The sequence below is a fragment of the Bidens hawaiensis genome, unplaced genomic scaffold (assembly GCF_021521415.1).
Source record: "Bidens hawaiensis isolate Kalapana, Puna unplaced genomic scaffold, B.hawaiensis_p1.1 tig00002735_1, whole genome shotgun sequence".
Taxonomy (NCBI): domain Eukaryota; kingdom Viridiplantae; phylum Streptophyta; class Magnoliopsida; order Asterales; family Asteraceae; genus Bidens; species Bidens hawaiensis.
In genome coordinates, this window is record NW_027491147.1 from 474,811 (window position 1) to 546,899 (window position 72,089).

Genomic DNA, 72,089 nt, shown 5'->3' on the forward strand with positions numbered 1-72,089 from the left:
GATGATCGATGTTACCAAGTAAGCTAGTGTGTAGAGAGAATATATGGTTCTGCTCTAGTGTGTGTGAGAATACATGTGTTTCCTAACTGATCATCATCTCAATATAAATCAAAGATAATAACTCAATGGAGTTATTAATAATAAATACCATTAACTATTTTTCCTAAAAATCCGCCTTTATCTTAAATATACTTGTAACAGCCACTTTGACCACGTGGTCCATCACTCAGGCTGCGAAATAGGTGGTAGACCAGGTCTTCTAGCCGTTACATCTGTTATATATAATGTTATACATAGGAAACAATCGTTAGTAAATAATAAGTACTGAGGATCCTTGATCCCGACGGGATCTGACTAAGGATCACTGATCTAGAAACTTATGCCAGGATAACGTATCCACGTTGTCAAATTTCTGTGTATTAACAGGATAATCTTTGGTCGAAGCACTTTAGTCAATTATCAACAAGGTAACCTTTGGTCGATGAATATATGGTTATCGTGGTCTCCGGCACAAATAACCCCCGGACGGTGAAAACTATCACCGTCGAGTTTATTAATGAACAATAAGTGATTACAAGTGTTTATGGAGTATATGATCGAGATTACAAAGAAAGCTAGTGTAGAGAGAGTGTTTAGTTATGATCTAGTGTGTGTAAGTACATGTGTTTTTTTCCTACACGGTCATATCCCATTTAAATAAGATAATAACTATAACGATCTTTCCTATCTATCCGGAAGTCTTCCACCTAGCCGCTCCACGACCTTTGACCACGTGCCAATAGCCACCCATTAGCGAAATAAGTGGAAGAATGAGTCACACAGCCGTTGTTGATATTTAAACATCCATCTTCTAGAGAGTTCGTCCATAATCAGCTATGTTGAATTAGGATCCTGGATCCACGTTCCAAGTATAGGATGTACCGTGAGGATAACTCGTACAAGTACATTTTAAAGTTGCTATACATGTCTAACACATCACCATACTAAACGCAATCATTAGTAAACAAATAATACCGAGGATCGTCGATCCTTTATATCCTGACGTATATTTCAAGAATAAACTATCCATAAGACAGTCAAAGATAAAGGATCCTCAGTATAAAAATCGTGGCCTAACATGGTATGTTCATCTTCTGAAGAACACCATGTTGGATGATATTGACCGAACTCCCACCGTCGACCAGGATCCTGCGTACATAATGGTTAGCAATAAATAAAGTGACGATCAAACCGTCATGGTGAGGATCCTGAATGCTCGATTTATCTTCTTCGTCAAAGAAGATTCTTCTGTCAGTGGTCAAGGTGGTGATATAACCGGTCAATCCCCGTTATCCAATTTGATCTCCTTGGCGAGCCTTTTAGCTGCAGAGAAGGAAGTGTCGCATATGTCTGATCCTCCGGAGTTTAAATTGACCATTGCGCATCTCGGTGAGGATCCTGGGTACTCGTCTTATCTTCTTGATCAAAGAAGATCCTCCTGTCGGTTATTGAAGTAGTGGGAATTATCGGTCCTTCCCCATTATTCAATTTAGTTTCTTCGACGAGGATCTTTGCTGTAGGAGAGGAAGTTCGAAATATGTCTGAGCCTCTGGAGATGAAGTTGATCACGTGCGCATCTGGTGGTGGTGGTGGTGCCTTTTGTGGAAGATCTTCAGAATCCTGGATCCTAGACTTTTTTCTTCCCAAGAGCTCCTTGAAGTGGCCCTTACTCAGGAGGTATCCAATTTCCCTCCTTAAACCGATGCAATTTTCCGTCATGTGGCCAAAATCCTCTTGGAAAGCACACCATTTGGATTTGTCTCTGAAGGTGGTTAACTTCTCGTTCTTTCGGGGCCACCTTGCCTTCTCACCTAGTTCCTTCATGGCACATATTAAACCATGAGTATCCACTGAGAAGCAATACTCTGAGATGCTCGGGTAGTCTTCGTCATCATCTCCTTCTTCAACAGCTCGGACATTTTGATTGTTGAACTTGGAGTAGGGCTTTGAGTTGTTATTCTTGTACGAGTATCCTTGTTTCTTGTCGGGAGATTCCTGCTTTGTTTTCCCCCTAACCGATCCTGGATCCTCTTGTTATCTTCTAACCGAATGAATCTTAGCGCCCTCTTCCTGACTTCATCTAAGGTCCTGCATGGAGTCATTACAAGATCATCATAAAAGGGGGAGCCCTTCTGAAGTCTCATATTGAATGCTTCAACAGCAGCAGCCATGTCAAGATTGGGGATTTCCAGAGCTTCCCTGCCAAACTTTGTAACAAAATCCCTAAGGGATTCATCACTAGGTTGGATAACTCGGTATAAATCACTAGTTAACTTCTCAAATTTCCTACTACAGGAAAATTGACTGTTGAACAAGTTAACTAAATGAGAAATGAAGTAACAGAAAAAGGAGGAAGACTTAGCAGCCATTTGAGCGCAGATCCTGTCAGTGTGGATCCAAAACCTTTGCAAAGACAAGCCTTCTTGAGCCTTTCAGGAATTGGATTAATCTCCATCCTCTCCCTGTATTAGGCGACGTGCTCCTCAGGATCAGTGGTCCCATCATAAGTCTTTATGTTGGGGGTCTGAAATCGCTTCGGGATTTCAGCATCACAAATAGGTGGAGCAAATCTGGATAACTTGTGGCTCCCTTCTAGTATTTCAGGGATTGGTCGAACCACCCCTGGTACGCTGGATATCATATCCTTATGATTTTGTAGTTCCTTAGCCATTGCTTGGTTAATACATGCATCCTGCATGGAACCACGGTTAGCATTTAAGGATATAGGATCATACAAGTTACCTCTTTGTTGGGTGTAGGTTGGCATCCCGGATGAGTAGCTTGGACAAGAAGAGTCTGCCACAGGAGTTGGTCCTCCAGAGGCTATGGTCTGCATGGGGATTATGTCTCCTTCAAGGAGTTCGGAGAATCGTTAATGTTGAACTCCTAAGGATCCTTGATTCTGAAAGAAGGATCCTTGAGGTTGGGAATTATAGGATCCTTTGTGATATAACCCAGAGGATCCTGGTTGAAGGATGGATGATCCTTGTTGGAAGTATGAGGATCCTTGAGTTTGCTGACCCATGGACCCCTGTTGAAGGATAGATGATCCTGGATGAGACAACGAGAATCCTTGAGTCTGTTGACCCATGGACCCCTGTTGAAGGATAGATGATCCTAGTTGAGACAACGAGAATCCTTGAGTCTGTTGACCCATGGACCCCTGTTGAAGGATAGATGATCCTTGTGTGAACTGAGCCATGGATCCTGGACTTGTGAAATCCAGCATCCTGGGCATCAGGGGAGTGTGATCCTCTGCCGGCCTCTTAGTCTTCTTGAGATCGTCTATCTCACGAATGATCCTCTGGTTGGTCTTGTTCAGTTGTTCCATGTATGCTTTAACCTGCGAAAACATAGATGAAACATCACTGTTAGTATTAACCACCGGCGCAGCAGCAACAGTTTTTGAGCTCTGGAGGACGGGTAGTTGCGTCTTGCTTCCAGCAGCAGCAGTCTGTGGTGCTCCCGTGATTGGTGGAGGCATCGGTAGCAAAGTCCTTGATGAGAGAGGAACTGATGATGGCATGGTTTTTGAAGCAGAGGTTGATTGAGAGGCCATTGATTGTGATATGGGTATGAAAAAATCGAAAATTGATGGGAATGATATGGATTATATCACCAATTGCCCCACGGTGGGCGCCAAATTGTTTTGGATAAAAATCTGCTAAGGATAATGTATCCAAATCAGTAAAGTGAGGTATAGTTCTATGCTAATAACAATGATTGTATGAACAAAAATGGAATGAACACCGTGATTTGTTACGAGGAAAAACCCTTTGATCTTATTCAGATCAAAAGAAAAAAAACCCCGGGTGATGACAACTCGTCTATCACCAATTTATTAATCACAAAAAAGGTTACAAGTGTTTGGAGATTGTGATCGATGTTACAATGAAAGCTAGTGTGTTGAGAGAAATATATGTTCTGATCAAAGTGTGTGTGAGAGTACAAGTGAGTCCTAATCGATCATTATCTCGATGTTTATATAGAAAAATACATTTAACAATAAGTCCTAATTATCCGCCACTCTTCCACAACTCCTCCAACGTTCCTTGATCACATTCTAGGAGCTTCTAGTAGCGAATTTTAAGGTGGACTCAGTCTTAGAGTCATTGCATTCGTTGAATAATAACCTACACACATGAAACAATTGTTAATAATACCAACCTCTGAGGATCCTTGATTAGACATGGTTCTGGAACTCTTCAGGAGGATAACTGATCCAGACATATCTTCAAGGATAACATATCCTCAGTATTGAGAATATCAGTCCTAACATTTATTAATAAAGTTTAAACCTTTATTGATTTCAAATCCGTTTTAGCTAGATATAGGGTTTCTAAGTGAACCGTATATACTAACGAGTTCATTAGGCCCACTTTTAACATCAAGTTTACATTTTTATGGTATAACAATACCCAATTTGCCTTAGTACCAAGTCTTAAGGCAAACCGTTCTTAAAAACATAATCTTTATACACAAAACGTACCTCTTTTGACGTTTAGGCTACGGGTTAGCTTCACTATGCGACTCTAGACTCGTATCTTGCTTGTATAATCAAAGATCTAACACAAATCTTCCTTCTTTAGGTCCAGGTATTAGCCGTAGGGTTTAAGGAGTGTTTGTGTGTGTTTTTGAGTGTGTAAGGAACCTATGGATAAGAATGAGAGATTTTAGGGTTTTAGGGAGGTTTAAGAAGAATTTATATTTTCTCAAGCTCATGGACCTAAGGCCCATGACTATCTCTTATTCCATCTTTCATTAACCAAGCCCACACTCTTTCATGTTATTTAACTTAATTAAATATTAACACACTTTTAAATAAACACAATCCTTTTATTTATTATTATCACAAGTAGGATGTTACACCTCACATAAAATAGGGGGTTGAATGAGAATGTTCTTAATGACTTAAGTTTCATTTAAAAAAAGCCAATAATACAAAGTCCAAACTACCCTCCTTTATTAAAATCATGGAACATTAATATTTTCATAATTACACATTTGCCATAACTAGACTAATCCATTTATTAGACATAATCAATGGTCCACATTCATTTCTCTCACTTCTCGTTGTAACTTGACTCCACGCATGAACCATCCCTTATACATATATATGGGATGGTTCATGCGAGAAGTGATATTATAGCGAGAAATGCGAGAAGTCGATCTCAGCCATTGATTACGCTTACTCAATTATACATAATGATGATGGCAAATTTGTGTAATAAAAATAATGATCTACAAGATTTTTATGATGAAAGGGTAATTTGGTCTTGTTTCAAAGCATTAATTTATCTTATTATTTCTAAATTATTCTCCAGATTAATTATTTTGTTTCAAAATTTAGAAGAAAAAAAAAAGAAACTGATTTTTAGCTAAAAACATTTTCAATAATAAGTTTAATGAAATGTTTTTGTGATCAATATATATATATATATATATATATTACAATTCTCAGATTTGTTTTGTCTTATATTTACGATTCACCTGATTTGTTGTATATCATTATGTACTATGTGCAAGGTTTTTTGTACAATCCATTATGGTATATATAAAATTATAACAATGTCTATTGTAACACCTGCTTAGTTTATTGTATTATTTTATAGTTGATGACTTGGTGGTTTTTAAATTTTTTCTTATTAACTTTCAATCATCCTGCTTTTCATATTTTTCAAATTTGTCACAAATTATTTTTTGTTTTTACATTTATTTTTTCCACTGATCGGTTCTTTCAACTTAGTTATTCTTCTATATATTTTACGTTTCGATGTATTTTTGAGCATTAAGTGGGCGTGTGTCGTTTCCGTTTTTACATGTATTTTTTTTCCCGCCTAGCGAACCTAACGACTCAGTTATTCTCTTAAATATTTTATGTCTCGGTGTATTTTTGTATGTTAAACAGCCATGTGTGGTTCCCTATACTTTTTAATATTTTACAAATTTTTCATTTTACGTTTTGGTCTAAATTTTGCAAGTTAACACACCACAACATGAGTGTATGGTTCAAAGTTTTCTAACTTTTCCCCATTTAATAGTCTCATTGGGTTTTACGTTTCGGTCAAACTTTTACGCATTAACACACAACAACGGGCATGAATTGTTCAATATTTTTATGTCAACTTCAGGCCATATGTGAGGGGATGGTGACTAAAGAAGGCGTTGTGGTGGTAACTTCATATTTTCAAGTGAGATGGACGAGTACTAGTTCTTACACATTCACGGTTTTAAAAGATTCTTTGAATTACTTTTAACTAACATATAAAAAAAGTATATGTTGGTGGGATGAATGATATTAAATTCACTTACGCAAGTAACATAATATTTTATACATAATTTATATTCACTTACACAAATTGTTATTTATTTTTATTTTTATTAACACATAACTTATTTTCACCTACACAGATTTTTAGTTTCTCTTTATTTAATTTGACCAACATGTAACTAATATGCACTTTCACATAACTCATATTCACCTACGCATAATTTGTATTTGCTTACACATAAAGGATTGATTAAAAAATAATTAAAATTAAATTAAGAAAATATGATTTTACCTACATTGAGACTATTTTACAAGTTCAGGTTAATACTATAAATTGTATAAGATATCATGAAAACATTTTGTTTATGTAGGTTAATATTGTGATATCTGTAGGTAAATACAAATGATAGACTATAACATGAAGTAGTTTTGTATATGTAGGTTAATATTATGGTAAGTGTCGATTAACATGAACAAGTATTGTATATTAATATTGTGATCTGTGTAGGTGACTCATTAACTATTTTTATATGTGTAGGTTAATATTATGATTTGTGTAGGGTTTATATGTGTTTTGTATTGGTGGTATCACGAATGTGTAGGTGAAAATTTTACAAGTGTAGTTTATTAGCATGATTAATTATATTTAGCTTAACTTGAAAAAGAAAACAAATAAAAAAAGTTATTTTGTACAGTGTAGGTTCATATATGTACCGTGTAGATTGTATTTTGAATTATGCATGTGTAAATTTTCTCGTGTGTAGGCTCAGTTATGTATGTGTAAGTGGTATCACGAATTCGGTATAAAACTGGAAATCTTCCTAGATTTGGTTAAGTTCAGAAAATTATGACAAACGAATTAATCATTGATAAATTCGTTTTTGAATTTAATGGTATAACGAAAGCTGTTATAAAAAAATAAAATAAATCATAGATTAAAAATACAAAAAACAAACAATTTAAAACAAAAGGTAGTTTGTTAATTGCTTATATTTTTTGAAAAACTGAAATTAGGAATAAATATATTATTTTATGATAAAGGAATTTATTATGTTATAAAAAAAATATTTAAATTAAAAACAAAACATTGTGTAACTCATTCCCAATATTTGTTGCTTACCATATATGAAAAAAAAACATTGTACTAAAATACCCTTTCTAATAAAATAAAAAGTGAACTGCGATTTCGTCCTTGTGGTTTGTCCAAATATGATGTTTTAGTTCAGTAGTTTCAAATTTGCGATTTTCATCCATGTGGTTTCATATCACTTGCAATTAAATCCGAATTCATTAACCCCGTTAAGTCCGGTCGTTAAACCTATACCCCTCACGTGAGGGGCAGTTTTGTCATTTTTTTTCCCAAATACACCACAGCCCCTCACGTGAGGGGGATTGCGAATTAGGACTGAGGTTTATTTGGGAAGAAAAATGACAAAACTGCCACTCACGTGAGGGGGCACGTTGATAGGTTTGACGACCAGACTTAATGGGGTTAATGAATTCGGGTTCAATTGCAAGTGAAATGAAACCACAAGGAAGAGAATCGCAAATGTGAAACTATTAGACTAAAATCGCATATTTAAACAAACCACAGAGACGAAAAAAGCAGTTTACTCTAAAATAAATCATAAATAAACGAAAAGGTATGATTGGTTGTAAAAACTTATCGTACTTCTCGCATTAAAAAATATTTATGAAATGAACCTAATCATATATATATATATATATATATATATATATATGTTAATCAAGGGTTAGGTTAAACTACAGAGTAAACAAAAAATGAATAACGTGAGAAGTAACATAGTCTATTAATCTTATATTTGAATGATTGTGATTAAGTTAAGAATAAAAAATGATGGAAACAGCATATATGGAATAGTCTATATTGTTGACTTTCTCTCCCCATATGGCACATGTCAATTACCCTACCATTTTAAAACATTCATAACTTTTCAATATGAAATTTAAAAAAAAAAATTCACCGTAATAAAAAAGCGGGTTTTTATCTTTAATATGAGTACCAAATTAATGTATAAAAAAATATTGGGTTTTTATTGTGTTGTTGGTTTGTTATTATGTTATTTTAATTGATTTTTCTACATTGTGTATAGGTTATGATCATTGTGTTTTTCAATCATTACATATACTAAATATAAAAATTAAAACAAAACATACGTCATTGTGTCTTTTGTTCATCATTGTGTCTTTATGCTCATCATTTTGTCTCTTGTTCGTTATTGTGTCTTTCTATTCATCATTTTGTTTTAGTCATTGTGTAATACGTTCATTGTGTATTATGTTCAGGTCATTGCGTATTACTGTAATTATCATTGTGTTTATGTTTCAGATGTGAAATATGTATTCACCATTGTGTTTTATGTTTCATGTTATTGTGTAATATACGTTAATCATTGTGTTTTATACTTTTATGTATTAGATATAATTGTTATTTCATCATTATATTTACATATTAGAATTACACAACGGTGTTATTTCACTATTACAATTTTCAGATTTCATCACTTTTGAAAAAAAAATCACAATGATAAGGATAAAGACATAATGATAAATAGAGATAATGATGAACATAAGATACAGTGACAAACAGAAAGACACAATGACATGTTTTTTTTAAATTTTTATAAAACAAAGTTATAGTCATATTAAAGATAAAAAAAATGCTTGTTATTATGTTGAATTTTTTTTTAAATAAAATATCAAATGAAAAAGTTATACACGTTTTAAAATGATGAAGAAATAATAGACACGTGTTTTGCATGTGATTGGAGAAAAAATGTGTTTTTCATTTCATGATCTTCCTCTTTTAGTCCCCACTTAACATATGATAGTAAATTATGGTTTCTCATTTTTTTTTATTTTTATTACTTTTAAAGAATAACTCAACTCGTTAATCAATTATGCATATTGATATAATCATGACTATATTATTTAATTTCTCTCTAGTTTCCAAATCCACTAATTAAAATGATTAATTATACGTGAGACTTGTGAGAGACAAAATTTCCTATTATATTATGTATCAAACTTACAACACTCATGTTATCTACCTTCTAATTTTGTATGCATGTTTTATATCATATACGGGGCTAATAATCAGCTCAACCTGTTCCGGTTTCAGGTTAGTCGGGTTTTAAAACAAAAAGCACCCGTAGCCTGACCCTATTGAGATTTGGGTTTATCATGTTTGGGTTAATAGGGTCGGGTTAGTTTGGTTGTAAATAGATATTGTTAGTTTGGTTGTAAATTGTAATAGATATTGGGCTGCAATATTTTATTGTATTTTATTTTAATAACTATGTGTGTAAAATGTTTTGATCAAGTAATCAGGAATTCAGTATTATCTAGACCGTTTTGATGAATTTGCAAATCTGTGATAGTCTAAAGAATGATATCATTTGAATAGAATAAATTTAAGGGAGGCTTGGAGGGTGTGCGAGCCGCACCATTTGCCGGGGCATAAACTTTTTTATACATATTACATATATATGTTTTTTTGTGTTAAAAATAAGGTTATTTGTAATGGTTTATGAGATAAGTATTTGCTCATAATGATTTCTGCTTATAATAAACCGGTCGTTAAAAGTTTTATCCATGTACGCTAGCGAATAAAAGTTTTTCGTTAAGGCACAAAGGAATTTTTATAATTACTCGACTGTGGTATTTAAATCTTCATAGACGATCCCGTGAATAATGCAAAATGATAAAGAAAGCCCGTTAAATGTGGTGGTGTTCCACCATAAAATCATTGGTGGAAACCTTAACTTCTTGGGTCACTTATCACCAATTAATTGAATCTTTTTTCTTTTTTGACAAATGATTGTTAAACTGAGATTTAGAGAGAGAGAAAGAGTTCGAACAAATGAAAGCATATATATCAGCAGTGACTGATCCAGGAATTATTTTCTTGGGAGGCGACATCAGGACTTAACATTAATTTTAAGGGGAGCGATCGGGATTTTCACATACAAATAACACTAAAAAATAAAATTTAAGGTGGGCGGCAGCCCCCCTTAGTTTCCTAATAGGTCCGCCAATGTATATCAGTTAGCCCAGTTCAAACTAGAGTCCAAAGATGCACATAACAGTTTAAAACTTAAAATCAGTTTGGGTTGAAACCGATTTGGTTTTCTATTAGATTATGATCGGTTTCGATTTAGATTTTGACCGGTTTCGATTCAGTTAACTAGTTTGGAGCCAATTTTGGTAAAGAAAATTACATGCCGATTCTGAACCTTTCAATCGGTTCCAAACCGGTTTATTTACCCACGTCTAGTTCTAACTGTGGGCCTGTGCCATTTAACAAGCAAACTGTTACAACTGTCCACTATTACAACTTTAGTCTAACATGACTCTATTTACAATTAAGTCATCCAGACTATATTATTTAAAATTTGGTCCCTCTAGTTATTTAACGTAAGAATACACCCCTTATCAAGAAAATCTGTGTCCTAAAAAACTGAAAGAAAGGAAACGCAATTTGAAATCACCTACAAATTCCGACGTAACATCTGTTAACGGTAAACCAATGTACCAAAAGTTTTAAAGAAGCTCGACGGCCCCGATGAACAAATTGTCTATCAAGTACTGCTCGTGGATAAAAACGAAATCTTGGAGTTGCATGATGTGGTTGAATCAAAGCCTTTGGTGTGATGAAATAGCAAAATTAAAAACAATTGACAGCTTGTTATTTCATTCGGTTCCTTGCAGTATGCAGTTTCAAGATTAACTTTTAATGGTTTAATCAAAGCCTTCATGTGTAATCTTTAACACCCCGACTTTAAGCGGAATACGTTCGGGTGTAACGTATAGATCACTCATCAGCTCGTAACACTATTAATAGTGACATTATATTTATTTTATTTCACAATTTCGCAAATACACACATAGTTTGATAATAAGACAAATAACATTATATCGAATTGAAACAAGTATTAATTATTCATTAAATTAATCCTAAGGTAGAACCAGTTTTCTTGTCATGACACTTTATCGTATCAACCTTCAGGCTACAACACCTTTAAAATAATATATTTTGTCAACACAATATGTTGGTGAGCTTTCATAAGTTTTGAGTATATAGATATATATAAAATGCGCGATTCAACAATCATCATGCAATAAATATTTAAACATAAAGTAAATGAAATCAAATAGTGTTATCCTCCCGTTCCTTTAGCCGAAGCCATAATAATAGGGGAAATGAGAACCATCATACGAAATAACCAAAGTCTTAATGTTAGACGGCGCAAGTACGTCCTGTCGGACCCTGCCACTATGTGTATGCGTTTGTGTAACTTTGACCATAAAAACAATAAACACGTTGCATATAATACACGTATACATCATAAACAATATGAGTGAATAATAACAGCATGAACGGTACAATGGAATCGGTTTGTAAACAAAAAAAGTAACAAAGTAAAAACTAAGACGTGCTACGTCCCAAAAATATTGTAAAGCGGTAAAAGGGGTTATGAAAAACTCATTGTTAAAACAAGCGGGTGAAAGCAAACTAAGCGTTTAAGCGAGTTGAACCGGACAAGTTTGGTTTGACGAGCGGTCCTATAAAATAAATTCTATATTCAAATAATGGACATGAAATAAAATATCAAATACGGCAATAGGTTTTGTTCAAAGTTTGGAGTTTTAGAGTTTATAACGAAAAATATATATTTTCCGCTATAATTGGTTTATTTATGTTTTTGACGTAAAAATACCCATATTGGTAAAACTTATTAAGAATTTGGGTGGCGATATTTGTTAATCAATTTTTATGGGTTCAACTGTTCAGGAAAGTTAAACAAGCATAAAGTAAGAAAACGGTATAAGCCAGTGGTTCATTTTTAGTTGGACCCGAACCAAGTTATTATGTCGGGTTCATTTCCGTCATGGTAAAAATGTTATTATTTGATTATAACTTTTTGTAGTTTATGTTTCAATAGTTATATATAGAAAATAACCAAACTTTGTCCAAAATAAACATAAGCGAGTTGAGTTAGTTTTCGGTCAGACGAATGTCGTTGAAAAATATTTTTAATATAGCATAACGTCCTAAACAAACTAACTCGCAGAAAAATCAACATACTAACTCGAGGAGTGAACACAAGATAAAAATAATAAACTTGAACTTGAGTGGTTTGACTTTTTCTTGGTCAAACTTGGACTTTGCATAAGTTAGAGACCTAGAACTCAATTGGAGTGAAATGATTTGTGGTGAAAGATTTGCAAAAGTGAAGTGGTGTTTATATAGGCCAAAAATCATTAAAAACAATGTTAAAATGAATTTATTTGACGACTAGTCTAATGCTAGTAATAAGACTTGAAATATTGTTTTGACTAGTTGAATTTCTTTTATGACCAATTAAATATCTTTGACTCAACTGACGTAAAAAAAAGGGGGCTATACTACTTAGGATTAAATTTGTAACAATATAAATAATAAAACAACATTATAAACGTAAACAACCTCATGAACATAATACAAAAACAATTCACCATTTTTTAATAAATGAAGATCCGAAAGGTGTCGGAATTTTAAAATGGGTCGGGTTTTTGGGTTTGAAAACTAATGAATGTTACATAATCGTTGAAGAACGATGACACAGAATGAAAAGAGGCATATAAAGAAAATTTTACTTCAATCAGAATGAATTTACAATTACAAGAAATAAGCAAAACTAAATATGTAGGCCATACATAAACGACACATATGTTATACGGAGTGTAAGTTATGTGATGTATAACATATACGGCAAATATGTTCATAAGCGTATAGCATATACGCTCACATCCCCCCTCAAGTTAGAGGTTGAGAAAACCCCAACTTGCATAACGAGTGAAAGGAGGCGCTATAACCTCTTAGTAACAATGCCAGCAAGCTGATCCTTCATGTTGGTATGCATTAAATTGACTAGTCCTTCTTGCAGCTTTTCACGAACAAAGTGACAGTCAATTTCAATGTGTTTAGTTCGTTCATATAAATTGTAGCTTAACTATTACATTTAGGCATGACAGGAGTAATGTTAGGAACATTGAACTCCGAGAATAGTCTTGTCAGCCAAGCAGTTCAGCAGTCACCCGTCAAAGAGATTAGTACTCGGCTTCAGCCGAGCTCAAAGAAACAGTAGGCTGCTTCTTATATTTCGAAGAAATCGGAGAGCCACCAAGAGAAAGGAAAAAACAACTGACCGATCGACGAGTATTAGGACACACAATGCAGTCGGAGTCACAAAAAGCTTGCAGGTCAAAGGAAGGATTATTATTAAAAATAAACCTTGAGACAAAGTTCCTTTGACATATGAGAGGATATGAAGTGCTGCATTCCAATAAGAAATCCTTGGATCCTGCATGAATTGACTTAGAAACTGAACAACAAGAGCAATATCATGCCGAGTATGAGTAAGGCAGTTAAGTTTGCCAACAAACTTCTTGTATTGTAAAGGGTCATCAAGAACAACTCCCTCATGTGCTCGAAATTGCAAATGATGAGGTAACATGGAAATTGTGACTGGATGATGAGAAGTATCAAATTCAGAAATCATATCTTTAGCGAACTTCTGTTGGCACATTGTAACACCTTTAGTTGTGTTAAGGACTTCCATGCCCAAAAAATAACTGAGTCTTCCCAGATCCTTGGTTTTGAAAGTTGAATTCAAGAAAGTCATGAGATTAATGATCTCTTCCAAATTGTTTCTAGTAAGTAATATGTCATCGAGGTATAAAACAACATATACCACTGGATCCCATAGTCTTTGAAAACAAAGAATGATCATTCTGAGAACCAAGATACCCTCTTGACTTTAATGCGGAAAACAATTTCCCATACCATTGTCTAGAAGCCTATTTTAAACCATATAAAGAGTTCAGAAGTTTAAGCACCTGATTATCAGGAAGCTACATACCAGGTTGTGGCATCATATATATATATATATATATATATATATATATATATATATATATATATATATATATATATATATATATCCATTTAAATCCCCATGAAGAAAAGCATTATTAACATCTAGCTGAAATAGAGGTCAACGTGTCTCTTTATAGCGACCGCTACAAGGCTTCTAATAGTGGTCATCTTGATAACATGGGAAAAAACTGATTGTAATCAATCCCCTTTTTCGAGTATCACTACCAATCGATCTTTACAACGTTCAATCGTCCCATCTGCTTTGTGTTTAACTTTCAACAAAAACATTCTACATGGCCATCGTCTCTTACTTAAATAGAGCCTCTGTTGGCTTCTCATCTTCTTCCAAGCTTCTCGTCGTCTTCTCCCTCAGTGTTGGTGGACTTCTTGCTTACTCAGAATCACAACCAAACGTTCCCACAAACAACATAGAACAAACGATTAAAAAATAAGAAAAAAATGGTTTTTCTTGGAACCAGATGGGTTAGTTCAAGTTTCCTCAAAGATTTAGATATTAGTTCATATGATGTTCAAGTGGTTTCTCCAAGAAATTATTTTGCTTTCACTCCATTGTCACCTAGTGTTACTTGTGGCACAGTTGAAGCACGGGGCATTGTGGAGCCTGTTCTTAACATCATTAAAAAAATGGAGAAATTCAGTTTTGGGAAGCGGAAAGCACGAAGATTGATGCAGCAAACAAGATAGTTTCGTGTCGATCGGTTATCGATTCAAATTTAGTGCGAAAGAAAGAGGTCTCTCTAGACTATGACTATTTGGTTGTTGCAACGGGTGCGGAAGTAAACACCTTTAATACCCCTCGTGTCACTGAATATTGCCATTTTCTCAAGGAAATAGAAGATGCTCAAAAGATTCGTAGGAGTGTAATTGACTGTTTTGAAAAGGCTATTTTGCCCAAGTTAACCGAAGAAGAAAGAAGAAAAGAGGCCGAGAAAGAAAATTTTATTTCAATCAGAATGAAATTTATAATTACAAGAAACAATCAAACTATATATATAGGCCAAACACATACGACACATATGCTATACGGTGTGTATGTTATGCGTCGTATATCATATTCGATGTATATGTTCATAAGCGTATAACATATACGCTCACACCCTATCTTTATAAAGATCATCCACTGTAGTCTGCAGCAAGAAGTTGATTACAAAGATTGGATCTCTATCGGAAACATTATTAGTTGGACAACCATGGACTTTATAAACTGTATCCAAGAATGATTGGGCAACTTGTACAGCATTAAAAGGGTGAGCTAATAGAATAAAGTGACCATACTTTGTAAATCTGTCCACCATTACTAGAAATGAAGTCCATAGATATATCACTAAATATAGTTTGAGGTACTGGTAAAGGTTATAAGAGACCAAGGGTGGATAAGGTTTCGTATTTGGCTTGTTGGTAAAAGGTACAAGACTGAACAAACTTGAGGACATCTAAATTGCAGCCCTTCCAATAGAACATTTGTTTCAATCTTTATTAACGTCGATTTACTCCCTATGTAAAACGATTCCAACTACGATTTATCCTCGAATCATAATCATCGCCTTGACTGTGATAGTTGTTACTATTGCTAGGGCCTGATTCATGATTGAAATTAGTTTTATGATTGGTGAAAATGATTCCGCCATTATAGTGACTCTTCTAATTTTTTTAGCAATTCTGACATTATTAACTTCAATTCCGCCATGTTCGTTGTATTCGTGTCGGTAGCGATCTTGATTTCTTTTGAAACTGTTAAACTTTAGGCAAGTGAATCAAGAGCACGAACACGGGATTTGAAGAACTCTGTACGACTCTTTTATTAAGAAAAACGAAAAACTATAAAAACTTAATAATAACTGATACATTGAACTTAGGGTATATATAAACCCACGGTTCCAATCCTACACTAACTAGAATTTGAATCCAAAACAAATAAGATTAAATAAAATAACACCGACTTATTTTATAATAATAAACTAATTATTATATTTAATATTTTCCAAGATAGTAGAAGCTTTCAATCTGATTTGGTGTTGGACACATTTAACACTCCCTCTCAACGCCAAACCTCTTCTAACCATGACACACACGTAGCGTCTTGACTCGAGACAACCCGCGGCTCAACACAACAGGTCACGTCTTCCGACATTGGCTCAAATATTGAATTCCAACACTCCCTCTAGATTCATACTTGTTTCTCTAAGGTCTTTCACGGTCCCGCACACTGCTATAACTTTTTCTTTCTCGACTTCTTGGTAAAACATCATGGAATCTACATTAATTTGTCCATACAACTTTAATGTGGTTAAGCTAGCAACCACAAGTGGCTTATCCTCTCTTAGGCTACTGTCATTTGTTGGAAACTTGGAATCATAGAAAAACTAACATGCCATACACTTAACCCATCCATAGTAGTATAACCTCCTTAAACATCAGTCAAACAAATAAGCCTTGATCATTTTTTACGCTCTCTTATGAACTCACATTTCATACACGTCGATTCAGCCCCGATATTACACCCGAGATTACCAGACTTGATCTCATAAAATGGTCCTAACTGGCAGCCCCGAACCGCTACTATTTGGTACCACTTGACCACCAATTACAGACCCGTAATACCTCCTATGCAACTACCAAACACCTTGAATCGTTGCAGCTCTGTATGCCATAATTTGGTCCTGAAACAGACCCTGAAAATCTGATGTTGTTATCCCGTTTGGACAGCCCAATAATGCTATTTCTCGAGATTTTTGGGTCATGGATTCACCCTACTAAACTACTATGGACACGGAGGTTTAATCATTCTAACACACGGAGATCTAACCATCCCAACACACAGTGGTGTCACATCATCACGGCCCAACAAACGAAGATCTAACCATCCAGACACACGGTGATGTCACATCGTCAGGGATACCTTTAACTCGCCAAAACTATGTTGACACACAACCTAGATGCAACACAAAAGACTAGATGCAAACTGAATAAAACATGGATTAAGAGACTACATTGGATTTGACCCAACAAGGCCCAAGGAACAATGGTAACACATACAAGCCCAAGAAGTAAAGCCTAGTCCAATGATACCCAGTATACACCAAGACAAGAACTGAGTTCAACGACAGACCAGTCGCTATTGGCCTGGTGTACGTACTCCTGGAAGAAAGGAGATGTCCAGTAGATAATAGTTAGCCTCCTGCCAAAGTCAAAGGAGAGGGGAAAAACCAGTGGACAATAGGCTAGTCCCTGAAGGTTAACGGTCCAGGGACAGATTCCTCCGGGATGTTATATATGTACACACTTTCATTGTAATAAACCATATTCAATCAATATAAAAAAAACTATCACTCACTTGTGCATAGTGGTCCTTGATTGAAACGAACAAGCAAGGCCTCATATACACATACACACGTAATCTGGTAATAATTCATTTGAGGTCTCAACATTGGCGCCATCCGTGGGACTTATGTAAATAACAGCACCCACCCACAGTTTCAGACAAGATGGCCGACCTGAATCCAGACGAAAGACCATCGATGCCCAAATCCGTTTCCAGAGACGAAAGAACGCTGGTGACAACGGCGGAAGGTGGAGTAACAGATCTGCCTAAAACAGGTTCACCTCCCAGAAACACACAAAACACTGAAGGACGGTGCTGATTGAGGACGAGACGGGGGAGGAAGCCCAGATACCAAGAGCAGAAAAGGGAAGGGTCTCAGGTGAAAAGTGGGAGATAACTCCTGAATTTGTGCGAGCTCACAAGGACGCACTCAAGGCGTGCCTAGAAGAACAAGAAAAGAAGGAGAAGCTCATGGCGGTCAAGACACGCCTATCATTCGAAACTCATGGGCTAGAAGAAGAAGAGCCCAGGAACAATCAGAGTAAGGATTCCAATGTTCTTTTAGAATCCATGGTCACTCTCATCTCCTCCGTTAAAAGAAAGGAGAAGAAAGAATATGTATCTGACACATTAAACACTCCATACCGTCCGTATGATACGTCAGATGTGTCCAAATTCACCCAGCGGATAGCAGAGGCTACCCTACCACCTAAGCTCCGTTATCCATCCACGGTGGACAAGTATGACATAAATCAGGACTCGGAATACCATCTTCACGCCTTTCGAGGAGTGGGGATGGTAAGTGGGTGGTCCATGCCGGCCTGGTGCTTGATGTTCCCCCAAAATCTAACGGGAGGAGCACGAGTTTGGTTTGACAGCCTTGAACCAGGAAGCATATATAGTTACGAGAAACTGAGGGGAAAGTTTCTACAGAACTTCAGCCAGCAGAGAAAGGCTATGAAGAATCCTAACGAGATTCTACACATCAGGAGGACGGATGAAGAAAAGGTGGAACAATTCATGTATCGGTAGGTGGCCGAAAACATGAATATCAAAGGGGTACCAGAAGTTCTGAAGATTAGTGGGTTCATAAACGGGGTAAGATTCTCCTAGTTGACAGAAAAGCTGGGAGATGACTTTCCGGCCACTTTTGACCAGCTGATGGACCGGGTGAGAGCTTTTGTCAGAGAAAATGATACGGGGCCTAAGCTGCGAGAATGGGAAACAAAGAAGTTGATGCCTAAGCCCCTGGGGGAGAGTGTTGGAGGTCCCAGCCCCGAAAAGAACCTTACACCATTCGAAAAAGTTCGTTTCATGCCATTCTAACCCCCCCCCCCCCCCCCGTAAATCATTCCACTTACTCACCCACAACATATCACCCACCCCAATTCCCCACCGGCATAAGCCCCGAGGGAAGCCGATATAAACCCCCTTATGGTGAGAAACAACCGCCAGGAGGGGAAGATGTGTTAGTGGCTGATAAGACCAAGTAACCACCAAAGACATCCAGCCCTTTTAAGCAAGCATAAAAGCCCAACCCACAAGGATATTGTAATTACTACAAGAGTCATGGTCGTACCACGGAAAGCTACGTCCAGCTGAAGAAATTGTGGCAGGCAACCTTGAAATCTGGGCAACTACCCTTTCCTGCAAGAGGATCACCCTCAAACGTAAAATAAGAGGACGAAGATAAGCATTTTGTGGACATGATATGGATAAGGGACGAAGAGGGGGAAGATCCGGGAAGGATTTCCAAGGTGGGGAGAGTAGGGTCTTTAGTTTCTAACACGGCATGGATGAAAGCTTCAATATCTTTCCCCGGCCTGGAGGAGGAAGATGCCAGAGAAATGCCCCTGAATATCTCGGCAAGTGTAGCCGGACACCGGGTGGCTCGCGTCCATGTCGATGGAGGAAGTGGGTAAAATTCATGTATGAACGTTGTTTCGTAAGGCTGTAGAGAGAAATCCGAAGCAGATTGGAGGAAGATGTGTGCCCGTTGATGGGATTTTCAGGAGAGGTGGTAGAGCCTCTAGGTTCCCTAACCCTCCCATTCACTCTCAGGGATGGAGAGAAGACCAGAACGTTGCATCTTCGCTTCTCCGTGGTGTGAGCACCTTCAGAATACAACATCATACTAGGCATACCATGAATGAAAGCACTACAAGCCGTTCCTTCCATGGTTCACGGGTACATGAGGTTTCCCACTCCAAAAGGAATAGCCACTGTCCGTTCCTCCACGAAAATAGTAGCTAGTATTGGAAGGGCAACCAAGCCGAGGAAGGGGGTTGAAGAATGGGTTCTCAATGGGGAACACCCGGACCAGACGGTGAGGATTGGATCCCAATTATCTGACTGAGGTAAGACTGGGTTGAAGGAGGTTCTCCTTCGTAATGCTGATGTTTTCGCGTGGAAACATACAGACATGACCGGGGTCCCTCGGAACTTGGTACAGCACAGCCTGGACGAGTTCCATTGGATGGAGCCAGTTAAACAAAAATAGAGAAATCTGAGCCCTTAGAAAAGCCAAGAAGTGCTGGAAGAAACCTCTAAGATTTTGCAAGCAAGGATTGTACGGGAGGTTAAATATCGACAATGAATATCGAACCCCGTTATGATCGCGAAATCAGACAACAGTTGGCGCATGTGTGTCGATTTCAAGGATTTGAATAAAGCTTGCCCAAAGGATTCATACCCTCTCCCCGAGATAGAAAAGAAGATAGAATCGCTAGCCCAGTTTCCACTAATATGCTTCCTAGATGCCTACAAGGGGCACCATCAGATCCAAATGGACCTTAAAGATGAAGAAAAAACAGCGTTCTATACCAACGAGGGGACCTTTTGCTACACCAAGTTGCCTTTTGGTTTGAAGAACGCAGGGGCGACCTACCAACGCTTCATGGATCGACTGTTTGATCAACAGAGAGAAAGGAACGTACAGATATATGTCGACGATCTTGTCATCAAGAGCACAAACGAAGACAAGATGCTTGACGACATCAAAGAAACCTTCAGCATGCTTAGGGGGGGCAACATGAAACTCAACCCCGATAAATGCTCGTTTGGAGTTGTAAAGGGAAAGTTTTTGGGGGTTTTAGTTACCAAGGAGGGAATCAAAGCCAGTTCCGAGAAGGTGGAGGACTTACTTCAAATGGATTCACCAAGGAACATTAAGGAGGTACAAAGACTTAATGGGAGATTGGTCGCCCTCAACCGGTTCCTTTCCAAGATTGTAGAGAGAACCCTCCCGTTCATGGCAGTCCTAAGGAGAAGCATGAAAAAGAACAAATTTTGCTGGGACATGAAGGCAGATAAAGCCTTTCAAGAATTGAAGGCCCATCTATGCGAGCTCCCCACGATCGCTGCCCCCAGCCAGGGGAGGTATTGATCCTTTACCTCTCGCACACCGAGAGAATAATTAGTTTGGTAGTTATGGTTGAAAGGGGAGAGGCCCAATCCCTATATACTTCGTCAGCCGTACATTAAAAGGTCCCGAGGAAAGGTATTCTCCTATCGAGAAGCTAGTGTTGTCCCTGATCTACAAGGCGAGGAAGCTAAGGAGATATTTTCAAGCCCATGTAATACAAGGCCTGACCAACAAACCCTTTCAGCAAACCCTCATGAAACCTGAAGTATCGGGTAGATTGGCCAAGTGGGCAATAGAACTGGGGGATCACACAATAGAATATAAGCCCAGATCTGCATTCAAGGGACAAGGGATGGTTGATTTCATCACTGAAATGGCGTCCCCAGAAAGAGAAGAACTTGTGTCCCGACAAAGTCACCTAGGAGATGCTGAGCCCGAGATCCTAGAGGACCAAAAGGAACCCTTACGGAACCTTTACACCGATGGGGCCTCGAATGGTGACGAGAGTGGAGTAGGACTCATCCTCATTAGTCCTGAAGGCATAGAGTTGACTTACGTTATGCATTTGGATTTCCCCAGCACCAACAACGAAGCCGAATACCAGGCCCTCCTGGCAGGGCTGAGGATGGAAATAAAAATCAAGGTGCAGTAATCAAAGCCCATGTTGACTCGCTACTTGTTGCAAATCAAGTAAAGGGAGAATATGAGGCCAAAGACCCTAAAAAGGTAGAGTACCTGAAGAAGACACATGAGTTGTTACAAAGTTTAAAAAAAGCGGAGGTCATCCATATCTCACAAGGGCTAGATAAAAAGGCGGACGCGTTGAGCAAGTTGATGTCCGTTGCTTTTGATCATCTGGTAAAGGACGTCAAGGTTGAGACTATCAAGAAGCCATCAATATCCGAAGATATCATCGCTAGCGTGGAGATGTCCCAGCCCAACTAGATGACTCTGATCTTTCGATACTTGCAAGATGGAATTGTGCCCGATGATAAGTAGGAGGCCCGTAGATTGAGAATACGGGCCCTCCAGTATGAGATCATCGATGAAAGCTTGTACCGTAGGTCCAATCTGGGGCCCTCACTCAAATGCATAGACTACGGGGAAGCCGAGTATGTAATTCGAGAGATTCATGAGAAAATATGTGGGATGCATATGGGGGCAAAGATGGTTGCAGTCCGAGCCATGAGAGCCGGATATTATTGCTTGGCCATGTTTATGAGCGCTCTCAAGGAGATACGGAAGTGTGACAGCTGTCAGATCTATGCTCCGGTGACTCGAAAACCTAAGCTCAACCTCGTCCCGGTCAGTTCATCCTGGCTATTCCAGAAATGGGGCATTGACATAGTGGGCCCGTTTCCTAAGGGGTCGGAGAAGGCCAAGTTCTTAGTAGTGGAAATAGAATATTTTACCAAGTGGGTAGAGGCCAAACCCCTAGTCACCATCAGGGGGCAACAAAGGAAGAGGTTCGTGTGGGAAAACATCTTATGCCGTTTTGGGCTTCCTCGCACCATCGTAAGCGATAACGGGAAACAGTTTGATGGGGGCGTCTTTCGAGAATGGTGCGAGCAATTACATATCAAAAATTCCTCGTAAAGTGTGTCACATCGAATCTCGATTTTCGTGCCATACCTCGATAATCATGCCATCTCCCAATGACGTACCAGAAAGGAAACTGTTACAACACCGACGCCCTGACGATACATTTCGTAAGGCGTGTCGACGTGAGAAGAAGTATTGGTGTCTAGATAAGCGTGCCAATGGAAGGTGTTGATAAAGAAGGCAAAGCGGCGACGAAGTGCTGCTCGTTTGAATTGGTTTTTATAAGCCAACGAAGGTAGGCATGCTACCCAAATAAAATATTATATAGGCTTAATAACCTAAGTCGAGGTTATACTCAATACCTCGAAAATATAAGAAATATATAAAAAAGAAAAGAAAAGAAAGAAATATAAATGTATATATATATATATATAAATGTGTGAATATATATAATTATTTGATATAAATATTATTTAAGTAATAATGAGTATTCTTAAATAATAAAGAAAAGAAAGATATACGTTTCTTAAAGAAGAAGAAATGTAGGGTTTTAAAGAAAATAAGATACACTATAGGTTATCTTATAAGAGAAAGATATTTTAAACTAAAGGTTTAAAAAGAAAAGAAATTACTTTATAACTAAAGGTTTTAAAGTAAATCGAGGTGACGATTATAAAACAAGACTAAAGGTCTTAAGCCGGATTGTATATCCGACTAACAAAAGGTTATACTCGTACTATAGGTACGAGATAGTAACGAGAAAGACCCTCGGATGGTGTTTGAAGCCGATCCAAATTTAAAAGGTGAATACGCCCCAAACTTTTAAACTTGTTTTCAAACGAGTCAAACGTGTTATGTGAAAAGTTTACATGAGACTATGTGTCTCTAAAACATTTATAAACAAGAGTAAAAACGCTTGCCTTCAGGATGTAGTATATGTTTTTCTGGATCCTTACATATGTGGTAAAAGCGGTGGACACATCGCACCACACTTGGTTATAGTACGCTCGCCTGCGGGGAGTAATCACCATGTGTATATCTATGGTACCTAAGTAATGTCGAACGCTGCGGTGTTTGCTGAGGTGCTAAGAGTTGAGACTTGAGTTTCATATATTGTATTGTTTTAACTTGATTATTCCTAAGACACGATGGGCTGGACCTAATTTATGTCTCGAGGGGTAATCAAGTAAAGAAAATTATTTTAGCGTCAGCATATTCACCAGCATTCGTTGCTGACGTATTGTATAACATTTTGCATGTAAACAAGATTAGGGCTTGAAGAACGAAATGCTCAAGATAATCCGATGGCTCGGATATTTTGTTAAACTTAATTATTAATTAATGATGGTTTTGTAAACTATAAACAAGTAATCTTATATGAGACTTTCGTCTCATCTTTTGTAATGTAAATATTTATAACTTAAATCCACATGTTTATAAAGACTTCCGCTATTAACTCGCAACTCTGATTTATTTACAAATGTGGTACCAACTGTTGGTCACACGCCCAAGCCTAAGAGGGGGGTGTGACAGGTTGGTATCATAGCTGATGTGCGAAAATATATATATAAATAAAACACAAGTCGCAACTAAGCTTAAAAAACCAAACAATCTATCCTAGTTCACACAAACGGCAAGTGTACCGATCGCGTATAGCACAGATAAGGAAAGTCCGGATATCAAACTCGAAGACACGTGAAAACGTTTATAATTACAAAACTCTAACCAAGACTCACCAAAATATTTAATTGATTTATTTTATAATTTATTTTAACTACTTAACTTAACTGAATGAAAACTTTTAACAAAACTTTGAAAACTTTGATAAATTCAATGAATAAAGACGTCTACCTAGGAATGAATCATGTTGACAGAAATAACAAGACAATGGATTGAAAATATTCACGACACCGGTTATAAAAGATGACACAACTAAAACTTGTTTAAGAAGGTCAAATTACCTCTCAGTCTCTCTAACAATCTCTAACTTATTTTAGTTGATTATAAAGAATAAACCGGAAAAACAATTATTAACGTGTTCAAATGACGACTCACCTCTCGGTCTCACCGACACACTATCCTAATGGAAACGAATACTACGCAACCAAGGATAGAGGAACAATTTAACTTAACCCAAATTAAACCAACTAATTGCACATAAACACTCAAACTTGACAAGACAAAAACCCGCTCTCGCGCGGTCTTAATTCTAACAAGTAAAAGCAACGAGACAATATTACTTCTTATCACCTCTCGGTCTCAAAGAAGGTGTATTTTAACTGATTTTAGATGATTATATTACCCACTTATCCCTACGGTTGTACACCCCGCAAATAAACCCTAACACCAAGTCAAGAGTCTAACAAGCAATCAATTAATCAAAACCAATTCAATTAACTAATGCAAGAGGATTATAAGTAATAACAAATAAAACACAGCCATCACACACAATCTAATTTATGGTTTAGTTAAACTTTACATCAATAATTCAAGTCTTGAACATTAACAATCCATTATACAAGTTTAAACTATTCAACAAACATCTATCCTAGGTAGAACAAGCAAGTTTAGCCTAACATTGATTTTGGACAGCCATGTATACTCAAGAAAAACATCACAAACATCATCATAAACATGATTAAATTCATTCAAGATCCAAAAAATATCAATAACAAGACAAACTATCAATCAATTGCAAAACAATTCAAAGCAAAAGATTAAATCAACAAAGTTAGGGTTCTTGAACAATAAGTAAAGTTTATGAGTGTTTTACTATCAAGTATGGCTGAGATTTATGCTTGTTAATGACCCCTAGCTGCTGCCCCGATGTTCCTCTTTCTTTTCCAGCCGCCAACAGCCTCAGCCGCCTCCTTCTTTCTTTTTTTTTTTCTTTTTCCGGCCGGCTGCAATAGTTCCGATCGGAACTAGGGTTAGGTTTTAGGTTTTGTGTGATTTCGGGTTTCTTCAATGATTAATGGCTGGAAACTCTATTAATTAACTTAATATAATATTATATAAGGCTTTTAAGATGTGGGCTTGGGTCGGGCCTTGACTTGTAAGTTTGAAAGTTGAACAATTAAGCCCCTAAACTCTTCCAATTTAACTCTTTTTTCACCAAACTTCATCACCTACAAGAAAACAATCATCTTTGTAATATCAAGCATAAACAAACCATAAAACTTAATAATTAAACTAAAAAGTAATTAAAACATGATAAAAATGATACGGAAAGTAAGTGTGTTTCACTACACATCAAACATCCCCACACTTAAAACTTTTTCGTCCCTGAAAAAGTCTAATGCAGTTGGATCAGAATCAGAAAATCAAAGTTAAATCAAACATATAGGTTATATTTTAAAGCTCAGAAAAACGCAAAAACCGCGATCATCGATATTGTTGTCCACCTAAACCCATGCCTTAATCTTTACCGGGACAAATAAGATCTGACAATAATATTACTTAGTGGTTTACACAGTTAAGACCCGCTTATTTTCTGATTTTACCGGACCAGACCACCCCAACATGACTTAAACCTCAAAATTAGCAGAATTAAAACTTTGTTGCTCCATATTTATGAATAGTTAAGACGATCAAGGGTATTGTTTATCCACCTAAGCTTAAGCATCAAAGTCTACCAAGCAGCCATTAGATATGATTAAGGTTCAATTATTTATAGCTGGTGCTCCCCACAACATGACATACCCCCGTTATCAAGCAATACCCCAAATCCATAACCATAGGTGAGTATGCAAAATTTTATCTGTAGGGCTTACATGTAGCGTGTCCCTTGTGGTCCGTTTCTCAATGGTAATGAGACGCGAGCAAGAGGACCCCACATGACTAACAGCGTGAATGATCAAGTCTGTAGTGTATTTGTACTTTCGTACTTTTTGTGATCATGTTTATAGACTTATAAGGGTTTGCTCTTTGGCTTTGTTTTTAAATATCCACAACCCCACTTAGGAATTGTGAATACCCAGCTAAATAGATTGCATACAGACCCATGGTCTCCGGACCCGAAGCATCCCATCAATACAGGATTTAAGGTTATAAAACCATACGCCGATGAGGTGTAAAACACTAAACTAGCATTTTAAGATTTATATCACAGGCTACACGGCATACTCTAACGCTAAACCTACCTAAGCATCATATGATAACGTATTCAAATTTTTAAAACTCATGATATTTCCACTTTTTCATACCAAAATTTGAGGCTTGAGTATGGCCTGATCTTTCATTGCTTATTTTCCACGGACAAAACGCTTTACCCACAAAAGATTTCCGTTTAACCGTTTTATCAAATTTGCCCTTTCATTTTCAAGGCTGAGCCTACCGACACATCCCAAGTTAAGTGCGTTTTCTTTGATTTATCTCATATTATTAGTAGTTTGAAAAACTGATTTCCGATAAATATCATCATCTCCCACTTTAATGCAAAAGAAACTAAAAACAAGGGACATTTTTTTATTTTTTTATCAAACTTGAACAACGTACGAAAACGAAAAACAAGTGAAAACTTTTTATTTATTTTTTTATTTTATTTTTATTTTTATTTTTTTAAATTTATATTTTTTTAAATTTTTTTCTACAACTAAGTAAAATAAATTCCCATCCCCACACTTAGAACGAAATCGTCCTCGATGAGAACAAGGAAAAGAAATAAAATAAAAATAAAACGTAAAGCATAAAATTAAAATTTGAAAGAACAGAAATTAAAATAGAGAACGGGTTACTCCCCTGGTTTAGATGCAAATTCTTCATCAGCTGTGTATGACTCAAACGAACGACCGTATAGCATTTCATTCGCGGCCGCAACCTCGGGTGAACCAGTTCCAGAACGCCATCAGAGCTACCATATCGCATAATAATACCTGAAACAACTCAAACTCGCTCGCATGTAGCGGCGTATGAAACAGAAAACAAAAACATAAGAAATAAATATATTTTTGTGTTTTTGAATTTTTAAAATTTTTTTTTTTGATTTTTATTAAATATTTATTATTTTTTTTTGTATTTTTATGTTTTTATAAATAGAAATAAAACAAAGAAAAACAAAAAGTAAAGGGAATCATAATACAAATCTACAACTCGGGCTGTCTACCGAGTGATGCATCCATCACGACTATTCCTCGGTGAATTAGTCAAGGTAGAACACCTCGACTGTCTGATCAGTTATCGGCTCTCCAATGTAGTGCTTCAATCTATGGCCGTTCACTTTAAACTTCCCGCTTCGGTCTTGTATCTCAATCGTGCCATACGGGAAAACCTCAGTGACCGTGAACGGTCCCGACCATCGGGATTTCAATTTTCCCGGGAACAACCTCAACCGTGAGTTATACAGTAAAACTTTATCCCCACACTTGAACTGCTTATTACCCTTCAATTTCCTGTCATGCAGTTCCTTCGTATGCTCCTTATACCGAAATGATTGTGCATATGCGTGATCCCGGAGCTCCTCTAATTCATGTAATTGATGGAAACGATTACCCTCCGCGGCGGGTAAATCCAGATTAACCCTTTGAAGGGCCCATGAAGCGCGGTGTTCCAATTCAAAAGGAAGATGACAGGCCTTCCCATAAATCATCCGAAATGGTGTGGAACCAGTCGGAGTCTTGTAGGCTGTACGGAAGTCCCACAGAGCGTCATCTAATTTGTCGGACCAATCCCGACGATTTGAACCAATCGTTTTCTCGAGAATACGTTTGATTCCCCGATTACTCACTTCCACTTGCCCACTAGTCTGTGGGTGGTAGGCGGTCGCAAGCCGATGGGTGACCCCATAACGCTTCAACGCCTTATCCATCTGCGAGTTGCAAAAGTGAGTACCTCGATCACTGATCAAGGCTTTCGGGACTCCAAAACGAGCAAATAGACTTTTCAGAAAACGGACTACCACTCGGGCATCATTGGTGGGTAGAGCTTTGGCTTCAACCCACTTAGACACGTAATCGACGGCCACGAGTATGTATTTGTTTCCACGCGAAGATGGAAACGGTCCCATGAAATCAATACCCCAAATATCAAAAACCTCACAAACTTGAATGGCATTCTGGGGCATTTCGTTTCGCGAAGAAATGTTGCCGACACGCTGGCAACGATCGCAACTCTTAACGAACAGGTGAGCATCCTTAAAGATAGACGGCCAGTAAAAACCAGAATCAAAGACTTTCTTTGCCGTAGAACTCACACCGTGGTGACCTCCAGTCGGTCCCACATGACAATGGCTCAAAATTTGCCGTCCTTCCTTGACATCCACACACCTTCTAATAAGCTGATCAGCACCAATGCAGAAAAGATATGGATCGTCCCAAAGGTAAAATTTGATGTCAGCAAAGAATTTCTTCTTTTGCTGGTAAGGCATCTTTGGGAGGTATCCGTCAGCGAGATAGTTCGTGAAATCAGCAAACCATGGAAAACCTTCCTCTTGTGCAGTAACAAACATCAGACTCTCCGTCGGAAAACGATCGTCAATCCTAACTCCCAAATCTCCTGAATCAACTCCCTCTAGTCGTGAAAGATGATCAACCGCCACATTCTCGGCCCCCTTTTTATCACGGATCTCTATATCGAACTCTTGAAGCAACAGGATCCATCGGATAAGACGAGGCTTAGCATCCTGCTTGCTGAAAAGATATCTAATAGCGGCATGATCTCTATAAACAATCATTTTGGACAAAACCAGATAGGACCTAAATTTGTCAAAAGCGAATACCACAGCTAGAAGCTCTTTTTCGGTGGTGGTATAGCTTTCTTGTGTGCCATTTAAGGTCCGGCTCGCATTGTAGATCGGATGGAAATGTTTATCCTTCTGTTGTCCAAGAACCGCTCCAACTGCGAAGTCGCTTGCGTCACACATCAACTCGAATGGTAACGACCAGTCGGGAGCAACCATGATTGGGGCGTTAACTAGTTTGTCTTTTAGAAGATCAAACGCCTCGATACACTGCTCAGAAAAAACAAATGGAGCATCCTTCTCCAAAAGTTTGGTCATGGGTCTCGCGATTTTAGAAAAATCTTTGATGAACCGGCGGTAGAACTCGGCATGACCTAGAAAGCTACGAATTGATCTCACAGAGGTAGGCGGGGGGAGATTAGAAATGGTCTCGACCTTTGCCCTGTCAACCTCTATCCCGCACTTGAGATTCGATGACCTAGAACAATGCCCTCGCGAACCATGAAATGACATTTTTCCCAGTTAAGGACTAGGTTGGTGTCAACGCAGCGGGACATCATCCTCTCGAGATTTGATAAACAATGATCGAAGGAACTCCCAAATACGGAAAAATCTTCCATGAACACCTCCATGGAGTCCTCAATCATATCATGGAAAATGGCCACCATACACCTCTGGAATGTGGCCGGAGCGTTACAAAGTCCGAACGGCATACGTTTGTAAGCAAACGTTCCGTAAGTGCAGGTGAAAGTGGTTTTCTCCTGGTCGTCGGGAGCTATCGGAACCTGGAAGTACCCAGAGAAACCATCTAGGAAGCAGTAGTACTGCTGACCTGCTAAACTGCTCGTTTGAATAGGGTGTGATAAGCCAATGAAGGTAGGCATGATACCAATTAAAATATTATATAGGCTTAATACCCTAAGTCGAGGTTATACTTGATACCTCGAAAATATAAGAAACATATAACAAAGTAAAGAAAAGAAAGAAATATAAATGTGTATATATATATATGTGTGTGAATATATATATATATATAATTCTTTGTTAAAAATATTATTTAAGTAATAATGAGTATTCTTAAATAATAAAGAAAAGAAAGATATACGTTTCTTAAAGAAGAAGAAATGTAGGGTTTTAAAGAAAATAAGATACACTATAGGTTATCTTATAAGAGAAAGATATTTTAAACTAAAGGTTTTAAAAGAAAAGGAATTACTTTATAACTAAAGGTTTTAAAGTAAATCGAGGTGACGATTATAAAACAAGACTAAAGGTCTTAAGCCGGATTGTATATCCGACTAACAAAAGGTTATACTCGTACTATAGGTACGAGATAGCAACGAGAAAGACCCTCGGATGGTGTTTGAAGCCGATCCAAATTTAAATGGTGAATATGCCCCAAAATTTTAAACTTGTTTTCAAACGAGTCAAATGTGTTATGTGAAAAGTTTACATGAGACTATGTTTCTCTAAAACATTTATAAACAAGAGTAAAAACGCTTGCCTTCAGGATGTAGTATATGTTTGTCCGGATCCTTACATATGTGGTAAAAGCGGTGGGCACATCGCACCACACTTGGTTATAGTACGCTCGCCTGCGGGGAGTAATCACCATGTGTATATCTATGGTACCTAAGTAATGTCGAACGCTGCGGTGTTTGCTGAGGTGCTAAGAGTTGAGACTTGAGTTTCATATATTTTATTGTTTTAACTTGATTATTCCTAAGCCACGATGGGCCGGACCTAATTTATGTCTCGAGGGGTAATCAAGTAAAGAAAACTATTTTAGCGTCAGCATATTCACCGGCATTCGTTGCTGACATATTTTATGACATTTTGCAGGTAATCTAGATTAGGGCTTGAATAACGAAATGCTCAAGATAATCTGATGGCTCGGATATTTTGGTAAACTTAATTATTAATTAATGATGGTTTTGTAAACTATAAACAAGTAAAGTTATATGAGACTTTCGTCTCATCGTTTGTAATGTGAATATTTATAACTTAAATTCACATGTTTATAAAGTCTTCCGCTATTAACTCGCAACTCTGATTTATTTACAAATGTGGTACCAACTGTTGGTTGCACGCCCAGGCCTAAGAGGGGGGTGTGACAAGAAAAAGATGGAAATATAATATAACTCGAGAGTGAGGGAATTCAGGTTCAAGGTGGAAGATTTAGTCCTTCGAGAGAATGAAGCAAGTAGGCAGGAAAGTCAAGGGAAGTTGGGACCACGATGGGAGGGCCCTTACCAAGTCACCTGGACTGGGGAAAAAGGATCTTATAAACTGGCATACCATACAGTGGAAGAAGTAACCCGCACCTGGAATGCAATGCAATTGAGGAAGTATTATTCCTGAGCCGGAAAGGGTAAGGCAGAAGGGCAACATGCATCGAGCAAACAACCGAATCTTTTTGTTACTAGAAGCGACGTGTTCCATAAGAGGCCCCCCTAGAACCAACAATAACCTCTCCGAGAGGGCACTTACACATGAAGATAGACCCTAGTTAACATCGTGGGCTTAAATTAATGAATTTTTGTAATTCGCTTGTGTAATTAAATATAAATTCAATGGCAAATAGTTTGTTTTGAGAATATTAGGAGAACCTCTCCGAGTGGACATCCGTTCGTTATGCCATAACAAAATGACATATCACACGTAGTTTAAGAAACTATTATGACCCATTCACAGCAACCAAAGAATTATTTTTCCCTGGGAAAAACACTCAAATGAGCTCTTAACAAATAACAGTTTTATACCTCCTGTCACAAAAGGCAAGGAGAAGGCCTCGCCGATAGGCAATCTGGTTAACCTAAACAATCTAACGAAGTCAAGGGACTTCTGAGATAATCACAAACATTCGCAATCAACACATAATATAATTAAAGCATAACGTCATCAAATGGCTAAAATATCAAAGTAAGCCCCCCGGGGCGGGATGTCAGCATACAAACCTAGACCCTTAAGGGGTCAGCATCATGAATATCCATAACAACATATTTAAAGTTCAAAAGAAAATTCTCAAAAGACAAGTACTCCCCATGATTGATAGCAACTGCAAGATTATAGGTAAGGCGACGGGGGGTCAACCACTGAAGACAGGGCTTTGATCTCTTTCATGGACACATCGGGGGTAGTGGAGAGCTGCTGCAAGATGGGGGCGCATAAGAATTATAGGCAACAAATGCCTCCTCGGCCTCCACCTCAGCGGTTGCTGAAAACGAAGGCACCTCAAGAATAGGAACACTCTGGGCTTGGCAATCATAACCCTACTTCAAACAATGTTGGAACCTGGACGCGAAAATAGCCCTATTCAAAGTGTCCCTAACCTGACAAGCTTCCTGGCAAGACCAATCCCATTTATACACCAATTTAAAGTGTCCTAACCCTTCCACCACCTTCCAGACTCGATCAGCTTGTTGATCGTCACGCTTCTGCTGCAACCTCGCAACATCCCTGTGAAAATCTTCGATAACCTGCTCCTTCTGAGCCCGGATCACATCAACTTCTCGCTTCAGTCCCTCATGTGCCTCTGCTCTCACTTGAAACTAGCATCCAACTAACGACAAAGCCACAAAAATCAAACAAATCATAAAGCAAATGGAGAAACCCTTACCTCCTGAAACTTTTCCTGGTTGGCCTGAACTGCAGTATACTGAGCTTTCAATGCAGTGGCTCGCTCCTGAGCCGCAGAAAGATCAATAGACAACTGGGTAATACGGTCCTGGGAAGTTTTCAAATTAGCTTCCAAGATCGGAACCCCTAGGGCTCTCTCTTCAGCCAATACGACTTTCTGCTTCAAGTTTTGGATTTTCTGCTTGTTTTTCTCAATTGTGTGCTCCAACTGGTCGAATTCTTCTTGATTTTGTTGCAATATTTAATCTGCATCAATAACTGCTTGACGAGTGGCTTCCCCCAACGCCAAGCCACGATAGAGATGTGTCCCGAATTCACCCACCAGATCGTCAACACTCAATGCCTGGATATGTGCAAAGTCCACCGGGGGAATAACCTCTGTGAGAAAGTCATGCGCCTGCTGAGGAGTAAACACTGAAGCACCCGCGTCCAACTTCCATTTGGGAGAAAATATTTTGCCACTAATAGGCTCTTCCGTTGTTGAGGGCAGGGGATCCTGGGGAAGTGACTTGGGTTTTTCAGGGCGCTTACCTTCGGGATTGGCCTGGATGGAAAAAGGGATGGTATAACGATGTGATCCTATTGCAGTAACCACCGGAAAGGCAAACTCAGAGTCTAGATTAACAACTTCAGTGGGAGACGGGGCAACGGGACGAGAGGAGGATGACTGACCCAGAAAAGGATGCTTGGAGCTCCGTAGACGATTCTTCATAAAAGCATCAAAAACATCCAGCAACGGATTCTTAAGCTTGGGGGTGTCCTCCACACTAAGAAGTGAATCCGGGGTAGTTCGATCCAACGTCGCTGGTTCAGTCTTTGAGCTATTCACCGGCGTTACAGGAAGTTTGATGAACTCGGCAGTCTTCATGGACCCTTTCTGGAGCATTTCCTTCAAACTCATTTCTGCACAAAAAGTAAAAACTTTTAGTGACATAAAAACACAGGATAATATGGACGAAAGGAAGAAACAACAAGGGGCTGAAGACCTCGATCACCCTCAAACATGGCCGACCAGGTAGAAGGATCCGGCCATATCTGACTCATTCCGGCCATGTACAGCAGAGGTTCAGGGTAGGTCATGGCCTCTGTCGGGTTAGTTACAAGCAACTTATACAAATTAGCCTGGCTCATAGGAGGACGGGAAGCTAGATCATGATAAGGGAATCTACGCGACGACGACTATGTAGACCAGGAGCGAAGTTGGAAGAAACAAATAAAAAGTTATTTTTCCAGTCTCTTGGATAAAACCCAGTGGGCATCTTTGAGTAGCAAGGTGGTTGCTTTTCGACCGGGCGGCGTTCAAAAGTGAACCAGTCACCATCAACTTTAAGGAGATAGAATCGACGGAATAAAGGCACCGTAGCAAAGCCCCCGATGGCTAGACAAGCGAGCTCAAAATGAGTTACCATTAAGAAGCCCAACGGATGAACCTATGAAAACCCTAGTTTATGATATTTCAGCAACGCCGTTTGAAACTTAGTGAGAGGATAACGGATGTTAGCACATTCCAAATTTTTGGTGTACAAAGTAATGAGATTAGGACGGCTAATGGCCGTCTCATGGGGGCCGGATCGGAGACAACGATAGGGGAATATGATACCGCGAACATAACGTAAGAATTTTATCCTATATAAGGACGGAAGTGATTGAGGACATATGTTCACGACTCATGGCGGAAAGGAAAAAGATGTAATATAAGGGTATAACGAACACTAACCTGGCGGGAAATGGTAATAGGAAGGGTCAGCCGGAAATGGATGAGTCGCCAAAGGTTGTGATAGTGAGACAAAAGAAAGAAGGGTAATTGAAGAGTTATGGTGATGAGATGTTTAACTAGTGAATAGTGAATAATGACAGCGTGGGGAAGCGTGTATATTCAATTTACACCACATATTTTACAGCCTCCATATCGTGGATCGAGGCTGGGCCGGATAACGTGTTGGGCCAAAGTCTAAGTGAAGGTGGGTTTCGTTTATGAGATGGGTCCGGAAGCTGCTTTCCTAGGAAAGTAGGAGAAAGGGGAAGACGGGCTAGAATTGAGTCCATTATCCTTGTCATAAATAACAAGGATAATAGACTGGGGGACTTGAAGAGACTACATCGGATTTGACCCAACAAGGCCCAAGGAACAATGGTAAGACAGACAAGCCCAAGAAGTAAAGCCTAGTCCAATGATACCCAATGTACAACAAGACAAGAACTGAGGTCAACGACAGACCAGTCGCTATTGGCCTGGCGCCAGACAGAACTGGAGCATACGTACTCCTGGAGGAAAGGAGATGTCCAGCGGATAATAGCCAGCCTCTTGCCAAAGTCAGAATAGAGGGGAAAAACCAGTGGACAATAGGCTAGACCCTCAGGGTTAACGGTCCAGGGAAAGATTCCTTTGGGATGCTACATATGTACACACTCTCATTGTAATAAACCATGTTCAGTCAATATAACAAAAACTATCACTCGCTTGTGCACGGTGGTCCTTGACTGAAATGAACAAGCAAGGCCTCACACACACACACACACGTAACCTGGTAATAATTCATTCGAGGTCTCAACAATGGACACGCCTTCAATTGAACCTTTCTTCCTACGATCGTTTTCTTGTCTCCTGTGCCGCACTCGAGACCTGGACAACGCTTCCTTTAATCAGTTTTTCTACTTTAAACAAACTTAAGCAGTCACTAACCCAACAAACAGGTCATAAGTCATTCACGACCGGAACACCAAAACTAAGTTGACACACAACCTCCATGGTTAAAAAACAACTTTAATTTTAATCAAACGATTGAGTTAAATTATTCTATGATCTATGATACCTATTTTTCCTCTATCATCTTTTTCAACCACCCAACTGTTTTACCACAATTGCAACCCCGCGAGGGGCTGCTCTCACTTCTTGGAAAACGACTCTCAAAACCAGTGGCGAAGCTTGGACATATACGTCAAGTGGGCCGGCCTTAATAGGTATAAAAAATTCATAAACTAAAGGGGGGCGGGCTCAAAATTTCGGTCGAAAATGGGTAAATTTACACTATGTATAAAAGTTTTCGGCCGAAAAAGGATCAATTTACACTACCGAGTAAAAAAACAGAGGGGCTAGACTCAAAATTCCGGTTGGAAACAAGTAAATTTAAACAATGTATTAAAAGTTTCAGACGAAAAAGAATAAATTTACACTACCGAGCAAAAAAACGGAGGGGGTCGGGCTCAAAATTTTAGTCAAAAACGGGTAAATTTACACTATGTATAAAAATTTTCGGCCGAAAAACAAAAAATTTACATCACCGAGCGAAAAACGGAGGTGGCCGGGGCCACCCCTGGCCACAAATAAGCTACCCCTCTGCTCAAAACGACTCTTTTTCACCAAGCTCTGATATCACTTGTTAAACTTTAGGCAAGTGATCAAGAACACGAGATTTGTAGAACTTTGTATGACTCTTTTATTAAGAACACGACAAACGAGAAAAACTTAATAATAATTGATACATTGAACTTAGGGTATATATAAACCCACGATTGCAATCCTATACTAACTCTATTAGAGATTTTGAATCCAAAACAAACAGGATTAAATAAAATAAGACCAACTTATCTTATAATAATAAACTAATTATTATATTAAATATTTTTCAAGATACTAAGAGCTTTCAATCTGATTTGGTGTTGGACACGTTTAACACAAACTTCGCGAAGGTCTTCAACAGAATGATATATGATTACGATCAGCTGTTGATTCTAATCGACTTAGTTAATAAGTTATGGTTTAGTTTGAATTTTAATAACCACTATACTTTAAGTTTTATCGTCTTGACTTAGTTATTCTTCTTTACGATAATATTTTACGTTTCGGTCTAAATTTTGCTACTTAGCACGCTCAATATGAGTGTGTGGTTCAATTTGTTTACGTCTATTTTCCGTGTGGTTTAACGTCCCGTCGCTTCTTTCCTATATTTTATGCTTCGGTCTAATTTTGTACGTTAACGCACGATTGTGGTTCGGCATTTCTATATTAATTGTTTTCGGTTAAATGCCCCTCGCAACACTCGGGGTCCTAAATACTAGTTACAATTTAACATAAAACTATAAACGTATTCTAATAATGGGTGATTGTTAATGATTTCGATATCTCATTTGAGATAATGCGATGTTACAACTGATGATTTATACATCTTGAGGTTGTCACTTGTCAAATCAATAATCATAAATCTCAATCTTAATTTCATCACGGCTTATCGCATTAGGTCAATCAAATATGTATTTGAATTAATTTTCATCTAATTGCAAATTTTCAACTTGAATGCAAGAGTTAATATTTTTACTGTCTTACCAATTATACAAGCGCGCGATCTACTTGCAGTTGCGAAGCTTAAACTATAATATGATGAAAGGTGATTCATACCTAGGTGATCTATCTAGCTCGTTTATCTTACTGTGTGTAAATTGTCATAATGTAAAAAGTTAGGATACACTGGTGTAATGAAATAGCAAAATTAAATATTTTAAATCCATATTTAGTCATTCCCAAAGTTTTTTCTTAGTCAGTTCTTAATCTTTTCCATGTGGCAAACAAAAACTTTACATCATATGCCCTACAAAGGCACCCATGACCCCTGCAACTTAATATAGATAGACACCTCACCAACCAACCAACTTCAATTTCATAAACTCCCCTCATTTGCATTTCCAGGCTCAACTCTCTTCAATGGCCAATTCTTGCGCCCTAATATCTTTATCTTTCATAACGTTCAATAACTTTTTTCAACTATTATGTATTTGTCTTGTGTACACAAATGGATGTTATACTTCAATCATTAGTTTTGGAGACTCTCTAGCTGATACCGGTAACCTAAAACTTTCGTATCTCACGAGTAATCAGTCTCTGCATTTCTTTTATCCCCCTTACGGCGAAACCTTTTTCCATATACCCACTGGTCGTTGCTCCAACGGTCGCCTAGTCATTGATTTCATTGGTAATCCCACCTTCCACCTTTGTAGTTGGGTTCTTCTCTCTATTTGCGAATATATATGTAGTATTTGTAAAGTTTTATTAATTCCCTATAATATTATTATTACACAAAGAGTTAATGCAATTATGGTCTCTATGGTAAAACCCAAACGCATTTTCTACCCCGTGGTGGCATTTTCGCAAATATGGACTCTCTGGTGGTCCTTTTTTTTGTAATCCGGACCCCGTCATGAACCCAAAGTTTGTTTTTCTGCGAAAAGACTGTTCTACCCTTGCATGCATACTAATTATACATACATACATCTAATTATACGTATTAATTATACATACATACATGCATACATATACACATACATACATACGTCTAGTTATTTAACGGATGTTATTTAGCGGCTGTTACATACATGCATACTACATATACACATACATACATACGGTTAGGGGGTGAAAATACATTGTTACCCCTGAAACTAATGGAAGTAACAGCCGTTAAATAACGGTCGGGCCCGATTGCAGAAAAAGGACCACCATATGGTCCATATCCACGAAAATGGCACTACAACATTAAAATTTGTGTTTGCATTCACCACATGAACCATAGTTGCAATTAAGTCTTACAGAAATGTTCATTTTGATGTATATATTCATCATTTTAGTTTCATGTTCTATGAATTCCATGCATGTTGTAGGCAATTAATTAGTTGAAGTGTGCACTGCCGCAAATATTTTTGAGTTAGGCTAAACGTACCCCCATCTCTACTTATCACACCCCTTCCTCTGAACTTTTATTTCCTTTAATAATTTTATTTGACATATTACTCTCATGTAACATTTTATTGCATTTTATAGTGTTAATTGAAAACATTAAGTTAAAAGCTATAAGATTATTTTATTTTTTTATCTCCTCTTAACTATCATTCTCCTTTAAGAATTTTATTTTACATATTACTTTCATATAACATTTTTTTATGTGTTTTATGATCTCTCTTTAAAATATTAAATTAAAATTAAAAAAAAAATCTCTAACTTTTTTGTGTTTATTATCCTTGATCATAATAATAATATTTATTATTATTATTATTATTATCGTTGTATTATTATATTTATAAAATAATATACATATATATATATATTTTGAAACAACTAAATATTTTAAAAGGATATTATATATATTTCCAATATTAATACTAAAAAATATAGTAATAGCTAAATAGTTTTTAATTTGATATATGTAGTGGAGACTATTAAGTGAAAAAATATTGTAGAGACTAATATGTATATAAATAATGTTAAGAGCTAATAGTAATTAATCTAGTAAGTTCAGAAGGGGTGTAAATTCAGTAAAAATTGCATAGAAAGGGACGTTTGGCAACACCCATATTTTTTTTTTCGAATGACTAAATGTTCTAACAGGGTTTGAACCCTTAACCTTAATTTTTTTATTTTTTTTGCTTTAACCACTTTAGCATTTCATCAAAATGGAAATGAACTGCCACGAATTAAATACTTTGATGGAAAAGTGAAAATAAATAGTAGGCACATGATGTTAAAATTAAGTAGGTCTTTTATTAAATAGTAATACACTAAAATTATAAATCTATCTATTTTAATAAAATAAAATAATTGTAGATGCATGTTATTTTATGGTTAATCCTTATACTTTTGTTCTCTCCAAAACTAATATATGTCATAGAGTAATAATTATTCATTTTCCTTTTACACTCCATCTATATTATATCTATAAAATGATTAAATTATTCACTTTTCTTTAAACTCTATTTATATTATATCTATACACTTTTATAAAAATAAATATTTACATATTATACTGTTATGCGTTGTTAGAATATATTTCACAAAATACTTGATGAAATCCAAAAATCAACAACAAACCGTGTTTGTTAAAGATTGAAAAGAATATAATTTTAAATGCTATAATTACCATATTATACTATATATATCATTAAAGATTATAAATAAAAAAAACTCTAATATGCCTTCATTGTACAAAGTATTTTTTAATCATTAGATTAAAAATATATTCTAAAAATTTAGAAATAAATCCATTTTCTATGATTTTTTTTTTTGTACATTGTTGTATATATTTATAAACTATAAATATATGATCTAGCCGGTAAATTAAAACTGGAACTGGCACAATTCGTAGAATTAGAAGCTTTTACACAATTTGCTTCTGATCTCGATAAACTACTCAGAATCAATTGGTAAGAGATCAACGATATAAATTTATCCATTTATGTTTTTTTGGTTAATTTAGTAAACTATATGTGTGTGTGTGTGTGTGTGTGTGTGTGTGTGTTAAATTGTAAGGATAGTATATACCAATTACTTTCAAATATAATAAAAGTTTAACATATTTAGTTTCTTGGTTTTTTTATCAAGGATTGTTTCGGGTTTTTGTGGAACTTAATTAAATTTGATTGTTACAGGTTAAAAGTTGGTAAATAAATCGTTTTGTACAAATTAATACATTTGGCTCAAATTTGTTATGGGTAAAAAATGGGTAATCTGAATAATTTTAAAATTTTAGAATGCAAATAGATTTATCGTCAAACTTGTTACAGGTTCAAAGTTTGGACTTGAAAATGTAAAACAAATGAAAGTTAGAATTTTAAATGTGACTGGGTTTGGAAATTATTTTTAAGGACAATTTTGAAAATAGTCAAAAGATTCAGAATTTTGCACATTGAATATTTTTCACATAACTATTAAAATTTAAGAAAAAATGACTAACACTTCATACATGCCACAACAAGGCCTGTCAATGCTTCTAACTTTTATCAAATTTAAAACATTTGTATCAGTGTTGGTTTTTCCTTAAATAGTGATCAGAATGTTGTATGTGAAGCGTGTCATACAAAATTGTGCTCAAGTGAAGCAAAATATTCACAAATTTGAACGGGTTAACCTATTATTTTTTTTGTCATTATGGCAAGATCAAGACGCCCCCCTCATACTTATCAAAATCTTTTTCATGTTGTAGCTCAAAACTATTATTTTATGAGAAGTATTCTCCGAAATTAGTACATAACCAAAATTATTTTAATTATACAAATATGATACTGAGAATGAAATTTACAATAGATAAAGTGTTCTTGATATGTTTTTGCACGTGCATTATTATTATTATTTTTGTATTAATTTCTTTCTTTTTTTTTGAAAAAATTTTTTTGTGATATAAATAAAATCAATTTATGTATAATGGTACAAGTATAGATGCAATACATTTTTTCATATACATTATGTATTGCTTTATTTGTAACTTTATTATTTAAATCATCATGTGTATCACAGAAGCTCTAAATCTAATATCAAAATATATTAATAGTTATGGACTTGGTTAAACTATACTCTTTGATTCTTATTTATATTTTATCTTTTATATTTCAATGTAAAATTGACAATCTGTTTTTTAACTTTTGAAGTACATATTTTTCCAAATGTAATAAAAGAAACAAGCCACAAACATGCCATGGCGATCCGATGCAATCGACTGAACTAAACAATATCTCTATATGGATTCAAAAAAAAGATAACTAAATTATACTCACACTCGTACTAGCAGTGACGGATCCAAAAGAAAAATTCAAATGTAACAACAAAAAAAAATAATTTGTATATTAAAAAGGGTTTTATTATATGAAAATAGAATAACTTAAAGTTTTTTGTTACATCACATAAAATTACACTTCGTCAAGAAAACTGAGGGGCATCACGGGCACCCATGGCCCTACGCAGACTGACACTACGTGTCTGGTTATTGAGGTGTTTTCATGTTGTGTCATAAATTCAAACGCATATCTTTATACAATAATGAGGAAGATGATCTTACTAAAAACCAACGTAATATAAATAGATAGATTCTACTTGTACCATATATGGAGCTTAACGTATACACATTAATTACTTCTTTTTCACTGTGAAGCTGAAATGCTCAAGCTACCATTGGTACAACCATTTGAGGGTGTCAAAGGAAGGAACATGATGGAATTACGAGGAGTGAACTTTGCAGTGGCAGGTGCAACTGCTATGGATTCTTCATTTCTTGAGGCCAAAGGAGTTCATAATCCATTGACAAATGCATCCTTACAAGTTCAATTAGGATGGTTCAAGCGATCATTGCCGTCTCTTTGTGACATCGTACAAGGTAACGTAATAAACATACGCATACATAAAGACACAAATGAACAATACTTATCTCTTATTTGGCGTACTTCATTAGCTAGGGAACCGAGTCCAAAAACTAGATCACTATTTACCTTCCTTAAAATGCTTAGATGAACTAACATCATTTTCTTTTAGATCCCGAATCACATGTCTCTTGTTTAACACTACCGACTCTAATTCAATATATAACCCATTCTCTCCTTGCCCATCAAGTCGATACTTCCATTACTAAGACATTATGGGATACTTGTTGTTAAACGAGACGATATTTAAGGGCGGTTCGGTAAATCTCATGGGATGGCTTGGTGGAGATGTTAAATAATAGTCCTTTCATTATTTATTAATAAGTTATTCTTATTTAAATAAGTTAGTCTTATCCTAAAACCTATTTGTTTTGGTATCAAATTGTGTATTTGAATACGAGTAGGACTCGAATTAAGGGTGTTATATAAACCCTTGGTTCATATAGGCTTATTAAGTTTTTGTGTGTTTGTTTTCTTAATAATAATATTAAAGTTAATTTATTTGTCAAAAAGAAGGCCACTGTGTTTGCAATTTGAAAGAGTGCAACCAAATATAAGAGTTTGTCTTTTGTTCCTAATTGGTCGTACAAAAGGAACAATTTAAAAACAAATCTTTAGTGGATTTCTTGTTCTGCATACTCAAGAAACAAGACTAGTTCTTGTTCCAGATTCAACAAGTGGTATTAGATCCGGGTCACCAGACGCCTGTACGTAATCGAGTTTAGCCTGTTGAAGTTCAGCCAAAAAACCGTCACATGGACGATCGCCACCTGCGATTGACCAGTTGTAGATCCAAACTCGTGGTGAAAAAAGCCGACGAAGAAGGAAACGATGGTCGATACGTCGTTTGTTGTCGGAATCAAGCGTTTGAACCAAAATAATTACCTGGTTTGGTCGACATGTGTTACGTCATACCATCAAGGTCAGGACCTTTGGGAGGTTACCAACGGAACCGAACACAGGTACCAAGAAACGACACCGGAGGTACCGTCGGTAAGTGGCGAGTAAAAATCAGAAGAGCGATCTTCGTGTTAAAAACAAAAGTCGTAGAGGAGATGTTAGATCACTTTCAAGAAGCCAAAACACCAAAGCAGGCATGGGATATTCTTGAACGACTGCTCACGAAGAAAAACGACACCCGATTACAACTTCTTGAAAACGAGTTGCTTTCGGTTACTCAGAAAGATATGTTGATTCCAAAGTTCTTCCATAAATTGAAATCGCTTTGTCTCGAGATTGGTGATTTATCAGCAATCAAGAATCGGAGGCGCAAGGATGAAACAGATTATTATTCACAAGTTGAGGTTGAAATTTCAGTCATTTGTCGCTGCTATTCAGGGTTGGCCAAATCAACCGTCACTCTCGGAATTTGAAAATTTATTATCCGGGCAGGAATCTTTAGCTAAACAGATGGCCGGTGTGTCAGTCTCTGCTGTACTGAAACAAGAAAACGAAGCGTTGTATGCAGGCAAAGGAAAAGAAAAGTTCAAACCCAACCATGATTACAACAAAAAGAAACTGTGGGATCAATCAAACAACTTCAATAAAAGGAATAGACCCGAGGAACCAAACCAAAAGGAAGGAAGTATTGATCGAAAGAATTGGAACCGCAATAAAAAGGGTAAACGCCCGTCGTTTAAAACTTTTAAGTGCTATAATTGTGGCATGCGATGACACATCGCAAAGTATTGTACAATGCGTGCAACTGAGGAAGGAAACACCGCGACAACGCAAAATCAAACTGAATAGCCTTGGGATGCCGAGGCCCATTATGCTGGAATTGAAGAAGTTCATGCGTCAACGGCTACGGTAAAACCCTCTTTGAATTTGTTAAATGACAGGATTGTAGATTCAGGTTGTTCGAATCACCTAACCGGTGAAAAGGAGTGGTTAAAGAACCCGGTTAAGTACGAGGGTAATCGGCTAGTAATTATTGCCGAAGATTCGCGACACAGCATAGCTCATATTGGTGAGGTTGATCTCTCATCAGGTTATGAGAAAAGTGGTTTTGTTCTTAAAAACGTGTTTCATGTTCCCGGCATGAAAAAGAACCTATTATCGATTCCTCAAATCACCGATATCGGACGATATGTTCTGTTCGGGCCAAATGAGGTGAGTATTTTTGATAAGTTCGAAACTAAATCCATATCGGTGATTCAAGGGAGAAACAAAGACTCGGTTTATGTATTGTCTGTCGGGACTTCGTATGTGAATAAGGAGAAAAGGAGTCTAAACGCAGATATGTGGTATCAACCTTTAAACCACGTCGGGTATGATAAACTTCAATTAATCATGAATAAAAAGTTGGTGGCGGGAATACCCGAACTCGAAGTAAAAACGGATGTAGTGTGTGGAGGTTGTCAGTTTGGAAAGGCTCATAAGCAACCTGTCACACCCCGATCTTAGGGCCTAGGCGTGTGACCACAAGTTGGTACCTGTTTGTAAATACATCAGAGTTGCGGGTTTTATTTCAGCGGAAGTCTTTAATAAAATATTATTATCTTGAAAACTTATTAAACTCTCGGGTTATAATACCCGTTCAATGTTTTAAATACATTTCTTTAGAAAACATAACTCTTTGTAATATTTTGAAATAAAATATCTGAGCCATCAGATAGCATCTAATGACTATAACTCCAATTTTCTATTCCTTCTTGCTTGTATGTTCTAACATTTCTTGTTTCCCTGTAACATGGGTGGGAAAATACGTCAGCACAAAGCTGGTGAATAACGCTGACTCTAAAAGTATCTTTTCAATACCTTTGTGAAACCAACAATAATACCTTTGTGACTACTCATTAGGCACCCAACTAAATTGGGATCAAATTACCCTAAATACCTTGTACAATTAATTATATACACAATATCATTTCTCTGAACAGTCCCGTAGACCTTCAGAGGCATGTTGATGATACGCATGGCCTCGGAGAAATGCCTAGTCACAATTTATGTTTGGATCCAGACACATGTATACTCTTAATCAGAGTGTTCGTTTCTTATTATTGTACACAAAGTTTTTAAGGATTCGTAAATCCTATGCAAACATTCAGACTCATTATAAAAGGTTTCGGGCGTATTAACCTTTTCTGTTAATAATCAGTTTATGATACTGATTCCTGTTTTCTGTTTTCTTCTTCTTGTTTTGTTACCTCGGACCTATAGTACGAGAATAACCTTTGTATAAATAACTAGATCAATGATCTATCTTTAGACCTTTAGTCTATTTCGTATAGCTTTAACCTTGATAAAAACATTTGTTTATTCAAAATATTTGGACCTTTAGTCCCTTTGTTTGTTTATCATTTATATACCATGTTTCTTCTTCAAGAAGAAACATTAACTTTATATTCTTTCTATATGAATATTATATTTCTTAGTCATAAAGAAATACTATTTCAACTATAACCTTTGCTTAAGAAAAGTTATATTATTCTTAATTGTAATCAAGGTTTGGCTATAACTCCGACTATGGTCTAAGCCATTTTATAATAATAATAAAATAATAACTTAGGCAGAACACCTACCTCGCACGGGTATTCGGAGTTAGATATTCCTAAGTTTATACGTCCAGTACTTCTACTCTATGTACGCCTATCGAGACGTTCTTGATTAACCTTCCTTGGCACGCAAATCGAGGCAAATTTCGGTCGTCGGGTCGTGCACGTATTACGAGATGGAATGTCGGGTTATTTTTGGGTGGCACGCACTTCGAGGAAAACACCGGTATTTGGCACGGATTACGAGGTGATATTTTCGGGTTGGTGGCACGTAAAACGGTGTTCGGCACGCAACCAATGTAGAGAAAGAGTGATTTCTAGAGAGAGTGGCTGTGGGTATGAGGGAATGAGCCGATCCCCCTCCTATTTATAGCTGATTTTGGGTCCCATCGCGGTACGCAATGGGACTCTTCCCTGACTCCGTCGCGTAGCGCGACGCCTACATTTCTGAGGTTACGCCACGTGTCGCCACGTGTCCTGACACGTCTTGCCACGTGTCATGACCTGCTGCTACGGCTCACGGCGATCCGAGCGTGCGAAGTGCGCCATCAAAGCGCCACATTGCGCCCAACGCCCTCCGCCGTCGCCGTCACCATCGTCCTCGCCCGAGCGCGAGCGCATGTGCGTGCGCGTCGGGTGCTACTCACCCTCCGCTAGGACCACTTGGTGCATGATATTCATAAAAGAATATTACTATGGAAAATCTTTTCCTTATAAAGAGCTTCCATTTCTTTACCGCTTTCCATGTGAGATGGATTCCATCTTCCTTATTTATACCTTGGTGGAATGCTTTCATTTTCTTACATCTTCCAATGTGGGATGGGTTTTCTTTATCTTATTTCTTTCTTATGGAAATATTAACTTAGGAAATATTTTTATTTCCTTATTTTTCTTATATTTCCTTATTTAATATTTTCTCATAACTAATCTTGATATTATTTTTGATCTCTCAACTTTCCTAAGTTGTCAAATTTGGTTCAAAATTTTGGGGATGTTACACTGATGTGTTCGGTCCAGTGAAACAACCGTCAGTTAAAGTTATGAGTTATATGATATCATTTATTGATGATTATTCGAAATATATGTGGGTATATTTAATGAAAGAGAAAGCTGAGGCGTTTGAACGTTTCAAACACATCAGGTAAAATCCAAACGGGATTGATTATAAAGATACGTTTAGTCCCGTAGCTAAACTCGTTTCGGTTCGAGTAATTTTAGCTATTGGCGTGTGCAAAGGTTGGGATTTATGGCAAATGGGTGTTAGTAATGCTTTATATGGTGATCTAGATCGAATAATTTACATGGATCAGTCGGGAGGTTTTATAAGTCAAAATTTTTCTAATTATGTTTGTCAGTTAAAGAAAGCGATTAACGGTTTAAAACAGTCATTGCGGGCCTGGTTCGGTAAGGTCAATGAGTTTTTAGAACTTAATGGATTTGTTCCTAAAATAGCCGATACCAGTGTGTTCGTCCGGGCCGAAGGTGACAAAACCGTCGTTGTCCTCGTTTATGTAGACGAGTTAATTATAACCGGTGTACGTGGTGGAGCAGCTAAAAACGAATTTGTGCACTCGTTTTTTCATTAAAGATTTGGGAAAATTAAACCACTTTTTCGGTCTTGAGCTCGAGTACGAGAATGATGGGTTTATACTTCACCAAATCGGTATGTCGTTATCTTTTGGTGAAGTTCGGTATGGAAAGTTGCAAACCGATACAGGTACCCATGGAGCCAAACGGGTCTCTTCGAGCAGAAAAAGGAAATGAGTTGGAAGAAGTAACCATGTATATGCAAATAATTAGAAGTCTTATTTATTTGACCTTGACTCGACCCGACATTGCGTATGTCATTGGTGTATTTAGCAGATTTGTTCAAGCTTCAAGGTTGCGTTATGTGAAGTCGACTCCGAGCTATGGTGTTAAGTTTAAGAGGGAGTCGAGTATGGAATTAGTTGGGTTTTGCGATGTTGATTATGCTAAAGATCCGGAAACGAGACGGTATACAACCGGGTATGTTTTCTTGATTTGTTCAGGTGTTGTTACTTGGTGCAACAAAAGGCAGCCTACCGTTTCACTTTCAACTACCGAGTCGGAGTATCAGGCTGCGTCTATGGCTGCGCAAGAGTGCGTATGGCTGGTTCGGTTTCTAACTGAGTTAAATCAAGGTAAGAACGAGAAGGTAACCTTGTATGGGGATAATGTGTCTTCAATATTGTTGGCTAAGAATTCCACGTTTCCTGTGCTTACGAAACATATAGAAGTTCATTATCACTTTATTCGTGAGAAAGTGTTAAATGGAGAAATTGATTTTAAATATGTTAACACGTTGGAGCAAGCTATTGATATGTTCACAAAGAGTTTGCCAAAAGAGAAGCTTGTGAAGTTTTGTACTCGCTTGGGAATGAAGGAAGCAAATATCGAGAGGGAGTGTTAAACGAGACGATATTTAAGGGTGGTTAGGTAAATCTCATGGGGTGGCTTGGTGGAGATTTTAAATAATAATTCGTTTATTATTTATTAATAAGTCAGTCTTATTTAATTAAGTTAGTCTTATCTTAAAACATATTTGTGTTGATATCAAATTGTGTATTCGAATACGAGTAGGACTCAAATTAAGGGTGTTATATAAACCCTTGGCTCACATAGGCTTATTAAGTTTTTCGTGTGTTCGTTTTCTTAATAATAATATTGAAGTTTATTTATTTGTAAAAAAGAAGGCCACTGTGTTTGCAATTTGAAAGAGTGCAGGCAAATATATATAAGGGTTTGTCTTCTGTTCCTAATTGGTCATACAAAAGGAACATTTATCTTTATTGGATTTCTTGTTCTGCATATTCAAGAAACAAGATTAGTTCTTGTTCCAGATTCAACACTTGCTTCCCTTCTTCTTTTAGGATAATCTTTTTTGAAGTATTTAACAAAGTGACATATGAAACACCTCATTTTTTAACCTTTCACTTTGACTACGCATGGTTCTTTCCTTTTAAAGATGTGGTCTGGCGTGCTCCTTATGGTTAATCGTTCTCCATATGCATCTTTAACCTCAGCCATTTTCTACCATTCTTTTTAGTTAATGACCACAAGAAACTCTTCAATGGATAAGTTATCTCGACCATACATTAGGGCAAAGAATTGAAGAATATATTTGATATTTGCTCTATTATCTTCATTTAGCATAACCTATATATTTTTAAGATCCAATACCAACTTGTTAAATTCATCAATATGATCTTTAAGAGTTTTACTAAGGAACATATGGGATGTTTTACAGTCTTTTCTTAAGGTACTAAAAATTAACCTTGGAGTTCGTCATATGTAACTCTCTAATTTAGCCCAAACTCCCACGGCTAAGGTTTCCTTTGACACCTCCATCAGCACTCTGTTCTTAAGCCTAAGAACTATGACATTGTGAGCCTTTTACATAATATAAAATTTTTTTTGTTCGTGAGGGATCTATGCAAGTTTTGCCGCAATAGTATCCGCCAATCTCTTTGGCACCAATAATTTGCATATGTTCACCGTCAATACTTTCAAGTTGTTTTTTTCTTCAAAATTTGCAAGTCAAATTTCTATGAAACTGTTGTAAAGTACTTTAGTTTAATTAGTTACATTAAAGTCGCATTCTTTGAATTAAGCCCATAATTATCCGACTCTTATACCGATTGTTGAATGGGGTAGTAACGGAAACAAATAACTTTTAAAGAATCAAAACTTGAACTGAATATAAATTTACCACCAACAATATGAGTTACACTCAACTGATTTCCGTGTAATTATGAACAAAGATGAGTTACAATCTTATAAATTGAATAACAAGAGAATACTTTCCATTACCTGTATACCCCTCTGGATAACAACCTGTAATGGAATCTAACAAAAATGCAAAGAGAATCTTTTATCGTAGTTAGTAGCGATTACAATTAGTAGCAACACTAACGCCTTTATTCCCAACCATTCGTAACAATCATCGGTAGTGACTTATCTTGAACACCAGTACCAACATTCCATCGGTAGTAGTATGGATGAGTTTGGTACAGTACCTGTATTTGTATCCGTATGTGTACCCGATTGTACTCGTACCTACAATCAATAAAAACATATACCAATACTCGTACCAAATTTTTAGGTATGATACGAGTACGGGTATGTGTATTTCGGTACGATACCTGTTTTATACCACTTTGTTTTATTATTTCCAAATCATCGACGATCTTGAAACCGGTGCCGGTATGAGTAACAAACAACCTGAATTAGTCTAGTCTGGGTACAGGTACATGACGGGTACCAAATTAGTACAAGCATCAAATTGATAGCCGATTTAATGATAAGATAGTATTGAAGAGCCTTAATCTGGTCATCGACTTTAAGTTATTTGTTTGTTTGTTCGAGTCTTGGATGTTATACTATTTAATATTGAAGAAGCGTTTGATACTTGTTCAATAATACATGGTTGGAGAATTTATTTTATATATTAAGTATGAAGAATCTCAATTAAACCCTTTCATATTCCAAATAGGTATAACATACCAAAAACGTACCCGTACCTGTACCCGATTATACATGTATCGAAATTCAATAAACACGAGTACCGATACCTGTACCGAATAGGCTAAATCGGGTACGAGTACGGGTACGAGTACGGGTATCTGGGACAAATTGTTCATCCCTAATCGGTAGTAACTTTCCCATCAATGATGAATACATGATTCATGTTAGTTGCCATTGATCACCTATCCTGACCAACCCAGTTTCCACTTATCATTTACAACTGATAGACCATTACCATTGATATCCATTAATTGTAATCATGAAATTCCAATTGACATTATGTTGACTTTAACACTATATTTCAACAAATCTGTGTTCTATGTTTAGTATAAATCACAATGAAAGAATGCCACAATTACACAAATTTGTCCCTAATTGAGAATTGCCCTTATATGGAAAAAGAGTTAATAATAATCTTCTTAATTTAAGATGATTAACCAACCAAATATATCAAAGTTCGAAGGGCAGTGATCTTTAATCATATATTTCTTGTCAAAAAGCCAACTCTCTATTCAAGTATGATAATGATTTTTTAGGCTTCACCTTATCTATTAGATCCGTTAGAATTGAGATATTTAACAATTCATCCCTAACTGCGCTTACTATCCAGACATTCTATAGTCACTCTCAGATATTTTGTCTTCTTTTGGGATTAATTATAATTGAAACATTTTCTTTGATCAAAACTATTTATGTTTATATTAATTGTGCAGACTGTAAAGAAATCATTGGACGTTCTTTATTTCTCATGGGCGAGATTGGAGGAAATGATTACAATCATGCATTACTTGCCGGAAAATCCCTTGACGAGGTTGAAACATATGTTCCGCTTGTCGTTGAGGCCATCACCTCAGCAGTTAATGTAAGAACATAAACATGTACATACTTTTAGAAAATATTACAATAAGAGTGGCTTCACTTCATACATATTGTGGAAAATTAGGAACTTATTGAGCTAGGGGCCAAGACACTGCTAATACCAGGAAACTTACCAATTGGATGTTCGGCGGTGTTCTTAACAAAATATTATGAATCTGCTGATATGGAATATGATAATTCAACTGGTTGTATTACCAAGTTAAACAAATTTTCCGAGTACCACAACGAACTTCTCAAGATAGAACTTAGTCAAATGCGAGATAGTTATCCTGAAGTTGATATTATATATGCAGACTACTACAACGCTGCCATGCAATTTTTTCAATCACCAAACAAATATGGTACACAGCTTTTTTCTTTTAGAAATATATCATTAACATTACAGAATCAGTCCATCATGAATATTGATACAGTTTTCATGTCCTTTGTATATTGCTTAACTATTTTTATATCAGGATTTATAAATGGTGCTTTAAAAGCATGTTGTGGGGGTGGAGGACCATTTAACTACAACGCATCAGTAGCATGTGCAGAATTTTCATCAACTGTATGTATGCAGCCACATACATATGCTAATTGGGATGGATTGCACTTAACAGAAGCAGCGTATAAAATTATTTTCAAGAGCATATTTGAAGGACCATACGCTATACCACAATTCGACTCCATATGCCCTCCAACAATGGTACAAGAGATAGATGGAATATCTAGTTCTATATAAGCATGTGGTAGTAATTTTAATGAACTCTTAATAAACATGTGCGGGATAAAATATAAGTTGTTCATATGGTTTGTTAATCATATGGTGCTATTTGGAGTACATTGTTGTTTGGGTCAAGTTATTTTACAAAGGTTAATAAAAATGAGAAGTGTGAGAATCCATAAATAATTGACATGTGTCAAGTGAGGACCAAAAGAAAAAAGGTATAGAGGTAATTGTACACATTTTCTCTCTCCGCGTGCAATACACCCATCTTTTTAGAACGTTTATAACTTTTTCGTATGATATTTTTTTTAGAAAAAATTCAATATAATAACAAACGTTTTTTTATCTTTAATATGAGTATGATTTTTTATATAAAATTTAAAACAAAAATCACGTCATTTTGTCTTTTCGCACACCATTGTGTCTTTTCGCACACCATTGTGTCTTTTTTCGCCATTTTGTCTTTTTGCACACCATTGTGTCTTTTCGCTTTTCATTGTGTCTTTTTTCGTCATTGTGTCTTTACGCACACCATTGTGTTTTTTCGCCTATCATTGTGTCTTTTTTCGTCATTGTGTCATTTCGCACACCATTGTATATTTTCGCTTATCATTATGTCTTTTTTCATCAGTTTGTTTTTTCGTCATTGTGTCTTTCAACTCATCATTACCGTTGTGCAATAACAATATGTAAAAATAATGATAAAATAACAACAAATTATCTAATACATAAAACACAATGATTAATACATGTTACACAATAACTTGAAACGTAAAACACAATGGTGAATACATATAACACAGTGACCTAAAACGTAATACACAATAGTGAATACGTATTACACAATTACCTAAAACGTAAGACACAATGGTGAATATATATAACACAATGACTTGAAACGTAAATACAATGGAAACAACATATTACACAAAGACTTGAACATAATATACAATAAACTCAATACTATTTTTCTCAAATTAATGAATTTGTCATATGTTAATCCGAATAAAAGACAATAAACGTATTGCACAAAGACTAAAAGTTAATGACGAACAAAACGACACAATGACGTAATCTTTGTTTTAATTTTTGTCTTTAATATGAGTACCAATTGAAAAATCTAATAATCAAAATCTATAATACAATTCATATGAAAACTCAACTAAAAGACACAATGAACAACAAAAAAAACACAATTAAAAAAACCATTAATTTTTTTTTATTTTTATATAACAATATGATACTCATATTAAAGATAAAAAAAATGCTTATTATTATGGTGAATTTTTTTTAAAAAAATAATGTCGTATGAAAAAAATTATGGACATTTTAAAATGATGGGGGAATTAACATGTGCCTTGCATGTGAAGAGAGAAAGTCAACAAATATGGGTTATTACATTTATGTCATTTCTATCAATTTTTATTTATTAAATTAATCTTAGTCATTCAAATATAAAATCAATGGACTGGATTCCTTCTCACCCTTCTCATTTTGTTGTCCTTTGTATTTTAACTTTACCCGGTTGTTCTAGTATGTGAAACGAAATCCATTTACATATGATCAAATCGTTTGAGCGTTATATATATTGTTACCATAATTAGAAAATATTGCTTGATTATGTTTCCTTTTATTCATTTTTCGTATACAACATTATATGATTGTTTAATAATACATAGCAGCGGCCTAACATGGTTTTCATTATCTTACATTGTGGATGCCTTAATTAGCTTTTTAGTGGATGTTTTGATACAAAATGAAAAATACTAATAATCATGTGTTTATGATATCTCTAAAAGAAAAAAGAACCCCCAATCTACACTTTTTTTGTCGAGCGACTAATCTACCACTCAACTAGTACTCTCTACTAAGTTTATGGTGAAGAAAAAAAATATCGAGATCAAATGTGTATTGTTGGCCGGTTAACCAAAGTTTCAAACCCAAAAATTAAAGCTGGAATTCATTCTTTAGGTCCAATAATCTCAAGGCCCAAAAACATTGTTCCGTTAGACGAATCAATATGAATAAGCAATTAAGCAAAATCGCTTTAACCGAACTATTCAAAATCCCACGACCAAAAATTTTGGTTTTAGTTCATTTATGGTCCAAAACCGACCCAAATCGGCTTACCATCTTAGAATTGATCCATTACTGTTATGTCGTTGAAAGAAATTGATATATATCATAGGTTGCGTGCGTGATTCACTAATTGTTTTATTGATGTTAGTAAATTTTTGTTTCATGGTAGTTTATAGTGTAAATGTGAAATCGGAATTCCTAAAGCTAAAGAAACTCCCAACGATACAACAAAAAAAAAACCAACAGTACAACAAAAATTATAATTTCCGGTCGTTTGTTTAAACCATCATTAACACTGATTTTTGCAATCAAATATTATCAACAATGTACGTGATTCGGGAGTGAAGGCTCATTTAATAATAATGTTTCGTGTTTTGTTGGTTGGACCATATGTCCATATCTCTAGCTACTTGGGCTATATATAGTTACTTGGTCTTAAATTAATAAATATGGATTTGGGCCTAAGAGACATGATACAGGCATGGATCTGTTTCTAATTAAACAAAAGATAGGCTTGGATCTGTTTTTAATTTAACAAAAGATTCAGTTGATTACTTCCAACACTTCGGTAGATCGACATCGGTTCTGGTTTGTTACTTTTTTCTGTTTATTATTCAACAATAACAACTAGTACTTTTTCAAAACATGTTGCAATCGAACCTGTGAGACCTAATACATCTGCCAAATAGTCAAAATCAACTTTTAGTTATGCAGCCGATTTTGTTTTGCGTCTGAATCTATTGCAATTTAAGGCTATGCGTAATGGGCTACAAAAACGGGCGAAATCTTGGAGGAGCACTGCCCTCGGGGCTACAAATGGGCGAAATGTGTGTGTGTGTGGGGGTGGGGGGGGGTGGGGTCACCCAAATGTTTGTTGGTTTATTATTATTGTTATGTGTGTGTGTGGCTACAACACCATTACAACCCCAAAACAAAAACTCATTCTTTGCTGACTGAACGTCACATGTCACGACTAAAGACTATGTAGACTAAATAGGTGAAAACCAAAAATAAATAGAAAGAAAACTTTCATTATTTTTTTTGCTTTTGTTTTTGGTAACATAAGAGATGATGGTTCTAGATTTCCTAACCATTCCAACTAACAACTACATTATAAAAAGCATGTGTGGGTTTTATGTGTAACTAGAATAACTTCACTATGTTGGATAGCGTCTGAAGAAACATTAAGTTAACCCTTAGTAGACTTAATGTAATATCTCGACCGATAGTGCATTAAGACTAATCTAACCCTTGGTTGGCTTAGCTTAGTATTCTCCGGTGGGTAATTACCGATTAATCGTTATGAGTTCTGGTAGCCTCAACCTACAAAACCGAACACCATGAGCTCGTTATGAGAAGGGGAATAGGGGGTCTTCTCATAACCACCCACAGTGTGTGAATCAGTATGGTAAGTAATGAGTTAATTCTTAGAAAGAATAAGATTGTGTATCCCTTTATCGTTGGTTCTCTTCTTGTATTTATAGCCGAAGGGGAGGAGAAGTATTGGGCCATTTGTTCTACTAAATGAAACCTTCTAATGTCATGGATGTGCATGATAACAATCCCTGATTGGTTGGACAGCTGGTGTACGGAGATCCTTGTCGTAGGTAGATACAACGTTGGCCTTTTATGATTTGTCCATTGTGCAGTCGTGGGCATTATAGGGATCCTGCGATTGGTCTTTCCTTTCCCTGTCACGTGGTGTCCTGCCGTTTAGCACAACGTACCTTCTGCTAGACTCTTTGGGTTGTTAAGGATTAAGTATTTCCTCCGTAGATGATATGTCTATCTTTGCGGAAGATATTCCGCTTGTGTGGATGCTTATTTGCCTTGATGGAAGTATGTCTTCCACAGAGTATATCTTCTCTGCGGGAGTTCTTTTGCATATGCTAGGAGTTTCGTTTCTCTTGTATTATCATGTGGATTATTTGATACCCTACCTCCACAATGTCTTACATATGCTATCCAATCTGCTTCCTATATGCTATTTGGGATGGTGATAAATAAATCCTGAACCATACTTTATTGAGAGAGTAAGTTTAAGTGCACTCAACCGGGTTAAAGTTGATGTATCGCTTAATATAGTAATATGAGATAAACTAAAGACATAATTAGACAGGTCAAAGTCAACAATCTAACATAAATTCAAAAATAACTCCAATATAATATGTCTTAAAATAAACAATAAAGTTTCATTAATTTTTTCTGAATCTTGTATTAAAATGTCTCTTTACCCTCTTCACACATTCCTGTGATTTCTCCCTGTACCTACCGTTAAAGAAAACAATCCGGCCAAGCAAGTGCTCATTGAAAAGATAAAAGGAAGCTTACACAATAACCATAAGACGGGTCGCTAGGGGGTGCCTTCGGGGTTGAAGGCGGGCGCTATTGGGCGCTCAACACCACCAAGGGGCGCCTTTGGTGGTGGGGCGCGGTGCTATCCAGCATTCCAACGGCCGGCACGCTTGTTTAAAAATTGGTGGGGCCCCCTCAAACGGCTAGTTAACGGCTATTTCTTAAAAAAAACATCTTCACTGCCACGACCGTCCAAATGGGCAAAAACAACGTCTATTTCGGCCAATTAATCGCCGTCTCAAGCCAGGTCGGATGCTCGTTCTCAATTTCATTTAAACGAGATTGATCCCGATTTTCTTTTGGATGAACCGGATGAGTTGCCACATCCGGTAGGAAAAGACAATGCCAAGGTGGCGGCTAGAAATGGGGGATCTTCGTCTAGAACGACATCCTCGATGAGTTCCAATGTGAGCGTGTTGTTTGATAACTTGGAGCTTGCACTTAAAGAGTTTCGCGAGGAGAAAAAACACTCAAAAAATGAACTCAAGACAATACATAAAGAAAGAAAAGCGATGCATGCGGAATACAAAGCCATGCATGAAGAAAGAAAGAAGGCTAACTCGGAACAGCAACGAGAGAAGGATTTCAAGCTTCTCGCAAAGGATCTCTCGCATGTAGATCCGGCCACGCAGGCGTTTTTGGAGAAAAAAAAAGGCAAGATAATGGTAAAATACGCAAACGAGGACGAGGACGCCGAATATTAGTTATATATTTTTTTTATTTGTACGTTTTTTATTTTTATGATTTTTTTATTTATATGTTTTTTAGTTTAATTTTTATTATTATTGTATTTTAAGTTTAATAAATTTGTTGGTTTTATAAAAAAAATTAAAGAGGCTTCGAAGCCCCCTCATCATAGAGGGCCATCTTTAGGGTGGGACTTTGAAGCCCCAGTGCCCACGTGAAGTTGTCGTGACACTAGGGAGGGGCTTTGAAGCTTCTCATCAAAGAGGATGGTTTAATGATTGCCATGCTACAATATATACAAATATAATAATTAATACAACTCATATTACCAGTTTAAATATAACACAAGTCATATTATAGTTTTTCAAAATGACTAACATATACAGATTTATGGAAGACTTAATGAGTCAGATAACAATAACATAAATACATTAGTAACCGTCGGATGTGTGTGATGGGGCATTGGCAACTCTTACCATCAACCAGATTTAGAAATAACCCTAAGACCGATCTACATGATTCATAGCACATACAAACTAAGTACTTCTATGTGCATCGGATGCACAAATAGAATAGAGACAACGTGATTTAGTCACATCATCACAAACAGTGCCAACCCATATTCAATGTCGCAATTACAAGTCTATCAAACCCTATAGAAAGCTCGGATAACACGAGTAAGAAAAACTAAAGAGGTGAAACAAACTGCTTAGTCACGTAACCCTAAATGATAAATCTTGTAAAACTTAACTTTCCAGACAAATACATTAAAGATTATCTAGTTTCTAGCTAGCAGCTAATTAAACAAGTCTATATATTTTGTTATTATAATCATACAAAGATGTAATAAGGAGTGTAAATTTTAAGGAGGCCAAGTAAACCCTTTAAACACCTTAGGTTGGGAAGGTTTAAGAGGTCTTGAGTTTAAGTCCCACGAACGACAAAAATTAAAAGAAATTTGTCGTTCAAAAAAAAATTGAATTAATTAAACAGTTAGTCTTATCATCAATTTTAACAGGTCAATTAAACTAGTAGGACGAGTGATTTGATATTTAGTGATATCGAAATTTTTAATAGGGGAGAATTTTTATAGGATGACTTTATATCGTGAAATGTTATATTTTCTTTTTCAGTACGGGTCTGGTTGACTCACATAATATAAAGATAAAACCAAATATTTGGTCCAGTTTTTATTTTGAGAAAACGTTCAGTCACGTTAATAGTTTCAAAACTAACAAAACTCAAAGTCTCGACAGAATCGTTGATTTTTGGTTATTAGTTTATAATAGGTTTATATACTTATATTTGTATAGATTTAAAAAAAAATTCATAGTCGGTGTCAGTACTTTATATATTAAATCGTATATATAATTAAAAAATCATTGGCTCGACAACCTAGCTGCCTAGGTAAGCCATTGTCGATAACGGGATCAACTTTAATACATGCTCGAGAGAGTAATTTTGTGGATCGCGCGTTCTCTTAGATTTTCTATAGCATATCATTAGATTTTGGATATATTAGGAGAAAGACACTTTTTGTATTTATCATGGCAGTCGTTGATGATAAAATGAGTCCAAAAAGAACATGAACTTGTTATTAAAGAAAGCTACAAATGGTGAATGGGCAATGAGTAATGGTTGGACGGTGACATGACTAAGTGAGCCAAAAAACATAAAAGGGGTCACGGGTACCCGGAGCCCATGCTTTCAATGGACGAGTCATGTTTCACGGACCCAACACAAATAAGAACTCATCTACGGTGTTTTCCTATTAAGGTTGTGATTAATTTTTACACTTATTTCGTTGCATATTTTAAAAACAATATGATATATCATGTCAGTTTCTATACTGAAGAAACACTAAGTGACCCCGGCAGATTGCGGATAATCTGGGGGTTAAGTAGATGTTTCCCACGAGGGTTAGGTCCGGCAAAAATGGTTGTTCTTCTGATGACCTGCAAAACAGACACCGTGAGCTCGTCACTGAGAGGGGGGGGTACCTCCTTGTGACCACCCTCCGGCGTGAGAATCAGACTAGATTGCTCTTGAATATAAGTGTATATTAAGAGAAATTGCTAGAGCAGATATCAGATAATATATTGGGATATAAGATAATATATGATACCGTTCCAAGGTGTTGGAGTATTTATAGCCGAAGGTAGATTTCCAAGCAGGTACAGCCAGCTGTATAATATTCCTTTTCTACCAACTGTGGGCTACGCACGTGCCATGCTGGTGGTTGGTGGGTAGGCAGCGGCTGATAGTGACATGGCCGGCTGTGTACTATTCCTTTTCCACCAACTGCAGGCTATGTACGTGCCACGACAAGGGTTGGTGAGTAGGCAGCGGCTGATAGTGACATTTTGTACTAGAGCGTGCTCCTCGTCGTACTGTTGTCAGTGAGCTGTCACCCTGTGATTGGTTCATGGGCTGCTTTGGTCAGATCTTGTTTATTTTGTCCATACCTTGGCAGGTATAGTACAAAAGATCCTCCAGAAGCGTACGGACTGGCTCATTTGGGCGGGAGTATTCCCGCCTTGCTCATTACTTCTTCAGGTGACATTACTGAATTATTGAGAGTTAGTGCCTTGTGCGTGTAGCCTTGCTATTAGTGCTGGTAGCCTTCCCTGATGGCTTGTATCCGCAGCTGCTGGAACAGGCGGGGTACTTCACCATTGGGAGGCTTTTCCTGCGGGAACAGCTGGCGTATTGCGCGTAAGGTCTTCATCTCTCTGAGCATGGTGGGTCATGCGGAACCAGTTGGTCTTTGCGCAGACGTCCCTCTTCAAGGTGAGTCTTGCGGGTCCAACTGGCCCCTGCTGGGACCTACCTCTTCAAGTCCCCCCAGTCCAATGTTCTTCTCATGAATTGTTAATAAGTGAGGTGAACTTTTGGACTTAAGCAAAGGGTTTTGAAAAGGGTTTTTAGTTTTAAGGTTTTCCGTGGGGATTCTTCCCGCGGTTTTCCTAATGTCACGCAGAATTTCCCACTTTTCTGCTTGATCTTTGGGTATGACGCGGGTAGGTGTGTAACCTCCTCGCAAGTCAGGAGCGTTGAGTTTCAGTTGTATAGGTTCACGAGGTTTTAGTAGTTTTAGACATAGTGATCAATTGTGTTTAAACAACCAATTCCATCTTGGAGCATCAAACAATCTAGTTCTCAATGTTCCCGCTATGCGGGGATGTTATATCCCTTTCCACAAGCATGGCCCAGAAGATCCTTCTTGGTTTCAATTCCCTGCGAGTGCTAAGTATGTGAAGGGTTTCGCCTTGACACTGTACCCGCACTCGTCTTATAGTTACTTTACTTCCAAGGTATTCTTGGCTTCAATTCCCTGCGGGTGCTAAGTATGTGAAGGGTTTTGCCTTGACACTGTACCTGCACCCGTCTTATAGTTACTTGGTTGCCAAGGTATTCTTGGCTTCAATTTCCTGCGGGTGCTAAATATGTGAAGGGTTTTGCCTTGACACTGTACCCGCACCCGTCTTATAGTTACTTGGTTGCCAAGGTAAGGGGGTGTATTCCCTCTTATTTTTGAATCTTTTTGAAATTCGAAGAGTTGGTGAAAGGATAAGAACAGTCCAACTGTTGAAGGGACGTCAGCGTGGTGTGACGGTTTCTTCTGACAGTTTCAGGACGTGCATGAAGTTATGGCGACGTGACAGTATATGGTCATTCCAGACGCTTTTTCAGGCGCGTGGGCGCTAGTTTTCGGGAGCGTGGGCGCGAAGTTTACGGCACGCGTCCTGTCAACAGCTGTTGCCAGCGTGCTCTTTCCACGTGTCATAGTTTCATTGCACCTGCGCTTTTCCGTCTCCCCCGCATTAAATTCATCGCATTCATTGCGATGGGTATATAAAGGGAGAAGAGGATGCATCTCAACTCACTCACTTTTTCTTCTAAGCGATTTCCGGTGAATACTCTAACTTCTGTCGAGCATTCTCCTGAAATCGTTCTTCTTTCCATCCTCAACATGTCTTCCATTCGTGATCCTGAGGCTACTGCCGAGGAGTCCGACGTATACTTTGAGAATCCGGTGTCCGCGTCTGACAAGGACGATAAGAGTACTGCTGGCGAGTGCCAGTGTGCTCTTTCCGTCGACCTTTATCAGTACATCGTCAAGAAGTTCATGCTCGAGACTTTCGAGCCTGAGTTTCCTGAGCCTCACCAGACGGTGTACGATGCCCTCAAGGGCGAGATAGGGGTGTATGCTGCATTCTTCATCTATGGGAATCTCAGGTTCCCATTGACGAAGTTTGTGTACCGTGTTCTGGAGAAACACGGTGTACATTTGACGGAGGTGCACCCGATGGCGATCGCAAAGGTTCGCCACTTTGAATGGGTGTGCCACATTCTGGGCGTTGAGCCTCGCGTCGACCGCCTGATGACCTTCTACTCCTGGAGGTGCATCCAGGGCTGGTATACCCTGATTACTCGGATCAAGGGTTTGAAGATCTGTGCTACCGAGCGCAGTCTTCGGTCTTGGAAGCGGGAGTTCTTCTATATCTCTGCCCGTGTTGTCCCCATAGCGATGACATTCAAGAACGGGAGACCACTCCCGAACCTTCACGCCTCCAACTACCAGGAGGCGGAATGGTTCACCAAGATCTCCCGAATCCAGACTCCGGTTTATCGCTTTGCGAAGTCTGGGATGGTGATGCTTGGGATGAGCCGGGTATGGAAGGATGCTGGGGCAGAGGCGCCACAGATTCCCATCGTTCTTGAATACGGTTCGAATTCTATTCCCTATGGTATGCTCCATCTCTTTTTGTTGATTTAGGGTTTTTCTTCTAACTGCTTTTCTGTTTATTTTCAGAGGGGAACAATTTGCAGTCGCTTCTGCAACCGCGTGAGAGCGGTGGTCCCGCTCGGTTGGGTACTCGTGCTATCGACGAGAACGAGTTGCCCATCTTGGAGCAAACGGCGGATCGGTTTGTGGAGGTCTACCCGCCAGGCCACGAAATTCTGAGCGCCACGCGGCCAGGTAAGGGTTTCATTAACCCTCGCCCTCTTCATGCTCAAACCTCTGCTGGAGTTTCTCTAATTTTGTCATCTTCTGATGAGGAATCCGCAGACGGTCCTTTCTTCGTGGATGTAACCCCATTCCAAAGTGATGCGGGAAGGAGCAGTTCTGGACCCACGACGGTAGGTTTGGTCAACCTACCCGAGGCGATGACCCAGGCAGCTGCGCCTATTTGCAGCATTGGTTCAGTTGCTCATCCTGTTGAGGCAACTGTTCCAACTGTAACGTCCTCTCCGCCGGCTGTCAGTGCCATATTCACTGCATCCTTCACTGAGCCGGCGGTGATTTTCTCTACGGGCTCCTCCGCAGCGGCGGCCACGGTTGTGAGTTCACCTCCAGTGAGTTCACCTCCGATGGTCTCTACCGCGGCGGCTTCAACCGTGCCCCCGGCCGGTTCATCAGGTATGTTCGGCGTTGGGGCTTCTAGACAATCTCTGCCTCCTTCCCATCCGCCTGACCTCTTGGATGGATATCCCTTAGGTTCGGGTGATGGGTTTGGCGGCTACCGGCCTGTTGTCGACCCTACAGGTGTGTAGGGTTATTTTGGCCTATTTTTTTTTATCACCTTTTCCTAACTGCTTTTTGTTTTTGCAGTTTCGGATTCCAATGAGGTGTACGTTCCGCGGTGGAACATCCGCCGGGGAACAACCCTTCGGACGGCTGTGGACTGCGTCGAGTGGGCGCGTCACGCAGCCCCAAGTGGTGCGTTGGGGGAAGCTATGTCTAGCTACCAGGAAGGTAGGCTGACGAACGAGCTTCGGATTCTCCTTGCCCGGATGCAGCCGCGCGTCGAGTTGCTTTGTCGTGAAAACGACAAGTTAAAGGCGGCGCGTAGCCAGGAAGTGGCCCAGGCGCGGGCTATCCGGGAGGAGAACAGGAGACTTTCTGCCATTGCTGTGGAGAAGGAAAAGGCCTTCAAGGCCCTCGAGGTTGAAGTTCAGGCCCGGCTCGAGGCCCGTTCCAAGGCTACCCAAGCTGTTAACGAACAGCTTAGGTTGGCTAAGGAAACTGCGCGGAATGCGACCGAGAGGGCCATCAAAGCTGAAGCTGTTGCTGAGCCTCTGCGCGCCGAGAATGAGGAGCTTAAAGCCAAACTAGAGAGGCTCCAGCAGGCTCATGATGCCTTGGCCATGGAAGACGCCAAGAAGCTCCAAGAGATCTTGGACCAGAGGGGTATGCTTGACCACACTGAGCGTAAGCTGAAGGGCGTTGAAGAGGCTGCAGCTAAAGAAGTGTTGCTTGCCAACCTTAACCAAAATGAAGCCGAACGCGCCCGTGACCAAGCTCAAGCTGCCCTCCAGGAAGCTCTGATCACAAAGGAATGGCTTCTACGAGAAGCGTTGTCGCAGGTATGCGTAGCTTCATAATATCTTTACGCTTTTCTTTATACTTAGAAGAAAAGTTTTTGATACATATTTTTTGTAGGTTGTGCATCGGATCTTCACGAACACATCTTATGACGATGCCATGAGCGCAGCCCTCAACGCTTCTCATGAGGATGGGGAAAAGGCTGGTTTCTTGCTTGGTCTGGGGTTTGTTGAGAAGGGCATCCCGCCTTCCAACTTCCCTCTTTATGACGTGGACACTGAAGCTGCCTATGACTAAGCAGTGAACCAGTATGCTGCCTTCCCGCATCCGGTGGTGGAGAAGGTGAACGAAATTGCTGCTGCTGATGATGTGCTAACCATTCTCAAGACTTTCCTTGAACCGCCACAGCCAACTGATGGTGCGGGTACAAGTGGGTTTGGAAGGAGTGGTCCTGAAGTTTGAACCTTGAGATCCCTTCCCACCGTTAGGATAGATTTATATTTCTGTAGGCGGGTAGATACCCGGCCATTCTTGTAATGTTTGAATTTTTTATGAAATATAAATGTTTGTGCGGGTAGGACCGCCACTTTCACTGGATGACTTGCTTTATAAACGTTATATGACTTGCTCATGCATATTATAATTTAATTTGGCACTTGTTTTGCCTCATAAACAATATATGATTCGCTCGTGCATACTTTAGTTGAACTTAGCAATTTTCCAAGTGTTTTGAATAAGTCAACCGTTCGACGCGTGGTTGTCAATAGGTTAGTGTTCAGTTTCCTCTATCATGATTGTGCGGGTAGGACCGTCACTTTCATTTAGTGGGATGACCAACCTTTACCTATAACTGACCTGCGTGAAGGTTTTCGTTAGAAATTTTTTGCTGTTTTTTGTGTTTATGCGGGTTTTGCCGCCGTCCACACGCAACGACTTACTTCCCCACTTATTTATGCGGTGAATACCGGCATCAGTGTTTTGAATAAGTTAAACCTTTCGACGCGCGGTTGTTAATAGGTTAATGTTCAGTTTCCTCTATCATGATTGTGCGGGTAGGACCGTCACTTTCATTTAGTGGGATGACCAAACTTTACCTATAACTGACCTGCGTGAAGGTTGTCCTCATCTCTTAGAAATTTTTGACGTTTTGTGTTTATGCGGGTTTTGCCGCCGTCCACACGCAACGACTTCCCCACTTATTTATGCGGTGAATACCGGCATATCAGTGTGGAAAGTTCATAAGTATAAATGTAAGACCATCAGCGTCAATGTAATAAGGAGAATCATTTCCATTAGAAGTGGCTCTGGGCCTTTTCTTTACAAGTTTGGAATTGATCTACATGCAACCTGTGTAATTGAGCTCCCTTCCATGTTCTTGGGATGGGGGTGTCATCGAGCCTTTCGAGCCGATATGCACCTGGTTCGGAACCTCGTTGTTTACGCAGTATGTAGTCTCCAACATTGAAGCTGCAGTTTCATTCGTGTTTTCCCCAACTGGGGTTCTACACGCATTAGCCTGCTCAGCGTTCATTGTGCCACGAGGTGCGTGAGTTTCCCATCTCTGACAAATGCTTCGATGACGTCCTTCAAGTCTAAGCATTCCTCGGTGGTGTGGCCTTTTGTCCTGTGGAAGTCACAGAATTTGCTTTGATCAGCGTTTGGACGCTGTCGGATAATTGGAGCCTCTGGCCATGGGAGCCTCTCGGTGGCGAATATCTTGGTGACGCTTTTGGTGAGTGGCGTCCATCTGGAGTTCCGGTTCGACAACTGCATGTTATCCCTTCCGCCTAACCGAGGGTGTGAGCCGGATGAGGTGTCAAAGTTTACCCTTGACTGCCAAATGCCTAGCTTCCTCTTTTTGTTTAGTCGGGCGGTAAGGACGTTGTTTTCTGAGTGTAGAGGTTTGTGCTCTGGGGAAGATCTCAACCCAGTTGCTTTTCCGTTTCTGCGAAGCGTTTAGCTGCTGTCATGATGGCATCCCATGTGGATGGTATGCCGTCTTTACCCGTCAATGTGCGGATAAGCTCTGGGTATTCAGCGCCTTGGATGAAAGCTGCGCGAACAAGATCTTCGCTTATGGTGCCCAGACTCAGTTTATTTGAATTGAAGCGCGTGATGAAGTCTAGTAAAGATATTCCCGCATTTGCAACAGTCGGTCTAAAGGTTTTGGAGAAGTCACGTGGGTTTCCCTCCGCGTTCCTTTGTTTGAAGGTTTCTCCAAAATTCCTTCTTCGTTGGAAGTCCGTTTCCTTACGCTTCCATTTCGCCCTATGGCGAGGGTTTGCGTCGCTGTCAGACTCCTCCGAATCATCGTCCCAGTACTCGCACTCATTGCTCATGTTGAGCTGTCGAGTGCTTCCGAATTCGTCAGCCTGTTGGAGTGAACGTAAGCGTTCATCCAACTCAGCTTGGAATTCCTTCTGACGTGCTTCCGCCCACGCTTTAACTTGATCAAGTGTTTGGCGGGGGAGCTTCGTCTGTCGTCTTTCCACCTGGGTATCAATGAATCCCAGGGGAGGATTGTTTACTGGACTTGCCCCGGCTTGGGTAACCGGGGTAGTGTTCGTAAAATTTACTGCACTTGCCCAGGCTTGGGTAACCGGGGTAGTGTTCGTAAAATTTGTGTACTCGCCGGTGTTCCCCCCAGTAGCTGGGGTTGTGGTTACCGAAGTTTCTTGGTCACTCGTTGGCCTTGGCAACAGAGTAACCTTAACCATCTTTCCAGAAGTTTTGAAAAAACTGAAAAACAATTAGTTCTAGCTTTTATGCACGGATGGCGCCAATGAAGAAACACTAAGTGACCCCGGCAGATTACGGATAATCTGGGGGTTAAGTAGATGTTTCCCACGAGGGTTAGGTCCGGCAAAGATGGTTGTTCTTCTGATGACCTGCAAAACAGACACCATGAGCTCGTCACTGAGAATGGGGGGGGGGGTACCTCCTTGTGACCACCCTCCGGCGTGAGAATCAGACTAGATTGCTCTTGAATATAAGTGTATATTAAGAGAAATTGCTAGAGCAGATATCAGATAATATATGGGGATATAAGATAATATATGATACCGTTCCAAGGTGTTGGAGTATTTATAGCCGAAGGTAGGTTTCCAAGCAGGTACAGCCAGCTGTATAATATTCCTTTTCTACCAACTGTGGGCTACGCACGTGCGATGCTGGTGGTTGGTGGGTAGGCAGCGGCTGATAGTGACATGGCCGGCTGTGTACTATTCCTTTTCCACCAACTGCAGGCTATGTACGTGCCACGACAAGGGTTGGTGAGTAGGCAGCGGCTGATAGTGACATTTTGTACTATAGCGTGCTCCTCGTCGTACTGTTGTCAGTGAGCTGTCACCCTGTGATTGGTTCATGGGCTGCTTTCGTCAGATCTTGTCTATTTTGTCCATACCTTGGCAGGTATAGTACAAAAGATCCTCCAGAAGCGTACGGACTGGCTCATTTGGGCGGGAGTATTGCCGCCTTGCTCATTCCTTATTCAGGTGACATTACTGAATTATTGAGAGTTAGTGCCTTGTGCGTGTAGCCTTGCTATTAGTGCGGGTAGCCTTCCCTGATGGCTTGTATCCGCAGCTGCGGGAACAGGCGGGGTACTTCACCATTGGGAGGCTTTTCCTGCGGGAACAGCTGGCGTACTGCGCGTAAGGTCTTCATCTCTCTGAGCATGGTGGATCCTGCGGAACCAGTTGGTCTTTGCGCAGACGTCCCTCTTCAAGGTGAGTCTTGCGGGTCCAACTGGGCCCTGCTGGGACCTACCTCTTCGTATACCGTCTTTGTCAATGCAAACAAACTGCGCACGGCATTATGTTATTCGATGTTATATACTTATATATGTTTATGTAATTACTAGGTTACGTACCCGTATGCAACACGGGTTAGAATAAATAAATTTATTCAAACGACGAAATTATAGAGATACAAAAAATGTGTTAAACTATTTATATAAATATGTATTATACGGTATATTTAATCACATATTAAACAAAATGAAAAAAATATATATAATATACATGTCAGAAATTCATAAATATCCAAATATCTCTTTTTGATTTTTGTTACAAATAAAATTCAACTTATTTAATATTTTACCCGATTTGAGATAAAAAGCAGTGTTTAGAAACCGGATCATATTGGACGTCCAACCGACAAATAAATAGAAAAAATGGTTGGTTGTTCGCAAACCAGCTTTCAAACAACAAAAAGAACTGGAAAAAAACAACCAGGATAACATTAAAAATTTTTAAAACTGAGTAGTTGTACATAATAGTTCATGCACCGCCTAATGATAATAATAAGTTGGATGCACTACCTTTTCTTTTATGGATGTTGGTTTTCTTCTAGATTTTTCATTGAAACAATATGGGATGAGATATAATTTTATTTGGACCCTTGAAGTGCCAAGTGACACAAAGATGGTCCAATTATGTGTCAAGTGATATAACCATGTTTTTGTTTATTATAGTAAGGATGAGTTTTCATTATTTTCTTCTTTCAGTTGCATCGGAATATGCATTATTCATATTAAAAACTCTAAGAAAGATACCTATTTAGATGGAATTATGACAACTGTGTTGGGAAAATTTAAATTTTTATTGTTATTTTTCAAATTATATTCAAGTTAAATTAAATAATAATGGAATACCATTTGAAACGTATGACAACGGACATGTAGATGCGTCAACTGAAACATTAAAACAAATAGGTACAATCTTATATGTTAGTTGTAATATAAAATAAACACATATCCCATAAAATTTAATTATAAGCAAGTAAACGAATGATACTTTATTGTGTAACTCATGTTAGAAACATCGTTCTTCGAATTTATATGTGAGCTTTTGATCTCTTAGACAACGTCTTATCATTTGACAAAATAAATACATTTATAAAAAGGAATCGTATGAATGGTAGAAGAAGTATAAAATAGCATTAACGATGAATTTAAAGCGTAAACAACATGAAGAAAATTAAAATTGGCCAACCACCTCCTACAGTCTGGTTTGGTTTACACGGCCCATAATTATAAAAATCATAAACCAAAACTTTAGTCATGATTTTACACAATTTTGAGTGGGGTACCACCTTTATGTCTATTGTATGAATGATGTGCGACCATTTTTTTATAAAACAACTTCATTTTAATTTTTTAGTTTAACCCTTAATTAGTTTTTATTTTATACATTTATCTAGTTATGGAATAATGAAATGGTTTCTGCATGTTTTTTTGGGAGTTATAAAAAATCTATCATCCAATAGGTATATGTAAATTTTATATGAAAACCACGTGTAATATGACGTTTGTAACTCAATTATATAATATAGAGTTAAGTGTCATTTTAGTACCTGTGGTTTGGCCAACTACGCAACTTTAGTACATATTCTTTATTTTGTGCAAATGACTATCTCAGTTTCAAAAAAACTTGCATTTTAGTACTTTTTTTCTAACCCCGTCTATTTTTTCCGTTAAGTTAGGGATAATTTGGTAACTTCATTATTTTCTTTGCTTTTTTTTTTCTTTTAAATGCTTATATCTTGTAAACCCTAAATCCCCAAATCATAACATCAAAATCCAAATCCTAAATCCCTAAATATCGTAAAAATTTAAACTCTATGATGATATGGAGAAAGGGTTTTGAGATTTAGGATTTAGATTTTGATGTTATGATTTTGGGATTTAGGGTTTACAAGATATAAGTGTTTAAAAAAAAAACAAAAAAAACAAAGAAAATAACGAAGTTACCAAATTATCCCTGACTTAACGGAAAAAATAGACGGGGTTAAAAAAAAGTACTAAAAATGCAAGTTTTTTGAAACTGAGGTAGCCATTTGCACAAAATAAAGAATAGGTATTAAAGTTGCGTAGTTGACCAAACCACATGTACTAAAATGACACTTAACTCTATAATAGATGTATAACACTATATAAATATAAACAACTGAATTAAAGACGAATTTCATTTCAAGATGGTAAGTTTTGCTAGTTCAATGGATTTAAAGGAAACAAAGAAGACACATAATTGATATATATACATGTAATTCACATATGTTTACAAGTGCGAATAATACAATTTTAATATATGATGCGCAATTTAAAATACGTAATTGAATGTAGGACTTGTTGTAATTAAGGTAAATTGATTGAAGAGGGGCAGAGCTATCTCGAGTGTGTTTGTGCGTACAGACACTATCAAATAAAGGTGTTTACTACTAAAGAAATTTAGTTTTCGTTGTTGTTGCTAACGGAAACCACTACTGGAATAAACAAATTTTACGGTAACTAATAGCTAATGTATATTAATTGTCTACGTAATTAGTGATACGTAACTTAAAGGAAATCACTAATTATTAATTGATAATGAAATTTTATTTTCATAGAAGAAAAATTCAAACAACTATTATGATTAGTTGATGTCTAATTTTATAATTAAAGATTAAAAATCAAGTAATACATATAGTTGTGTATATGAAAGGTTTTAATTTCTTAATTTTAATTTAATTAGAAATATTTATGACTTAAAGCTTCAAAGATAGGATGACACATGACAAAATATTAGGCTAATTAGGGTTAATGTGGTTCAATCATCATTTTTGTTTATTATAATGGTAGATGTGATTGTTACATAACATATGTATATCATTATCTAACTATCTATATAATTGCCTACCATGAAATCCTACGTGTCGCTCTCAGGTTGTTCCCCCATTCTCTAGAGCCACAAGATTGCTTGATTTCTAAATGGAGGCTTCTCATTCATTTGACCGGAATTCATGGGTATGGGTCTCACCAAACCCGGATAGTCTTTAAATGGGTTATAACATCTAATTTATTTGTAAAACTTTTTCATAATAAAACAATAATTTTCACGGGTCATGGGTCTCACCAAACCCGGATAACACTTACACGAGTTATAAAATCTCATTTATTAGTGAAGTAACCCCTTAATAATCAAAGAATAATTTCCACGGGGTAATGGGTCTTACCAAACTTTAATAGCCCTCAAATGGGTTATAATATTTCATTTATTGGTAAACACTTTCATTATCAAACCCTAATTTAATTTATCATCATTTACATGTTCTTCGTTGTTGACCTATCATCTCCATCGCCGGTTAACTTCCGATACTACCCACCACCATCAGCTACATCAACGTCCCCTTTTCATTAAACTAATATTTTTGTTCATGTTTGTTCATTTAAAAAGATTAACATGCTCATGTTCATTTATGTTTGTTCGTTGAAAATCTAAAAAACCTACGCATCTCAATTGAAAAAACTCAAACGCTTGAAAATATAATAACAAACTAATATATATGTATTAAATTAAAATAAAATTACGTTAAAAAATAAAATTAAATCATCATAGAATAGCAAAATGATTAAAAAGAAAACCTTAGTAATCCCCCGTAACACGGGAGGATCAAACTAGTAATATATAATTCTGAAAAAAATTTATATACAGTGACACGCAACAACACACATGTAGTTCGGATCTCATCAACCCTTTTTAACAATCGTTCTTTTCAATATAGGTGTGTAAATTATGTGGGGTTGTCGTATTAGATTATTTAACCGTAACACGTTCATATATTTCTTTATTTGTGTTTGATAAAACATCAATCCTATCTTACACACACTAAAGTTTTGTTTTTAATTGTTTTGCTATTTTATGATGATTTATTTTATTTTTAACGTAATTCTGTTTTAATTTAATACATACATATTAGTTTGTTATTATATTTTCTAACGTTGGGGTTTTATCAGTTGAGATGTTTAGGTTTTTTAGATTTTTAACGAACAAACATAAAAGAGCACGAGCATGTTGATTTTTTTAAATATACAAACATGAACACAAATATTTGTCTAATGATAAAAGGGGCGTTGATGTAGTTGACAATGGTGGGTAGTATCGGAAGTTACCCCACGATGGAGATGATAAACCAGTAACGAAGAACATGTAAAGAAAATAAATTAAATTAGGGTTTGATGATGAAAGTGTTTATCAAGAAATTAGATTTTATAACCCATTTGAGGGCTATTAGAGTTTGGTAAGACCTATAACCCGTTAAAATTATTCTTTGATGATTAAGGGGTTATTTTACAAATAAATGAGATGTTATAACCCATTTAAGGATTATCCGGGTTTGGTGAGACCCATAACCCGTGAAAATTATTGTTTGATTATGAAATAGTTTTACATATAAATGAGATGTTATAACCCATTTAAAGATTATTCGGGTTTGGTAAGATCCATATCCGCGAATTCGGGTCAAATACATGAGAAACCTCTATTTATAGATCACGCAATCTGGTGGCTCTAGAGGATGAGGGGAACAACCTGAGAGCGACACCTAAGATTTTATTGTAGACAATTATATAGATAGTTAGATGACACACATTATACGTTACAAATATAATTCGGCAAAAAAATTATGTCATCAGCCTTTTAACTACCATCTTTTTAATATATTCATATAACAACATTAGTTATGCTAAATTTAAATAGGGGTGTTAAATATTTGGGGCTGTCGAATTGAATTATTTAACCCCACGAATTGCATATTCCTATATTTATTTTTGTCAAAACATTAACCCTAATTTTCACGCACGTAAAATCTTATAACATGAAGTCATGAACACTACCAGTTTTACCTCCTTCATGGAAACTTGTCAGGCGGGCTAACTGGTTGGCATCTTTCAAATAGTTTGTAAACATGTTAATCAGGTTTATGAGAAGTTAAAAACTAGATTAAGTGGCTAGTCAGTTTAGAATCATAACTTGTCATTATATACTACAATTAGTTTATATCCCCTGTATTACGGGGGTTTTTTATATTGTTTATTCTAATATTTATTTATTTTTTTAAATTATATTTTTTTTATTGTATGAAAGTTAATAATATACTTATGGTTTGATGATAAATTGTTTCACAAATAAATGAGATGTTATAACCCGGTTTAAAAGCTATATGGTTTTGATAAGACCCAAGACCCCGTTTATTTTTTAACT

At 37.5% G+C, this 72,089-nt stretch overlaps 2 protein-coding genes across 2 annotated transcripts; both read left to right on the forward strand.

Annotated features, from left to right (window-relative positions):
• The first annotated feature begins 21,212 nt into the window (after positions 1-21,212).
• Positions 21,213-21,904, forward strand: LOC143620911 (uncharacterized). The gene is made up of 2 exons (XM_077092485.1): positions 21,213-21,470; positions 21,539-21,904. Exons 1-2 carry the CDS (start codon positions 21,213-21,215, stop codon positions 21,902-21,904), a joined length of 624 nt encoding a protein of 207 aa, XP_076948600.1.
• A 15,492-nt stretch (positions 21,905-37,396) lies between these two features.
• On the forward strand, positions 37,397-51,724 carry LOC143620939 (GDSL esterase/lipase At1g28580-like). Its single transcript, XM_077092504.1, has 5 exons — positions 37,397-37,783; positions 41,726-41,947; positions 50,746-50,894; positions 50,976-51,252; positions 51,367-51,724. Exons 1-5 carry the CDS (start codon positions 37,516-37,518, stop codon positions 51,630-51,632), a joined length of 1,182 nt encoding a protein of 393 aa, XP_076948619.1. The 5' UTR covers positions 37,397-37,515; the 3' UTR covers positions 51,633-51,724.
• Positions 51,725-72,089: the final 20,365 nt, after the last annotated feature.

Bases quoted from the DNA above. Each gene is read 5' to 3' on its own strand.
- LOC143620911 (XM_077092485.1), top strand. From the start codon at position 21,213: ATGAAACCTGAAGTATCGGGTAGATTGGCCAAGTGGGCAATAGAACTG. The intron at 21,471-21,538 runs GTAGGACTCATC...GGATTTCCCCAG, and splicing joins CGAATGGTGACGAGAGTGGA to CACCAACAACGAAGCCGAAT.
- LOC143620939 (XM_077092504.1), top strand. From the start codon at position 37,516: ATGGCCAATTCTTGCGCCCTAATATCTTTATCTTTCATAACGTTCAAT. The intron at 37,784-41,725 runs GTAATCCCACCT...TTCACTGTGAAG, and splicing joins CCTAGTCATTGATTTCATTG to CTGAAATGCTCAAGCTACCA. The intron at 51,253-51,366 runs GTACACAGCTTT...TTTTTATATCAG, and splicing joins TCAATCACCAAACAAATATG to GATTTATAAATGGTGCTTTA.